Source organism: Echiichthys vipera, assembly GCF_963691815.1.
Source record: "Echiichthys vipera genome assembly, chromosome: 22".
NCBI classification, from domain to species: Eukaryota; Metazoa; Chordata; class Actinopteri; order Perciformes; family Trachinidae; genus Echiichthys; species Echiichthys vipera.
This window is the reverse complement of record NC_139847.1, coordinates 21,390,110-21,452,086: the sequence shown is the minus strand read 5'-3', so window position 1 is coordinate 21,452,086 and position 61,977 is coordinate 21,390,110. Positions and strand designations below refer to the sequence as shown.

General features: G+C 42.1%; 3 protein-coding genes across 3 annotated transcripts; 1 reads left to right on the top strand and 2 right to left on the bottom strand.

Annotated features, from left to right (window-relative positions):
• Positions 1 to 1,525: 1,525 nt before the first annotated feature.
• On the bottom strand, positions 1,526 to 5,795 carry LOC310964239 (leucine-rich melanocyte differentiation-associated protein; the record flags this gene model as incomplete). The annotated part of the gene is made up of 4 exons (XM_083937297.1): positions 1,526 to 1,749; positions 3,487 to 3,564; positions 3,668 to 3,859; positions 5,632 to 5,795. The coding sequence occupies 4 exons, from the start codon at positions 5,793 to 5,795 to the stop codon at positions 1,569 to 1,571; spliced, it is 615 nt and encodes a 204-aa protein (XP_083793423.1). The 3' UTR covers positions 1,526 to 1,568.
• Positions 5,796 to 11,406: 5,611 nt separating this feature from the next.
• frem1a (Fras1 related extracellular matrix 1a) lies at positions 11,407 to 47,338 on the bottom strand. The gene is made up of 37 exons (XM_083936632.1): positions 47,278 to 47,338; positions 38,693 to 39,136; positions 37,233 to 37,327; positions 36,834 to 37,144; positions 35,043 to 35,239; positions 34,104 to 34,427; positions 33,898 to 34,006; positions 33,173 to 33,304; positions 31,444 to 31,788; positions 31,218 to 31,360; positions 30,862 to 31,058; positions 30,686 to 30,776; positions 30,415 to 30,582; positions 30,118 to 30,326; positions 29,140 to 29,233; positions 28,765 to 29,017; positions 28,314 to 28,517; positions 27,095 to 27,280; positions 26,765 to 26,961; positions 26,437 to 26,650; positions 25,353 to 25,497; positions 25,113 to 25,254; positions 23,639 to 23,834; positions 23,256 to 23,520; positions 19,839 to 20,256; positions 17,447 to 17,648; positions 17,220 to 17,364; positions 17,014 to 17,143; positions 16,806 to 16,878; positions 15,212 to 15,361; positions 14,819 to 15,027; positions 14,686 to 14,733; positions 14,421 to 14,606; positions 13,982 to 14,113; positions 13,505 to 13,620; positions 12,307 to 12,392; positions 11,407 to 12,179 (listed from the first exon to the last, which is right to left on the bottom strand). Exons 2-37 carry the CDS (start codon positions 38,933 to 38,935, stop codon positions 11,977 to 11,979), a joined length of 6,558 nt encoding a protein of 2,185 aa, XP_083792758.1. The 5' UTR covers positions 38,936 to 39,136; positions 47,278 to 47,338; the 3' UTR covers positions 11,407 to 11,976.
• Positions 47,339 to 49,996: 2,658 nt separating this feature from the next.
• LOC310964237 (uncharacterized protein) lies at positions 49,997 to 61,776 on the top strand (the record flags this gene model as incomplete). The annotated part of the gene is made up of 3 exons (XM_083937295.1): positions 49,997 to 50,063; positions 53,963 to 54,178; positions 61,364 to 61,776. The coding sequence occupies 3 exons, from the start codon at positions 49,997 to 49,999 to the stop codon at positions 61,774 to 61,776; spliced, it is 696 nt and encodes a 231-aa protein (XP_083793421.1).
• Positions 61,777 to 61,977: the final 201 nt, after the last annotated feature.

Sequence of the window (61,977 nt, the reverse complement as noted above, 5' to 3'; positions counted from 1 at the left end):
CCAATAACAACAGTAACTGTCACTGGATTTGTCTCCAGTCGCTTTTGACAAAAAAGTCCTTAAAGAGGATTTGGAAAGTCAGCAGATGTAGTGAGAAAGTTGCCAGTGTTTGTATATACAGCGTCTCTCTGTCTCTTTTTCTACGCTGGAACAACACGCTTAATACCTTTAAATAAATACCATGAACCACAATAAACCCCCAAGATTGTAGAAATAGTTAAAACAATGTAATATCTATTGAACAATTAAGTCGAGTCTAATTAACTAACAGTATAACTAATCATATAATTATACAGTCATTGGTCGTCGTCACTCCAACGATGCTAAAGGTTCCAGTGACATCATCGGCCTTGTGAGAGGTTAAATACCTGGATCTCCACACCAGTTAGTTGGACCAATCCCAGCCTGGTCAGATGCGTACATGAACTGATGAAGCCTCTTGGATGAGAGGTAAAACATCTTTCTAGACAAATAACTTAGTCCAGTTGCTTTTGCCTGAAATTGCTTTGAGGATAACGATGACCTGGACAAAGGAGAACATTCACAGGCTTACCCTGGAATGATTTTACACCGGAATTTCACTTTAAGATGAGTCTTTTCTTTATATTGGTCTTAAGTCAATCCAACCTTGGAAATAGAAGTTTAATTATGCTCATAAAAAGTTTGTAACTCCAGGTGCACTTTTTCTGAAGCATTCCCTATCTTTGAATTTAATTAAAATGTTATTCAAGAGCTCTCATCTAATCATAATCTTATCCTTGTGCAAAAATAATACATACTACAATAATGTTAGATAAATAAGAAACAGCCTGGAACCTGCAAAAATAGGTTTTGCATTTTTGACTTAAACTTTCAGTCAGTTGTGAAAATATGGTAGATGACAAGTCATTTTCTTACAATCAACTGCTGCGGCTGTAAAATTATTTCTGAACATTATTTCACAAACTCAAAATTGAACCTTATTTGTGTCTATACATAGACATATACTGTTAATGTTGTGTCCAACAAAATGTAGCAGCTACTGGAGCTTTCTATTTTGGTATAGTTTGTTATAGTGGTAGCAGCAAAGGGGACACTTGAAATGCATGCATCCCCAGCCTCAGCCCCAGTCCCAGCCCCAGCCCCAGCACCAGCACCAGCACCAGCATCTGACCCAAGGACACTTAGCTGAATGGACTGAAAACTGCACATGCTCCCAATTTAACAGGGATGTCTACAAACAAAAACCATCAGAATAAATGGACATATACATGAAATTGCAGCCTACTTTGATAACCAAGCACTGCTTTAAACCAACATAATTCAGTGCTTAATTGTAGATGTCAAGTATGTCAGGCAGCATTGGTAAGGTGTAGAAAATGATGCACAAGACATTTGTACCATATTTTCTTTTTTAATTGGAAAGTGCAGCTATATAAAGCATGGTTTGGATCTGAACTTATTAAAATGTATACATCCTGTACTGTAGCTTCAAATACATGCTGAAACAAGCAGATATAGAACGATGTGCATCATCATGCTGGCAGTGTAACATTGGGGGGTTAAAGAAAAGAATATGACCTATTGTCTCATGGCAATATTTGTTTTTTCCACATGTGTGTGTGTATCTTTGATGAGTCCTCCCTCCTTTTGCTGCTGTGACTGCTCGAGTGCAGCCTGTAGGTTTTTCTAGCCTGGGCTCTCTCCTTCTCCAGCACCTCAGTGTCATCCAGAATCTGCAGGCCTGGGATCTGACTGATGACATACTGTCTGAGGAGGCAAAGGCAATCAACAGAATCTGAGGCTTGCATGTACATGTTATCTATTGCATTTGCAACTCCAGAACAAATGTGTGAACATTTTCACAACACAATGGGACCTTTTCCAAGGTCAAATTCAAGCACTTTTAAAGCACTTTCAATGTCCATTTTCAAGCTTTTCCAGCACCTTACCACTATGGTAGATAACATATTTCAAAATTTCACTTTAAAAAAAAAATTATGTTAAAAGAGATGGTATTATGCTATGAACAACTAAAATTGTGTTTCAATCACTGAAGGATAAGAAACCAATTCAATTCCTATTCTATAGTTGAAAAATGCAGATACAATTTGAAGCCTTTTCAAGTATTTTATCTAAAATGCAAGCACTATTCAAACCTTGAAAACACAACATTAAAATTCAAGCCTATTCAAGGATTTCAATCACCTGCAGAGTGAATACTGACGCTGGGATGGTGGGTGTGGAAGGTAGAATGATGCACCTGCAACTGAAGAGATTGAGGGCTCATGTATCGGAAAACCTTCCTTGTATTATTAATGTACACAACCGTATACATTGGTTTGTTTACTTGGAATAAAAATGGACTTTTGTTGCAATGAAAAATTCTCTTTAAAAATAAATAAATATATATATATATATACAGTGCATATATCTATATTAAACATTTATTTATTTGCTTCCTTAAACTATAAATAAAATAAGAGATTGATTGTCCATAAATACATTGCTTTATAGTCCAATTTTGACAAAACACGGGATGTTTTGGCACCATTTTCTTGTACTGATCAACCAGATGGGGGTGCCATAGTACAAGTAAAAATGTCAAACGTCACAATGATTGGGTTTGTTGTACTTTAGGCATTTGAGATGAAAAACACGTTCACTTGTTTTGCTCTCCAGTTTGAGTAAAACATTTTCATCACTTTGAAACCTAATGTAGGATCAGTAGCAGGGCCACAGCCAGGACTTCAGAAAACGCTCGGTCATGAGTCCTGGTGCAAACAACACAGAAACATAAACCCCCCCCTTCTGACACAACAAAAACATCTCTCTAAAACGAGTATCACACTTTGGGTTTTTAGTCCATTAATTACATTGACTATTTATATTAATTTCCAAATGTGAAGGTCTAAGTTCTGCTTCAAAGCCTTATCACATGCCTCATGTTGGAGAAATATTCAATCCTTTATTTATGTGTATTGTGTAATGAATAAATTAATGAATGAATAAATAAATAAATAAATACTCACCGTTTGTATGTTTTTAATAGTAAAATGTAAAGCCTCTCCAGGTTGCTAAAACACCCACATTCACATATTCACAGACTTAGGCAGTTATTGTGAGTAAAGTGAAAACCTGTAAGATTATTTTTCATAAACAAAAAAAGTGTGTATAGAAGGATTCTTAATATTGGTTTTATAGGGACCACATCTGCAAAACAGAGCATGTAGTCACTCCATAGTACATTGTAGTGAAACGGACCTCGATGCTTACCTTTTTATCCTTTTATCTCATTGTTCTTCTTTCTCAGCAAGCACTTGAAATGAATTAACTAAGAAGCTAATAATAATTTCCTTTGTCCTGGTTAAGTTCTACCTCATTGGATTTTACTATATTTTGTTTTGTTTTTACTGTATTTGTGTGTGTATTTTGATTGTTGCTATGTCAAAGCACGGTGTTTACTGCTGTTTTTAAAGGTGCTATACAAATAAAGTTAAACACTACCTGTAGTCTTTGTACTGGGTCAGACTGCCTCCATTGAAATAGCTAGGTGCTGCCTCATTGTTCATCATACTGAGGATCCTATATTAGAAAAGAATATAGAAGTATAAAAAGGAAGGAATGAAAATCCCGGTTATATGCGCTGATGTAATAAATTATGTGTTAAACACAATCCCAGACTCACTTTATGTTGGGGAACTTTCGCCTGATTTCTTCCACAAACACAGGCAGATTTTTGATATTGTTCTTGTTGATGCAAACTGTGGTGACACTCAACATGTAGGGGAACTTGATGTGAGATGTGTAGTTGTTGCAGTCCAGGATCAGAGTGCTGAGCTTCTCCAGCTGACCCAGCAGAGACGGGTTCCAATAAGGACTGAATGAAGGACAACACACCAAAGTGCTCAGGTTTGTCAGTCACTGAGGGAATATACATCGATATACATCATAATTTATGTTTTTGTATGTATTGTTTGGTAGAATATTAATAATATGTTATTACCAAAGATGTAGTACAGACAAAATTAGTATAAATTAGGACTTCAAGCAGGTCAATTTAAAAACTCTTCTGATATCTATCCATCAGTTCCATTTGTCACCCTGACAACAGCTCAACACAATAAATATAACTAGTTCCACCTCTTGTAAGTTTGTCCCATAGCGGTCCACCACTTTTGGCTCAGACTGAAATATATTGACAGTAATTAAAAAGATTGCTATTTTGATCCTAATGATCCCCACAAGATAAATAGTACAGAAGGGCCGAACCCCTGATTTTTCATCATCAACACCAAAAAGCAGGGGATGCTTTAGGGCGGGGCTACACAGAGACCTGTCAATCAGGATAGAGGTTTAGTATTGTGTATCCACGGCACTGTGCACATTAAATAACAGTTTCTCAGGACTTTGACCATCTCACAGTGTTTTTACACTTCATCAAAGTAAACTGGAAAGTTTTGGTCGCCGTTCGGAGGGTTGTGTTTTACAACTTACAACTTAAGGGAAACGGCTGATTTTCAAACTGCCCTGTGTCACGGCTGTACATGCAAATGAATGATGCCAGCATTGGGAGCACCCTGTTCACCAGCCGGCAAACACATTGCCCTCTTTAGCCTTTAGGGTAGCGCCATTGAACTTACATCGACTTAATGTTCCTCCCTAGCTTTGCCCTCTTGTGTGTAATGTGGTCCCTTCTGGCTACAAAATACCAAAATTGTAATTTTCAGGCTTCAATACGGTAGGCCACTAAACAATGTGTGATATTAGGGTGGCATTACAGTGACGTTACAGTGATGTTAGGTAGTTTTTTTTCAGTTTTTGTGCTCACTGCGATTTAACTAATGTTAGCATTCTAACATACAAATAATGACTGTAGAACCAATTTAATAAGGAAAAGACGAATGATGAAGTTGAAATTAAGGGCTTTATAAATAAATAGAAATTAATGCCACGTATTACTGTGAGAGAGGTCCACCAACCCGACCTTTTCATGCAAGATGAAATGATGAGCAGAATAACTGTCACCAGTAATAAATCTTAGGTTGACAAGAAGACGGCCTCAATAATCCGCTTCTTGTTGAGCGTAGGAAAATTAGCTCTGTTTCTGTACAAATATCCATTTTAATAGCAATTATGCTTATCCATTTTGTTGTTTCTTGCTGACAAGTGTGTCAATGTGAAATTTAAACATAACTGTGATATCAGGAAATGTTTCCCTTCAGAGTGGTTATATGCAAACTATTGACCACCATCTCTGGCTCTAGATAATCAACAACTGTTCTTGCATTGTCAAAGGCTTGTTGTAGGATTTCAGTGTACAGTATAAGCAAAGCAATGCAGAACTGTATCATCTGCATAAAGATAGTCAATTTGTTATGAAGGATCTACTATTGCGTATTGTGAACAAGAAGGGACCCAATACTGAACCCCTTTTGACAGTGGTAAAAATACAGAATAATCAGTTCCCTAAATCACACACTGCTGAGAGGTAGGTCGTCCTGATACCATTTACAGTATTTATAATTGAAACCAAAATTGCATAGCCTCTGTAGGAGCATACATATAGACCACAATTTATGACAGGAGGAGGGGCAGGGACGCTGTGTAGCTGTTTGGTCTTTAAGCTTCTGCTCATTAAGAAAAGGATACTCATCCAGCAGATTGTAACTCAGGTCCAGCACCTCAAGTGTGTCTGTCTGTGTTAGAATGCTTTCATAGGGGATTTCTGTCAGGCCCTGGTAAGCAAAAGAAAGCCACTGGAAGCTTGAGGTGTGGCTGGGTTGACTGTGTTGGCCTGAGGTGTGATGATCCATGACAAAAAAAACAACTCAACAGGTAACCTTTTCACTTCCTCTCCACTTGTACTGATGGAGATCAGGGCAGAAGTCAGATGATTAAGTCATGATAAAACCTTAAGTAAACAACAAAACAATGAATAATTAATGGATATGAAGGACTCAGACTTAGAGATTTACATTTGTACTTGTCTAACTTGTCGACAAAAGGTAGACCCCCATTATGAGCACCTGTTCAGTGTAATACTGCCCCATAAGATGAGCAATGCTCATTACTGCTCTATTCTATGGGCAATTAAGAGACTGATGCAGGATTAGGCCACAAATATTTTCACAATCTTAAAGGAATACACCCTCAACATGATAATTTGCATACCAGTTAGGTCTGTGTATCTTTGGTCATTGGAGTTTTTAATTCACAAACGGATATAAAAAAAAAAAAAGAGTGGTTATTTGATTTTCGTTTTAAAATACCAAAATCAAAACTGAATTACAAGGCATTTTATTTGATTTTCATTTTGTAGTTATGATAAAAAAAAAATGTAATCACTAGAAGAAAAAACAACTTTTTTCATATTCTCTGCCGGAAGTTCCCATTTCCCCAGTAAAGCAGCTGTGAGGACGCTGCTGTGTCGGAGAGGGATTTCTGCTTCTTCTCTGATATTTGAACTTGTCTCAACACATGGTTATGATCCTGAGGGTTTTGACTGTTGGGAGTTGTGATTGCTTTTGTTCAAAAGTGCAGAATTCTATCTTTATTATTGTTGTTGAAACACTAGCTTGTTGTTGTCGCCATATCTACTGTAAACATTCAGGTAACGTTAGTGACAGAGTGTCATTATTTTTATTAGATGGATAAGATACAGAACGACAACCCATAATACTTTATTGATATACTAAGGGCTATAATTAACGTTAGATATAAGGCCACAGAAGCTGTATCGTTTAACCCATAGGTGACTTGGCTGGGAAACGGAGAGTCGTCGGTTCGAGTCCCTGTGTGGACCATGAATGGAGCGTGGACTGGTGGCTGGAGTGGTGCCAGTTCACCTCCTGGGCACTGCCAAGGTGCTGCTGAGCAAGGCACCGATCCCCCAACTGCTCGGGGCGCTGGTCAGCCCCCTCGCTCTAACATCTCTCCATTAATTGCATGTATATAGGTCCTGTTTGTGCATGTGTGCATCCCATCCGGTGCAGTTTCCGGTCTTTTCTTGGTTCTTTTAGAATTCATTAACACACTTCTAAGAATCTACAAGTGATATTTCATATTTGTACATAGACATTTATATGTCTAATTAATAAAGAAAGTGACTTTGAGTGGCTCAGGTGGTGGTTTACATTAAAAATGGAAATTAAGAAGACTTTATGGTGTATTTTGGAGCTGTTAAAGCACATCATTTATTGTGAAGGACTCAAGTATGGTCCTGGATGTGTTGACACACTTGTTTGGAGCTCCCAGTGTTTAGGAGGTCGGGGCGTCAGAGTAGGGCCAAGGTTGGCACACAGCTAACGTTAATTCACCGGTGTCAGCGTCCTTTTGAACGTTTACTCTAAATCGGGCCGTTAAAACAATATATGGTTACAAAAGGAAGAAGTTATACTTTAGTTTAACACCATTAAATACATGTAAAACATTACAGGAGCATTCATATTTGTAGGTTAAACAGAAGGTTTGATAGGATCTCAAGCAATCTTACGTTAATAAATGAACTGAACACAACCATAAAGACACACTGCCATAATAGCAAATGTAATGCTTAGGTGACATTTACCCACACAGGTAAAATAATATCAGGACGTGGTGGCTAATTTACATTTAACTTGACTGACTTCGGTTGTTAATGTTGGAAATTTAAGGACGGATGAGGTTGTGTATGTAAATGATAGACTGTGACGTGAAAAAAGATAATTGTCTGGAAATGCAAGGACTTCTATGCGTGGTCTGATAATCATCTCCTGACGAATATTTAATTATCTGCGCAGTAATGCTGCACCTTCATCCACAGGATCATTATCAAAAGGACATGCCATGATAGTGAAAAAAGTCACCATCTAATATAACTTCTAATGTAGGCCTACTCATTGATTTTTGCAATGATCTTCTCAGAAAACAGACGGAACTATAGCAGAACTATACTACGGCAAAACTCACCTGCTGACTGAATAATTGAGGAAATCAAATACCGCGTGTGGCTGAAAGAGGGCGGAGAGAGAGAGAAACTCGAGGTTTTGCTGAGAAAAGGTTCATAGAGAATGTTACCATGGTAACTGACCGAGAGTTTACGTTACCTCTCTCTGTGAAACAGGCTAGAGTGACCCCTCTTTCTCTGGTTTGAGTTACCTCCCTTTGTGAAACGGAAAACTCAGAGTTTCCCTCATTTTAGGGTTAACAGACTCAGAGTTTTCACTAAACCTGCTTTGTGAAACGGACCCCAGATCTCATATCTTATTGTTGTTTGGAAGATTATAGCTAAGCTAATATAGGCTAAACGATACAGCTTCTGTTGCCTTATATCTAACATTAATTATAGCTCTTAGTATACCAATAAAGTATTATGGGTTGTAGTTCTGTATTTTAACCATATAATAATAATAATAATAATAATGACACTCTGTCACTAACATTACCTGAATGTTTACCGTAGCTATGGCAACAACAACAAAGCTAGCGTTTCAACAACAATAAGCCATAAAGATAGATATGGGACTTTTGAACAAAACCAGTCCCAACTCCCAACAGTTAAACCCCTCAGGACCTCAACCATGTGTTGTCACAAGTTAAAATATTAAATGAGAAGCAGAAATCCCTCTCTGACACAGCACAGTCCTCACAGCACAGTTCCAGCCGGAGAATATGCAAAATATACAGTCGTTTTTTAGTTTTTGTCTTCTGACACTCACTCATCTTCAACTGCTTATCCAGGGTCGGGTCGCTAGGGCAGCAGCTCTAGCAGGGGACCCCAAACATCCCTTTCCCGGGCCACATTAACCAGCTCTAACTGGGGGATCCCGAGGCGTTCCCAGGCCAGTGTGGAGATATCTAGTAAAGGGGCATCCTTACTAGCTGATCCTGAACCACCTCAACTGGCTCCTTTCAACGCAAAGGAACAGCGGCTCTACTCCGAGTTCATCACGGATGGCTGAACTTCTCACCCTATCTCTAAAGGGAGACTCCAGCCCCCCTCCTGAGAAAACACATTTCGGCCGCTTGCACCTGCGACCTCGTTCTTTCAGTCATGACCGAGCTTTCATGACCATAGGTGAGGGTAGGAACGAAGATGGATCGGTAGATCGAGAGCTTTTCCTTCCGGCTCAGCTCTCTCTTTGTCACAACAGTGCAGTAAAGCGACTGTAATACCTGCTCCGGTTCTCAGCCCATCTCACGCTCCATCGTCCCCTCACTCGTGAACAAGATCCCGAGGTACTTGAACTCCTTCACTTGGGGTAAGGACTCATTCCCTACCTAGAGTAAGCAATCCACCAGTTTCCTGCTGAGAGCCATGGCCTCAGATTTAGAGGTGCTGATCCTCATCACAGCCGTTTCACACTCGGCTGCGAACCTATCCAGTGAGTGCTGAAGGTCACTGACCGACCACGTCATCTGCAAAAAGCAGAGACGAGATCCTCAGCCCACCGAACTGCAACCCCTCCCCATCACGACTACGCCTCGATATCCTGTCCATGAAAATTACAGACAGGATTGGTGACAAAGCGCACCCCTGACGGAGGCCAACCCCCACCGGGAACGTATCTGACTTACTGCCGAGGATCCGGACACAGCTCTCACTTTTGATGTACAGAGATTGGATGATCCACAGAAGTGACCTCACCCCATACTCCCGCAGCACCTCCCACAGTATCTCCCGGGGGACCCGGTCATATGCCTTCTCCAGATCCACAAAGCACATGGCACAGGCCCCTCCAGGATCCTTGCGAGAGTGAAGAGCTTGGTCTTCCAGTGATTTTAATTTTTATTATCATAACTAGAAAACGAAAATCAAATAAAACGCCTTGTAATTTATAATTTAGTATTTTAAAACGAAAATCTAATAACCTCCCATTCTTCGTTTTTTAATATTCGTTTGTGAATTGAGAATCCAATGACCAAAAGATTCACAGACCCAGTTACTCACCCTGTTACCTTAAATTCTTAAAGAAAACACTGGTGTTATTGCATGCCTCCACAGTGAAAAAAGAACGAACTGAAGTAAATTCATTCTTCCATTTATGCATTCTTCATTCACAGTGATCATCCCAGGGCCTTTTTCAGCAAATCCTGGACAGTAGCTAACACCGATTAGCTCAGGGCAGTGTTGTGAATGCATTCAAACGTCTTTTTTAACCACTAATACTAGTCAAAATAACACCAAACCTCTGCAGTAGCATGAGTAGAGTCCTTACACATAAAACAAAGCACTAATTGACTGGTACAGGGGCCAGTAGGTAAGTCTTTAAAACACTCTTTTAATAAACTCTGGGTTCACTAACTACGTTGTTGGTGCTTGGTTTTCTGTGTAGGGACTCTTCTGATGCTACTGCAGAGGTTTGGTGTTGTTTTGAGCAGTATTAGTGGTTAAGAAAGATGTTTTAATGCCTTCACCGTGCTGCCCCGAGTGTATCAGTGTTTTAGCCGCATTCGGGTGTCAGCGACTGTTAGCGACTCTCCATTAATAGTTGTTACATGAAAAAAAATTGTCTCGATGGTTTATTTGATGAGTGTATTTGACCATGGGACGATTTTAAGCTGGAATTTCACTTTAAAGTTAGGATTATTCAAAATAGAGCTGCTCTTTGTATTCAATTTTTTTAGTCAGTCTTTTTCATAGCTCATGCCTGCAGATGATACACTGTGTGTAAGTGAGCAGCTACTAGAACCCTCAATAGTTTACCTTGCACCAAAGTACTCCCTCCGATTAAACACTGGTGGTGAATTCTGTCTCAAAACACAAAGGACTCTTCTCCTAACTAACTGCTGGTTCAAATGCTATTATCAGAAGTTTTGCAAAGTTTTACATTGTTCATCCTTTACAGTAGTAATCAACCATAACAACATGCTGGCACTCACTTAATGGAACAAATATTTCTGTCTGTCCTGCTACTTTGTGAAACATTCAGATATGAATCTTAAATGCAGCATACAAGTATCACATATTTATCTATTCAGTTTTAGCTGGACTTACCGATCTGAAGAGGTTGGGTGTATCTTTCAGTGCATGCAAACCTCTGAGAACTGCTTACAGCTCGTGTAAAAGGCCCTCTTTCATACCCCATCTGTAGATCACATGATGGGGATAATCACATTGCTGCATAACCTTGTGGTTGGCAGGAGCCACTGGACCACATCTAAATAACACTGATAGTGTTGATTTCTCAAAAAGGGGACAACAACAACACCATCTTACAAACAGTGAAGACATGTCATCATTTAATCTTGTTTTTCTTTACCCAATAACAGAGGATTTTCTGATCACAGATAATACCATTACCTCAATAATATGATCTTATTTCGGAGTACATTTTCCATACAGACACTTCACAGAGTTTAGAGTTTTCACAAACACTGATTTTATTCTTCTTATAAGTACTGTTGTACTGTTATTTGAAAAAATAATTAATTATTACACTACACTTGGATGGAATTCAACATGATACAAAATATTAAGTGATAGTAATCCATTAGAGCTTAATTTACACACATCATTTTCCTGTTTACAGTGCCTAATAAACATGTCTATGAATGGAAAAAATGAGGTTTGAAGACACCTTTGAAGAAATGAAAAGTGTTTTCATAGAAACATTTTGAAACAGAGACAAAGTGGAAGCAGATGCTCTGTCCCTGGCCGGATTTGTCTTAATGGGGCCCCCTGGCAGAGATTTGCTGTTGGCCCCTAGACACGGAAACCAAGCAGTACTCTTCTACTTAAATACTGTGTGTAAATTAGGTTGTGGTAAACTGATTAAACACAAATTTATTTAGTAAAAAATTCACAATTTAGCAGAATATAAATCTAAATAATAAAAGCCTAAACACTAAATTTGAACACAGGGTGCCTTAGGTAACGTGCAGGAAACGTAGGAAATTTACAGCAAGGACAATGACAAACTAATTAACACACAGCGAATCTATGGCTTCTGATGGTTCAGTAGTCCTGTTGGTAATCCTCATGGCTGTGATGCTGTACAGTATGTACTGTTGAATTCAAGTTCTTATTGAACACACAAAGTGATGACCTCTACTTGTCTTGCAGTCTCTGATTTGCCACTTTGCCCTTCTCCACACCAGGACACACTTTTTACTTCCCTTCATCTTGGACCGAGGAGGCGTCTTTCTCCAGTTATAGTAGCTGACTGGCTCGCCGCCCGCCCACTCCCAGCGTCCACGGCCGTCCCTGTCATTCAGGCCTTAGACAGTACAAGAAGAATCAGTCAGTTAGAGTCAAGATGTTGTACTCTTGGATGGAAAAATATATTTAATAATAATAAAAAAAACAAAAACAGAATGGTGTTGCAACCAACGATTCATACCCACCTATCCAAAATGGTTTTCTCCTGCTGAAGTCCCACAGCCAGTCCATGTCTTCTTTAGAGAGAACGCTTGCTAGAGTGCCTTTATATCTGAAATCAAAAAGAAAATTGTGTTTTCTGAAGGATAATGCATATTGCATGTAATTCAGATTATATCGTTTTAGTGCATGACAGAGAACTAATCAGAAGGATGAGCATCAATGCTTCGTGCCTCGATTTCTGTCTTTTAATCAACACACACCAGGGCTTGAAATACCACATGCATATGCGTGGTGGTGCAAATTTATAATATTGCTGCACAAAAAAGGACACTGACAGCCAAGACAGAGCAACACAGCACAACAGCAGCACTGTGTAAAACCTAGTCAAGGCAACCGACGCTTGGTTTGATGTTTTGATGACATTTTCAATGTAACTGTGTTCAGGAATACCCTGACTATGACCATGTAAAAGTTATTTTAGTATACAGTTTTTGAGAAAATTAAAGGGAAATAGCTCAAATTACATTATAACACACTGACAATTTATTTCTAATTGACCTGCCATGAAAAACAAAACTTCTCAGTGGTTGGATTGTTTTTGGCAAGAAACATTTTTTAGATCATGTCGGGGTTTTTGTTAAAGAAATTTTTTTTAAAGATTTTTAGGCATGCAGCACGGTGGTGTGGTGGTTAGCACTGTCGCCTCACAGCAAGACGGTTGCTGGTTTGAAACCAGGCTGGGGTATGCATGTTCTCCCTGTGTCTGCATGGGTTTTCTCCCGATTCTCCAGCTTCCTCCCACAGTCCAAAGACATGCAGGTGTTAGGTTCATTGATGACTCTAAATTGCCCTTAGGTGTGAATGTGAGTGTGAATGTTTGTCTGTCTCTGTTTGTCTCTATGTGCCCTGTGATAGACTGGCGTCCTGTCCAGGGTGTACCTCACGCCCGATGTCAGCTGGGATCGACTACAGCTATAGGGACGAACGGTTGAAGATGGATGTTTTTTTGGCCTGCACACTCAGCAAAGATTGGAATCGAACCCCGGCTGCTGCGTCGAGGACTTCTAGCCTCTGAACATGGTGCGCACGCTCTGACCACTGAGCCACCAGGCACCCCTGGTTCATGTTATTTTAAAAGTTACATGCACCATCTTGTACACAGAAAAATTAAGTGTTTCAAACCCTGTAAAGAATGTGCACAAGTTCCATTTCAAACTGTACCTTTCCCTGCAGGCCCTGTTAGCTATGCTCCATGTGACCTTGTGCTCAGTGCTGAGGGTGTAACAGTGGCCTCCATGAAAAGTCCAGCCCTGTGGACACATCTGAGCACTCACCATCTGTGGTTCAGGAGGAAATGGGCAGATATGTTGACATTAGGTGAACATGAATGATATCAAATGCATTTTAAAGAAATGTGTCACTCAACGTTTTGCCAAAGAGAATAATTCACTCCAAAAGGATCATCTGCAAACATTCCATCTGGAGATGTAAAGCCCAGTTCAGAACAAAGATTCGCAACGCAACTGTTTTCGAAGAGGTGTGCAGTGGTGTGAACTGACCCGTCTCATCTAGACTCAAACTGCCTGATGTGTACCTACTGTCTTGTCTTGTGTAGGTCAGACATCTTTCTCCCAGAGATGCAAAGAAGTTTGTGCATGTTTATCACAAGTAGGTTCCTTGATTGTGAAGCTGGCATACCTGATCAGTCGGTGCCCAGGTTTTCCAAGAGACACCATTGCAGTGGAAGAGCTGATTGGTGGTCTGGTTGAAATGCAGGAGTCCCAGCAGCTCTGGCACACAGGGCTTGGGTATGGAGTCATCAGTTGCAGCCTGTGGGCCATAGTAATTCAAAGGAACATGTTTTAAAAAGTGGTGGGGACATGTCCCCAGCATCCCCAGCATAAATGACGCCTATGGTGTAGATGCATTTTGAGATACGCATGGAATTCATAGGAGTATTAGGATACATTGAGCCGAACCGAAATTTGCAACCATGAACACAAAGTTTATGATTGTCAAGCAACTCCACGTGATATCCAGCCAAAGGAGAGTTACTCTTTGCTGACTCAACATTACATACATTTATCGAGAAGAAGAAGAAGAAGAAGAAGAGTGGACCAGTAAGATCAGAACTCACATGTCCTTTAGCTGGTGCTGTTTTTTGACCTTTTGCAATCTTTCTTTGAGGATCTGACTTTGACTTAGAAAGCACAGCTGACCCCTGCTGTTGTGCTCCCCTGCTAACCACACGGATGTTTGCCTTTCTGCCCTTCCTTGATGGGGAGGTGTCATCCTCCACTTGCATTTGCATGATGCCATGATACTGGAATTAATGAGACAACAGAAATTAAGACTTTTTTTACTTTAAAAGGTTATGCCAGTTAGTATCAGCTGCTGCTTACCGTGTATACAATGTCTGTCCCGTTGTGAAAAACTGATGAAGGTGCAATCTGAAAGATGAAACAGTAATCATTTTTAGGTAGTTTAAGCTGGAACAATCAAATACAGCGCTAATCTTTAAGAACAGATACTTACAGACTTTGGGTTGTCCATAACTTTGAGTTTCTTTTTTGGGACACCTGCTCTAGGCCTGGAAATGCTGTCTCCACGGGTCCAGATTACTGATTCTGTGCCGAGTGGCAATTTCTCTAGTTTAATGGATCCATGCTGTGGGTATGTATCTGACCGAATCTCTTTACCTCCAAGAACAGGAGCCTCCCGATCCTGGTTCAGTTTGTGCTGTCCTGTGGTGGTTTTAACAGTCATGTTAGTGTATTTGGGAAATAGATTGACTCCCTTAGTTTTTAAGAATGCCTGGTGTCAACTTGTTCCAACACTACTGTTGATTAGCCATATATAAGAAATAACGTGAAGGAATGCAGCCTTGCAAAGTTTCTTAGATAATACACAGCTGGGGTCTAATTCTACCTCTTCCCAGGTCCCTGATTGTGACTTGAGCCTTGTTGATGCTGCCAATCACTGTGCCTTCGGGGGAGACCAGCAGCACTTCAAACATCTCATCAGCCTCCTCAAGATGATCCTGAACAATCTCAATTTGCCAGCTCCTCTTTGACACTCCTACATAGACAGAAACATCACAACCTTTTAACAAGAGGTGCATTTATTATGACTGTGTCTGTTTTGTACCTTTCATTTGGCAGCACACTGTAAATAACTGAAAGGAACCATGGTTGTTTAAATTGCAGTTGTGGTGACACAATAGTAGCAACAGAAATGTTACACTTTTACACACAAGGAGGGGAGGAGGAGAAGAAACTGCTGCCTTTCGTAATGTACTTCCATATATTTGAGTGACTTGTGAGACAGTTAAAATCCTTTGACATATAATTCTCATTAAAGGTCCACTTACAAAGTCTTCAGCCACAACCTGGGCGGAATTTTGAATACATGATAACAGGTGTTTTATAGGTCTGTACAGAGGAAGGTGGTAACCTCTGTCTCTGTTCAAGATGTCTCCTCTATGTGGGTGTTCTCATTGATCTTTCTCTGGTCAATGACCTCTGACCTTCGTCCAGTGGATGCTTGGTCTGGTGTTCACAGACAGCTGAGGTTTTGGATTGTTTCATCTCCTCATTCTATCCAGAGTTCCCCTTTCACCTGCTCTACCGCCCTCTTTCGATCCTCATAGGCTGTAGTCAACTAAGAAAATCTTAGTTGAGTGATTTGTGAGACAGTTAAAATCCTTTGACATATAATTCTCATTAAAGGTCCACTTACAGTTAAGAAAATCTTAGTTGACTGAAATTCTACCTACTCTTCAAACACTAAATTGGTGGATGGGTAAAACCCACCTGCGTTATCTCTAGATTACCTAGATAGGCCACTGAGTGCTATCTGGTAGCGCTGTGTGTCCAACAACGTGTTTTGTCCTGAGGCAAGCATAGATGAGTGTAGCACACAAGACCACGCCACGTTTGTCTTCATCATTACGGTGAACACAAACTGTCGGCTTGACTGGCTATAAATACAAATCCCGCTGTAATCTGTCCTGATTTCACCTATTTTACGTTAACCGGCCTGTAAACCTCCTGCAGTGGCTAACGTTAGTCAGGCAGACAGATATATTAGGTCGTTATATGGATAAAATCAAAGAGTTAGGGAATGTTTGTCCAGTTTACCAGAGGAGAAGTGGGTAAAGGAGCACACTCAGTGTCCAGAGGTGACATCCCCACACATTTATTCTACCTCACTGAATCAGCAGGTAATGGAGAACTATGACAACAATCCCTTTCTCTGTCCTTAATATCCGGTCGTTTTAGTTTAGCTCTGTGAAACAAAACAGCCAAGGCTTTGTCCACCTATGGTGGCGGGTCATCTTTCTATCAATAAATATGGAAATATTACTCATATTTCCTTAAATGTAAACTCAGTACTCAGTAGCGTGGCCTTTTACGTGACATAGGTTTGCTATCTTTTATAGTTTTTTAATTCTTTGCAATGGGTGCACCGCATATTAATGCACTGATATAAAATGCTAAATTCTATATCAATAAGGACGTACCTGGATCAAATTGAATAAGGGAAGAAGGGCTGATAAGGAAATCTTTTCCAGGTGTTGCAGTAACCTCCTTTACCTACAATAAAGAAACATGACAGGTCTTTAGATCTGTAAGGAAAAGGGCCAAGCCTCAGGTGCCTGACAAGTTAATGGCACTTATCAAGTGAGCTAAGAGCGGTTCCCCAGTTTTAATAACAAATGTTTTTCAGACCTTGACAGTGATATATGAGGACTCTGCAAGGTTTCCTTTTCGAACGATGTCCAGCGAGACTGTTCCCTGCTCCTCACAGACAGAGTACTCAGGCTGGGACAGCTCCATGGTGGACCAGCTGAATTCAAGCCTGCAAAGACAAGATCAAGCACAGTGAAGACTAAGCTTTACATTAAAGATGTCATAAAAATATGTGTTTTTCTTACATGTGAGAGGGCCCAGTATTCCCTAAAGGATCAGACACTGTGAACTCCAGGCTGTCTGAGAGAGACTCCCTGTTTGGGTTGATGATGTAGGCAATAGTTCTCTTGTTCAGCTCTGTCTGAGAGAAGCGCTGTGGTACAAAACCTCCTGCAAGAGCAAAAACAAAGACTTGTTTTTTTATTCCAAGCTAAGCTATGATTTAAATGAAAAAAAACATGTTTTTTCCAACCTGTAGTAATGTTTTCAAGATAACCAAAGTAGGGCTGGCGAACGATGCAGAAAATCAGCTCTTCTTCTCTGCTATCGCTGTCTTGGGCCTTCAGCTCACGAGATGACACAAAGATCCCGTATCTTTCATCAGTGAGACGCTCTGCTTTCCAAAGAGGAAGCAACTTCACAACCTCAGGACTTGACTTGTCCAAAGGCTTGATCTAAAATGATATGTCTTATTAATAAACATGAACATCATTAAAAAAGGATGTCATTTGGATTCATGAAATTATGTGACATGATGCTTCTCTTTTCTCCCAAAGAAGTTTTATTTACCAAGTTTTAAAGTCATAATCCCTAAGAATTTAGATATCTTGTTTCTAGCATCCTCTTTGGCAGTAAGATGTACCTGCAGGTGAGCCTGTTCTTTAAGGGCCTCCATCTTGTCACATGCACAGTCACTATGTGTGTTGGCTCTTATTTATTTATTTTTGCTCTTTTATAAACTTTATTGAAACACATTGACTTCTCTCCTTTAGTTCCATCCCCTATATGTTACCCTCTTGAACCCATACACACACACATATGTTCCTATTACACTTCTGCCCTTACTACAAGCCTGACTCAGAAGTTGGAAGTTCTCGATTTCTGATTACAAGTGAAAGCAGCATAACCCAAAGTAACAAGCTGACCGTATCATGTGACCTACTTAAATAACACAAATGGAAAGTTGAATTCATAACAAATAAAACACACCCTTCCTCAATACACTCAGAGGATTTGCTGCTACAGCCTTGTTTTTTCTTGTATGGCCAGTATCTGGTTGTTGGCTAACTCTTCATAGACATTGTTGTATAAGAGAGATAAGTATAAGATCAGTTTCAGTTTGCTGACTTTATGACTTTTTACTTGTGCTACATTTTACCATTTACCATTATCACTTGCCATAATGTTTGCTGCATGGAAAACCTTTCAAACATTATTAACCCTTGTGTGGTCTTCACATTTGTGACCCTCTGGTGTCCCTCAAGTCAAATTGTTTTAAAAACAAGTCTGAAATAAAATTTTACTTCATAAACCATTATCATGTCTTCATCACAATATCAAACAATAGAGATTATATACTGTGTATGTTTAATGACTGCAATCCGTCTCTACTAGAAGACAATTAACAATGGAAGTGTGATTCATTCTTTAATGGTGGTGGTGGAGGTGGACAGATTGGGGGACAGTGAGAGAAAACAGCTTCTCTGTGCTTAAATCCTAATAATATAACATTAACTGTGTGTGTGCATGTCTGTATGTGTTTGTGTATTTTGGTCAAACTGACCCTAACCGTGCATTCACAACAAAAGCGATGGAGGTGATGAAAGCGTCAAGCTGCAATTCAAAATCAATGTAAATGACGTGATGGCATGAGATGTCGCTTTGGGCGACGCGTTTCGGGCGATTAAAGCGATGCGATGAAGCAAAGAAGTGTCCATCGCTTCATTGCGTGTGCGACAGCCAATCAGCATTGAGATTGCGGTAAGCGTCATCAAAGAAAACATTCTCTGTGAAACATCCAGGGGCTCACCAAAGCCACCATTGTTGCAATCCTTGGGGGAAACCAGAAGAAGAAGAAGAAGAAGAAGAAGAAAGCCGTCAGTGCAGAGTGAAGCTGAGCTGATCTACCGGGGACCAGGCAGCACCTGTACAGCTGGTTAAATCACTGATGGCCTGATCTCACTACAACACAACGGCTCTTTTAAGAGCCACACACTTCATCTGAGAGCTAATTTCTGTTATTTTAGAAGTATTCAGATCCCTGTTAGCACTAGCATAACGGCCATTTAGCATAACAGTAGAGTATGCTGAGCCGGGGTGCGGCTTCAGTTAGTTAGCCGCCGTGGCTGCTACCTGCGATGATCAAAAATGTGACAAATGTGAGCAAACGATAGTGATACTCAAGTTCTGGGCGATTTAATTGCCTCGATCGCTTTTGGTGTGAATGCGGGGTAAGACCATATGAAGATTTTAAATGTGCGAGGTATTGTAGCATGTGTGCTCTGTTACAGTATTGTTGTTTTTTTGTTTGTACATGTTTATCACATAAAAATAAGCTCAGGCCATTCCTTTCAGGTAGAAAAAAATTATACAAATTTTTCTTCTTGTAAAAACTTAAAACGGGTCAATTTGACTCGAAAATCATGCAAGGGATAAATCTGTTTAAATGCATTTGTTATGAGTAAAGGCCACTAAAGGAAATGACACATCACTCTTTAGCATCATACTCTATTCCAATTGGCTCACAGAGGATCCCAACGGTATATAACGCAACCTCTATCAGCTGTGACCAGCTGAGGTTGCTGCAGAGTTATGACACAACCACAAAACCTCTGAACTCACAAAATATACCTGTTATGACCTACCTCAATAGTGAAGTACACAGGTTCAATATGTAACTGCCCGTCGAGCAGGAAACCCCGTCTGGTGCTGTCAGAGGCAGTAAAGGCAAATCGATCGATCTGTGATGGTCCCCCGTCATGTTTATATGTTACCTCCAAATCCTGTATGTCTCTCTGGGTGAAGTTTGAGCCAGTCTTTAGTGTGGTACCCCCTAAAAGCAGCCTGCCATACTGTGGAGGCTGGAGGAGAACAAAGGTCAGGGCACTGGGTGGAGTGTCTGGGTCAAACAGGAGCAGACAGTCAGGACCCAGGATCATGGAGGAGTGTTGTGGAACTGAGAGGCCTTTGTTGGAGGAAAGAGACGGCAGGATGCGATCCACCATTTCCACCGCAATCTCAAAGCTTCCATTTCGGCTGGTTTTACCATTACTCACAACAAACCTACCAAAAAACATAAAACAGACAAACAATGACAAAATATTATAGAAAAATAAAAGAATACAATCAAGCAGTGGTTCAAACTGAAGAACTACAACACTGTTCAAGACACTGGACCATTGTGTGTCGTTGACCAACATTGCTTCTGTAGTCAGTTGCAACCGCTTCACTGACATAGCAAACATGCATCAAAATCACTTGGTTCCACTTTTGTCTTTTTAGCAATCTGAAATTCTGACATGTCCAGGTTTGTAAAATACAGTACACTTACACAAGAAAGACACAAATATCTGTTCAGGTTATGGCAAGCAGGATGCTATGGTTACAGGATGTTAAGTTAACTGCACAGACATGTGTGCTAATTCTTGTTCAGCAAAACAAGCATTGTGTTAACAATGGAGTTCCCCAAGGCTCCATTCTGGTGCCTCTTTTGTTTAACATCTACATGCTTCCAATGGCTCAGAGAAACAACAAAATATGTTACCACAGCTATGCAGACGACACACACATTTACATAACAATATCACCAAGCGACTACAATCCAATGCATCGAGCAAATCAACGATTGAATGGAGCAGAACTTTCTCCAATTGAGTAAAGAAAAAACTTAAATAATTGTTTTAAGAGCCAAGGAAGAATGATTAAAAGTCAGCACAGAGCTTCAAACAGTAATGCTAAAAAACACAAATCAAGCCATGAACTTAGGTGTAATCATGGACTCAGACCTGAATTTCAACAGCCACATTAAACCAATCACAAAGTCAGCTTACTATCACCTAAAGAATATATCAAGGATTAAAGGACTTATGTGTCAGCAGGACTTAAAAAAAACTTGTCAATGCATTTATCTTCAGCAGGCTTGACTACTGTAACAGTGTCTTTACAGGTCTCCCTAAAAAGTCCATCAGACAGCTGCAGTTAATTCAGAAACCTGCTGCTCGAGTCATCACTACGACCAAAAAAAGTTGATCATATTACTCCAGTCCTCAGATCTTTACACTGGCTTCCTGTCTGTCAAATAATTGATTTCAAAATACTTCTGTTGGTTTACAAAGCACTGAAAGGTTTAGGTCCAAAATCCATTTCAGATTTTCTGCTCAGCTACGAACCACCCTGACCTCTCAGATCCTCTGGGACTGATCTGCTCTGTGTCCCCAGAGTCAGAACTAAACATTGGACCGGTCTGCTCTGTGTCCCCAGAGTCAGGACTAAACATAGGACAGGTCTGCTCTGTGTCCCCAGCGTCAGGACTATATATGGAACAGGTCTGCTCTGTGTCCCCAGAGTCAGGACTAAACATGGGACAGGTCTGCTCTGTGTCCCCAGAGTCAGGACTTAACATGGAGAGGCAGCGTTCAGTCTTTATGCTCCACAAATCTGGAACAATCTTCCAGAAAAACTGCAGGTCTGCTGCAACTCTTAGTTATTTTAAATCAAGACTGAAGGAAATTCTGTTTGCAGCTGCTTTTCAGTAAACTGCACTGTAACTTTTGTAACTATAATAATCTTTTACCTTTTATGTGTTTTAAGTCTTTTCTATGTTCAATGTTTTTGCTTTTAATGATTTATGTAAAGCACTTTGAATTACCTTGTTGTTGAATTTTGCTATACAAATAAATTTGCCTTCCCTTGCCATACTGTACCATGTGGTTAGCATAGGATTCAATTCTGAACCATAGGGGACATCAAATCAGTATTATATATAAATCCAACAGGTATCTGGTGCACATGCGTGAAAGTTGCACGCTGCCTGTTGCTACTCCAGTCTTTGAGTTCGCTTTTTTAAACTTTCTTAACTTCTATTCTCCTTTTGTTCGTTCTGTTTCTTCACCCTAACTTCTGTGAAGTTCTGCCCTCTACAATGAGGTTACTTTTGCTAGTTTCGTGTTTCTTTTGGTGCTGTTTTTATCAATGCCGCTTCCTCCGGGACACGCTGTCTTTGTTGACTCCGGAGAACAGCTGATCACGCTTAGCGGCCAGACCAGCTGATATTCCACCCAATCTCTTGAGAAAAACACACCGGGGACGCAGAAGTGGGAAGCAACATCAGGGCCATAGAGGATGGTCGAGACGGGACGGGCTTATGGAGAGGAAATTTAAGCCGTGTCTCCCCTCTGTTGTTATGGGCAATGTATGGTCTCTGTACAACAAAATGGATGAACTGACGATACTAACGCAGAGCCATCCGGAGTACCATGAGTGCAGTCTGAGTACAGTTTCACAGAGACATGGCTGTTCTCCACACCATTCGGGCTGACCGGTATTGCACCGAAAGCGAACAGCTCTGTAGCCCAGATTTTGAACTGCTGGCCGTCCATACCAACTGCCTAGAGAGATCCCACATGTCATCACTGTTGTTCTGTACATCCCTCCCTCTGCAAACTCAACATCTGCCTGCAGCATCATACACATCATCTCCAGACTCCAGACTCAACACCCAAGTGCCCTCATCATCATGTCGGGAGACTTTAACCACGTCACCTTGGATAGAGTTCTGTCGACCTTCCAACAGTACGTGAGCTGTCCTACCAGAGAGGAAAGGACTCTGAACCTGATGTATGCTAACATTAAGGATGCATACATCTCCTCTTCTCTTCCCCCTCTGGGCAGGTCAGATCATAACCTGGTTCAACTCAAAATGTGCCTCTTGTGAAGAGGAAGCCTACGACCACAAGGACTGTGAGGAGGTGGTCTGAGGAGGCTTATGAGACACTGCAGGGCTGCTTTGAAGGGATTGACTGGCCTGCACTTTGTGAGCCGCACTGTAAATATTCATTTCTGTAAATGTAAATTTGATATTTCATATATATATATATATATATAAACCGTTGAATATATTTATATTCTGTTTTTCTTATATATGCTGTATGTATAATATCTGTTGTTTGTATATCTGGAGTTCTGTAACGAAAATAATTTCCCCCTGGGATTATTAAAGTATTTCTGATTCTGATTCTGATAAATATCAAATTGTAAAGTTGTGCAATGGCTTCTAGACTCACTGAAAGGTTTCAGTCTGTGTGTCGGCTCGATTGTCATGCACGTAAGTCACAATGTTGGCTGCTATGTCCATCTGGCTGAAGGTAGAGATCGCCAGTCCAGGATGTTTGATGTACTCTATGTGTCCGTGAGCAGGAGGGTTGGTGATGATGTACAGAAGCTCCTCTGGCTTTTCTGTGCCGTCTGTGGCTAACAGCACGTCTGTGGTGAGGACCACACGGTCTCCACGGTTGACGTTCACTGGCTTCACAAAGATGGCAATATTTCCTGGAAATCATGGTGACATTTAAAGGTTACGTTAACACTGGTAAACACGATCTGGCCTGGCAATAACAAGCATATGAAAAGTATGTCTAATGAAGAATTTCAGAGTGAATTCTAGTACCTTTTTCTAGATCTCTGACAGAGATGTGAAAGTGCTGTGGGGGCGATTGATTCTTTCCATCCAACAAGTAGAAGACAAAGAAGACCTGTGTTTTAGCACTGTGCAGGCCTGTGTGCACATAACGCAGAAGGTTCATGTCCACCATCTCCTGGCTGCAGTTTCTTCCTGCTGTCAGTGTCACCCAGTCCTGACCTTCCTGAGACAGGAGCACAGCACCTCCCTGTGTCATCCCAGTGTTTACAGTGACAGCTAGCTACTACTAAGAAACATCTCCATATGGAATGAGGATTGGGACAGAATTTAATAAACAGTGAAATTTTCCTTAGGACACCTTAAGTAAAGAAAACATGACACAAACATGACATGAATGTTCCCAGTAGATGATTGAGCCAGAAAGTGTCCATGTCCAATCCAATTCCTCAGTTCAACATGTGTAAACATTCTCCCTTTTCGCTAGACCCTGTTCCCAACATTAACATGCTTGGTGTCTTTTTAGCCAAAGTCAAGTAAAACTAAAAGGCCATTCACTGGAGTTACATGGGAACAAAAGAGATGGCGGCTTATTTGTTTGATGTTCTTTTGCCTCAGTTTAATTTAGTTTCATGGAAATTTCCAGGTTTCTTTTTTGCCCTTTGTTTGAGTCAACTTTTTTGTAAACACATGCCATCTTTTTACGCACTACTCCTGCTTATCAACCTGCTTATTTTTAAAGTTTCTGGTGCCACATCACTTTATCTGCCTTTACATGGGGTGGCAGCCCTACACAGCATTTTGACCATTAATAACCAAAACAAACAATGCCACATGCAATGTAATGCCTCTATAGCTGCTAAATGCTCCACTATGTTAACCAGCTACTGTCTAACTGTGTCTGTGTGTCTGCTGTTAGTGGGCTCTTTTAGAGGTTTATAACTGAAAAAAGCTGCTGTTGCAGGTTGGGGAGAGGGACGTTTGTGAGCTTTAAAACCAAAACAATGAGCTCAAATAGGCTAAAAGGCTCTGTGGAGCTGAAGTTCCCTTCCCAGCAGAGTTGGTGATTATTATCTGTATTCATCACTCTAAAATATGAAATATCTTTTTTTTGGAATTATTGTAGAATCTGTGTAAAATTCCTCTGATGGTATATCATATTTAATTTCAATAGTACCCTATGCCTGCTATACCAGTGGTTATCAAACTTTTTGTCAATAGTGTATCCCCTATGGAATAGTTTTTCAACCAAGTAACCCCTGAGCAGCATGAAACGTGTTGTTAAGAAAAAAAGCCTATATGAGGCACAATACAGCATCACCATCAGTGTCTGATTTATTATTTCTATTTATTCTACATGATTATTATTACTTTAGGAATTATGCATGACTGATTAACATTTAAAGAAAGTCTTGTACCCCCTGCAGTACTCCAAGTACCCCTAGGGTTACTAATATCAACATTTTTGGTGTTTCTCTTTAAAATGTTACAGCACTGCACCAACCTTAAGCTGGAGTAGTCCTTGGGTAGGAACACTCTTAAATATGTACATGACCTCTGAAGAAGGAGTATCACTGTCCTGTGCAAACAGTGTAACACTGGAAATAAGCCTGGCTTCTCCTGGCTCCACCTCCAGTCCATTATTCCTGAAGAGCAGGAGATTGAGATATGGTTCGGTCACCTTCCTACTATGATGTGATGACTTACTTTAAACAGAAACTGCAGGGAATGATCTTAGTCTGACCTGATGATATGAGGCTCCTCATCATTGACTGGCAGCACTTTAACCATCACTTGTCTTTGGAGCTGGTGCCTGCCATCTGTCAACTGGATGGTAAAACTATCCTCTGAGGTCTCTGAGTCATCGTGCATGTACATTAGATCCATACCTAAACACAAATGATCATACAGATTCATTTGATTTATAGAAAAATGTCATATTCAGTTTAAAATATTCAAAAACAGGCATTCTTAAAGCATTCTATGAGTGGTGGACATGTGGACAATGTTTAATGTGATAAAAACAGATTATTTAGATGAAAGGCACGTGTCAGATATCATTGTTGGTGATATCACAATCCAAGAACACAACTCTTACTTTGAAATCCCGGGCATGTTTTGGTAGTTTTCGCACATATTGCAATATAATTTTGGGGGGATTTCCACAGATTCACACAAATTTTAATCACTGAGCATTCTTTAAATTCTGTATTTACATTAAAAGAAAACATTCGGAAAGGTTTACATATAGTTATGTTGCTATGTAGAGAGCAACATGCTGGAAAGTCCCAGTATGCACTGAAGATCAAAATCAGAGAACAAAGTATTAATGTATTCTGAAATACTGTTATTTTTAATTGTTCAGAATTTGATAGAATATCCATCTTGGCTATACCACTGCTGTACTTGATTTTTCAGAGATTCTCTATGGGGTTTAGATCTGGACTCTGGGCTGGTCATTTCATTGTGTCAATGTTCTTAGGAGGTGAAGGAGGTTCACATAAACATTTGCATTCACCCTGCCACGTAGCTGTACAAGAGGCCCAACTCCTGCTGCAGTTATAGTTTTGCCATTTAATTGAGTTAGAGTGATTTTTAAAACTATATATTTATAGTTATTGTTATAGTTTTAGTTCTTGGTGTGGACAGGGATTAAGAAGTTGTATAACTATGGAATTTTCCTTTGATGTCTAAGCGCTGAGGTGTCTTTCCCATAAGACATTAATGCAGCATTAGCACCGACAGGACTTCAACCAGACCACAAACTGTAACCCAGAACAGATTTTTAACCAATGACCTTGAGGCTTTAGCACTGAGATGTAAAGTACCATTTAAAAGATCTGTCATTGTGAAGTCGACCACAGCCAGGGACTGAAGACTGGCCTCTCGTCTTTTGTAGACTGCCTCTTCACTGCTGTGGGTGATGATGCTGCCGTGCTGTGGGGCTCTGAGCACACTGAAGAGCAGGCTGTTCTTGGGGACATCCAGATCCTTCGCATGTAAAACGGATGAGTCCAGCTGCTTAATTTCTCCCTCTCGTACCTCATCACAGAAGGACATCAGTCAACATTGGACCATATTCTTGAAAACAAAAGCTGATGGAAATGTTTAATTTTGGTCTTCAGCGTGTCAGTGAGACTGACCATAAAAACTTACTGTGATGTTCCGAGCCGCAAATTGTGGGATCTCATCGTTTGTGGGGTTAATGATAATGTAGAAGGGGACATGGGCAGAGCTTTGTTTGCCATCTGACACACAGAGCATGAACTGGTCAGCTGTGGGTTCCATCCTCTCGTGTCTGGACTGTACATAGTTCACATGGCCCTCAATGATGTCTTTGTATGAAAAGGAAGCTGGGGGAAAGAAGGTTAGACAAAAACACATGAAATGATTGTTTTGTTTGCCCTATCTGATGATAATATATATATATATATATATATATATATATATATATATATATATATATATATATATCACAAGGCTTACCTATGCTTATGCCTGTGTTGCTTTTCTCAAAGCCAGGACTGGGAAGAACATTTTCAATGTAGCCAAAGTGGGGCGGAGAAATCAGACTGATCACCAGTTTGTCCAGAACAGTATCCACGTCAGATGCCTTTAAATGAGATGCAGTTATGGGGGCAGAACCACCTTCATCCACCATAAAGATGTCTCCTACAACAACAAAAAAACAAATAAGATAATAGCAAACTTTTCCATTCGCACAGAATTTTTCCACAATCACATGCTCCAACAGTAGACAGTATAGCATACCCATAGTTGTGAGATGAGACACTCAGCTCATGAGATGAGACGACAACAAATGTTATATCAATATAATTTGTTTTGTAGGTTCAATACAATAAACAACATATATATATAGATATATATATATATATATCTATATATATATATATGGTGGTCATTTTAAAAAAAAACACTTCACTAATCGATTTTCTTCATTGCTGGAAACAGAGGTGTAATTAATAACATGGTATTTTACACAATTTGGTGTTATGTACTTTTTTTGTATAGTTAAAGTGAAATTCGCAAAATCATCCCATGGTCTTTTTCGGCACTTACATACATCAAATAAGCCATCAAGACAGTTTCTATGTGTATAAACTATTAACGGCGAAATCCGGTAGAGTTGCTAACAGCCAGATGGGGCAAACACTGCTTAGCTCAGGGCAGTTTGGTGAAGGCATTAAAACGTCTTTTTTAACCACTAATACTTCTTTAAATAACAGCAAACCTCTGCAGTAGCATGAGAAGAGTCCCTACACAGAAAACAAAGCACCAATGGGCTCCTTCCTTTGGATTGCCTTTGGTAATCTACTTGAATGGACTTTACTATGAGAGGAGCTGGTACAGGGGCCAGTAGGTAAGTCTTTAAAACACTCTTTTAATAAACTCTTTGTTCACTAACTACGCTGTTGGTGCTTTGTTTTCTGTTTAGGGAGTCTTGGTTTGGTGTTATTTTGAGCAGTATTAGTGGGTAAAAAAGACGTTTTAATGCCTTCACCATACTGCCCCGAGCTAATCACTGTTAGCCACAGCCGGCTGTTAGCGACTCTCCGGGATTTCTCAGTTTATAGTTGTTATACACAAAAAAAACTGTCTCTTTGGCTTATTTGATGTATATAAGTGACGAAAAAGACAGCTCAAAGCTGGCTCTCTGGACAACATTGAGTTAGAAATGACCCACCTGTTGTTAGAGAAGGTGCTTGGTTGTCGATTGGGAACACTGTGATCTGGAGGTCATACACAGGCAGACTGTGTCGTAGCTGAGTCACGTCTCTGGTCCTGGAGGGATTTTCTTCCCCGCAGGATAGAGGAGAGTTTTCTGTTTCTCCGTCAGAAATAACAAAGGTGATGGTGTCATGGCGAGGAGTGAGTCCAATCTCCAGTCCTAAAGCCACAATCATATAAAGTACTTTTAGAGACAGTATCTACTAAACTGGTTTGTGTTATATGTGTGCATCTCTCCAAATATTAATGTATCTTTTACACGTACAAGTGCTTTTGCATTCAGCTCTGAATGTCGAGAATTATTTCAGTCATACAGTAGAATCAAAAACTGAAATGAGAATTTGAGACCCAAATGCCTGTCACTAAGTTCAGTAAAAATAACAAAAGAACACTTAAAAGCTGTCCACCTGTGTGTTTGTAGGCAATGATCCCTGCAGTGATGTCCGCCTGGATGAAGCGATCAACCACAATGGAGTTTCGGAGAACCACGCCATGATACGGCTGCCGGGCGATCAGGAAAGCCAGGTTGCTGTTGTTGCTGTCTGCATCAGTTGCATAGATATACTCAGCTGTGATGACTATTTCCTGTCCCTCCGCACAGCTGAGAACAGGCTTCAAACCAGCAACCAACACTGGAACCTCATCGTTGATGGGCATCACCTGGAGAGGTCATGCAGGTCACTTTAGGAGAACTAATTAATGGTTCAGTTTTCAATTTCCTTTCCTCTACTGTGAAGAAGGGCCAGGAATGTAAAGTCATTAAGGTTGTCCATTTCTACTACCTTCACTTGCAGGACAAAACTGACGGAGTTGGTGCCATCTGTTGCCGTGAATTCAATGTTGTCCTCTGCAGTTTCTGAGCTGTCGTGATTGTACCTGACAAATGACAGTCACAATTAAGATATAATCATGCAATAAACACAATAACTGAAATGTTGATTAAAGTCAGATAGTCCATCCGATCCGGAAGGCTCCCTTTTGTTCCTACCCTCCATCCAATCTTCTCCTCTCCCCTCGTCTCCCCTTGTCTCTACTGCTCCTCATCATCCCTCCTCGTCCCCTCCCACTCCCCCTCTCTCTCTGTAAACTCTGAGCAGCTAGTGATTAGATTAGCATCTCAGCTGCCGGAGCTTCTGTTACCATGGAGAAGGAAAAGACCGATACCGGCAAGCGGCCTTTACTCGCACGAACGGTGAAGGTTGGAAGAAAACGTAAGTAGACTGATTTATATTTCTACCTTACCAGACAATGTATTTTACAATTTCCATCTAAAAGACCCATTCATACACACATTCATACACTGATGGTGGCAGAGCTGCCATGCAATGTGCTGGCCTGCCCATCTGAAACATCTGGGGATTCAGTGTCTTGCTCAAGGAAATTTTGACATGCGGACGGGAGGAGCTGGGCATGGAATTGCCAACCTTGTTATTAAAGCACAAGTTCCTCCACCTCTTGAGCCACAACAGCCAACAATTAGATACAACTTTACAATAAAATGCAATCCAACAGTCCTTTGTAAAGTTTAGTGATTTTGCTGAGTGTCAGTGGATTATATTCAATTATGTGCCTTTTGTTCAGACCGTAAAGTGCTGTTGTATTTAGCTGTGTTATAGAGGTGTTAATATATATTATTATACTTATTATATTACTTATTCCTTTTTTACCCTCTCATATTTCTCCCTACACTCATATTAAGAGAGTATGTTTAAGGTGAAAATCCAACATAAAATGAAGATAAATGAAGTAGGATGTCTTACCTAACTTTATGGCTTTTCAGGTCTTGCACAGTGAAAGCATGACCTTGTGTTAGCGGGAGGCCACCCAGCTGCAGAGCTCCATGCTGGGGTTCCCTCAGAAGTACCACCTGCAGGGCTTCTTCCATGGAGTCCACGTCTGAAAGTAGCAAGTGTTCAGGGCTGAGCCAGCACTCCCCTCCCTCATCTACAGTCAGAGTGTTGGTAATAACCTAAAACAGAACGTATCCAAATTTCTTTATATAAATACAAGAAATTAGCAATACATGCATTACAATATGATACAATTTTCTTTTCCACCTGTGGCGGCTGGTTGTCCACTGGCACTACAGTGATGTTAAAGCAGATCCCAGTCACTGTTTTGCCCAGATGGTTGGTTACAGAGAGAACAAACTGGATATACTGGGGGTAAGGGCCGATGTCCGTGACTGGAGGCATGTAGGCTACTTTCATGAAGTTCACTGCATGCTGGAAACAAACAAAAAAGGGAAAAAAGAGATATGTTCAGGATGTGCTAGGCTCACTGCATGTACCTAAGATGTATTCCTGGATAAAAAACTAGAAAAATTACCTGTGTGAAGAGCCTAAGGACTGCTGCGTTGGGGTCTTTGGTGAATTTGGGTATACTGTCAACTAAGAACAACCTTCCAGCATCTGGACTGCTGCTCATGAAGACAACAGCGCGTAATTCAGACAGAATGTTTTCCCACGGTTTCGTGTGTTTTCTGAATGTGAGGATATACTAACCTGTGAGGACTAGCGTAGCAAGGTGGAGTAGTAACCGTATATGTAAGCTCACTGTCTGGGGACTCCTGGTCTACAAAGTGAAGCTGATGCCGTGTTATATGGACAACTTCTGTTTCTTTAATCACGAGACATCGACTGGAACCAGGAACCTCTTTAGGTGGTTGGTCTGGAACAGGCTCTATGTGCACTATTACCACCTGCACCAAGAACCATTACAGATCACTGTATCAGATATCTAGGAAAATTCTGTAATGAAATGCTTTCACAAAGTAGTAATTAAATCCTAGACTACAACTCCTTATCCTTAATTAACTTACTAAATAATATTTTTTTCAAGATTTGTTGCTGTTACCCACTTGAGGCTCTGACAGGTTGGGGGGGTCATGGAAATCTGACAACACCACCTCAAAGGAGTCATCAAACACCTCATTTCCTAGGTGTCGATAGTAAACCACGGACTGAGACAGGTCTTTCTGCAGAAAGTGGCTGACGGGATAACCTGGATTAAAACCAACAGAAACATAATTGTATAAAAAAAATCCATGTAGGATAAAATAAGAAAATTAATTCCATTTGTCTGACCTGTGAGCCCTGATGTTGGCATTTTCATGACCTCTCCTGCCTGCGGAGGGCGGGTAATGTTATAGAGGATGTAGTCGTCACTGGAGTCCATGTCTGAAGCTTGGAGGGTGGAGCCTCTCAGTAAAGCCATCTGGCCCTCTGACACCTCAAGAAGCATGTTGGTAATGAGGAAGGGAGGGCTGTCGTCCTTTGGCAGGATCTTGATTGGGAACTTGTGTCGGGTCTGATGGTGGCCGTCAGTGATGCGAAAGATGATGAAGTCCTTGGTGGAGTCGCTGTCATCATGGTGATAACGAACCACGCCAGCTTTAATGTCGTTAACAGTGAACATGAAGCCTTTTCCCCCTGGTTTTGATATAAAGCAATCAAATAAAAACTGAAGTCAATTTAAAAATATATATATTTCAAGAAAATGGGATTAAAACAAATACATTTATGCTTCATGATTTACATTTATCTAACTACATTATATGTAATTCAGACTGTTCGCTAATCTTTGCTTTTAAATTTAAAATACTGCATAGTTTCACTTCTACATGCTACTAAAACTATTCAAATGAACACTCTGCTTTCCTCAGCTCAGCTGAACAACAGTTAAGAGTGTATTTGTATTGTATTTGTATTTGTCAGTTACGAGAGTCTCGTAACTGACAAACCATGTTGTTTTGTTGAGCAAAAACTGACAAACCATGATGTTTTGTTGAGCAGTTTATACTCCAACAGAGCAGACTAAATAAAAGTGGATGGTCTAACGCAGCTGATAGGCTGATAGTAACTAATGATTGACCAATCAGCATAAGGGGTGGGGATAACAGTTGTAAAGCTGTGTTTACAGACATGGCATGTCTTCTCAATATCACTCTGATGCACTTAAAGTGAAATTCCGGCGAAAAATCCTTCCAGGGTCTTTTTTGGCAAATATACTCATTTAATAAGCCAATGAGACTATTTTTTTTGTGTGTAACAACTATTAACATAGAAATCAAGGAAATTTGCTCACAGTCGCTAACAGCCGAATGCGGCTAACACTGATTAGCTCGGGGCAGTGCGGTGAAGGCATTACAACGTCTTTATAACACCTAATCATGCTCAAAATAACACCAAACATCTACAGTAGCATGAGAAAAGTCCCTATACAGAAAACAAAGCACCAATGGGCTCCTTTCTTTTGAAATGACTTTGGTAATCCACTTGAATGGACTTTACTATGAGAGGAGCTGGTACAGGGGCCAGTAGGTAAGTCTTTAAAACACTCTTTTAATAAACTCTGGGTTCACTAACTACGTTGTTGGTGCTTTGTTTTCTGTGTAGGGACTCTTCTCATGCTACTGCAGAGGTTTGGTGTTATTTTGGGCAGTATTAGTGGTTAAAAAAGACATTTGAATGTCTTCACCATGCTGCCCCAAGCTAATCAGTGTTTTAGCCGCATTTGGCTATTAGCAACTTTCCAGGATTTCTCCATTAATAGTTGTAACATAACACAAAATTGTCTGGATGATTTTTTTGATGAGTGTATTCGCCCAAAAAGACCCTGGGATGATTTTACGCCAGAAATTCACTTTAAGGGAATTTTTGCTGATCCTCAACCAGCTCTGTATAATTATAACGTGGGCAGTACATGCAGGTGTGAAAGTCTGTAACGACACAAAGATATACGAGACAACAAAAAGATAGAAGTGGTAATATGTGATTTTTTGTCCGTGTCCACTGACATTTGTTGTGTCCATACCTCTGACAGTGAGCCGTCCATGCTGCAGGCCATCTACAGTGATGAAACGAACAACATTCAGGTTGTCGTTGTCCACAATCTGGAGCTGCTCCCACATTATTGGCCGAGACTGACCCTCTAACAGACTTAGACCTATAAGACAAATTGTTCACAAAAAAATGACTTAGCTGGTAGTGTACTAAGCCTTTTTCTGAACCTATTTGGAGAACATATAGTCTTCACATTGCTTTACATGGAGATGACTTCCAGTATCTATACCTATGCCTCTTTGATGTATCCTAGCTTTCAGATTTATGCTAATTGGATTCTCACACAGAAACCTTACCAAATGAAGGCTTAAAGCTGTATTCTTTTTTTAACACTTGGTGGCAGAAAAACACATTGGATAGCTAAAAATTAACAGACACAAAAATATAAGCATTCATTTGAGTTTTGTTACTGTCCACTTGATGAATGTCAGTAGAATATTCTGTCTCTTTTAGCTCTGTTTTGGTCTCCACCAACTCTTGAGATAAATATCAGTCCCTTGCTAGCTGCTAGACATTTGACTTTATCTGCCAACTGTGTTTGTCGGTACTTGACAGGTAGTATAGAGTAGGGTTTTTTTAACAGCGTTTTTGCTGAAAACAGCTGCTCTGTTTTCGAGTCATGACATAAACAACTTATTTGTTCCGATGCATCTGAAATAGCTTTGTGTATTTGCAAATGCAAGGATGCTAGCATACCCATGTTCCAAGACACTCTGGGTGCATTTGTTTCTGCATTCCTTACAGACATGTGAACAGTCATTGATGGGCTCTTCTCAAAGAAAAAATCATGAACCTCAAATTCCACCTGTATGGGAAGATTGCAAAGTCTTTCAGAAACCACTGACAACAATAAAACTGATTGTTTTATATACTGCACAAAGTATTGGAAATGGAAGTGCTACCTCATAATTCCTGCGTTGGGTATGTGAGGAGTTTGGAGGTTGATACCCTATGTGCATGTCATTAAGATCGAGCCACGTAAAAGAGGAGATTTGGCGAGTATGATCAGACAGATGGGTGATGTAGCCATCCATGGGAGGTTTGGTGATGTTGAAGACCAAAAGCTGTTTGGGAGTTTCCTCGTCTTCAGTGTCTAATGTAGCAGTGGAGAGTGGAGTGAGGATGAACTGGTCCACCTCCAGGATAAACATGGACATGAAGGACGGTTTGGGAGGCTGGTTGGGCATTGCACCGACTATCTGTACTGGAATCCAAGCCTGTTCAGACTACACAAGAGAAACATAATGACCAGCAGTTCAGATTCAATTTTTCATGTTTTTGTAGAAGTTTAGTTTGGGGACTGGGATATTATAAATCTTTTAAGATTGGAGTCTCTTATGTAATGTATTTAGTGTCAATATTTTAAAGGCAAAAGCTATTTTCAGCCATTTTTTTGCCTAAACATAACCATGTAGTTTTGTTGTCTAAACCTGACCATATGGTTTTGTTGCCTAAACCTAACCAAGTAGTTTTGTTGTCTAAACCTAACCAAACTTTGAAAATAATAAGTCAACAAAATTTTAAGTTATGATCCACTTTCTCACTCTTTGAGGCGGTGGATGAGGGGGCAGGTATAAACAGATGCGCAGCAATGGATATTTTCACCCAGGTGTAAATAAAGCCCAAAGAACTACAGACTTTAAAGCTCTGTGAAAAATAAGAAATAGACAAAAAGTTAAACCCTCATAAACCCAGGATTTACTTTATATCCAGTATAAGTGATATCCAGTATTTTGTGCATGTCATTGAATAAAGTCAAAACTCACTAGCAAACATTACCTGTACATACATATACGTATGTCATATGTCATATACAAGACTGCTAGTATTAAAAAAAATACCTGATATATGCTGCCACTCCTGATGTCCTTGAGATCCAGTCTGATTGCAATGTAGTCTACGTCTGGAGAAGGAGGGTGTATATGCTGATACCTCAGCCCCATCACCAGGAAATCATCACAGGGAATTTTGGTGAACTTCACGTGCTTCAGACCCTTCAGGCAATCTTCAGATTTACACATTGCTCTGGCTTTATTATCTGAATGATTACACAACCATATAGAGATATTACATTACTTTATTGTATGCTTGTTTTACCTATTGAATGTGACATCTACGTAATGGCAGACTCAACTGATACTGTGCTTACCCTACAGGAAGAAAATTAACTGGTGTGGCGTAAAATGCTAAACAAAATCATGTTTTATTCAGTAGTCAGGTGCCAAACATTAATCTGACTTATTAGTATGTTCTTTATTATTTTGCAGATGGCACAATTGTGTACTGGATCGGATCACAGCTGAGTGCGAAACGGCTGGGATAAGGATCAGCACCTCTAAATCTGAGGCCATGGCTCTCAGCAGGAAATCGGTGGATTGCTTACTCCAGGTAGGAAATGAGTCCTTACCCCAAGTGAAGGAGTTCAAGTACCTCTGGATCTAGTTCACGAGTGAGGGGACGATGGAGCGTGAGTTTGGCCGGAGTATCGAAGCAGCGGGGCCGGTATTGCAGTCGCTTTACTGCACCAGGATCATCTCATAAGGATGCCCCCTGGGCGCCTCCCTAAGGAGGTGTTCCAGGCAAGTCCAGCTGGGAGGAGGCCCAGGACTAGGTGGAGAGATTATATCTCTACACTAGCCTGAGAACGCCTTGGGATCCCCCAGTTAGAGCTGCTGCCCCCGCGACCCAACCCTGGTTGAAGATGAGTGAGTGACAATTTTGTATGTATCTGATTCTACTCCGACAAAAGCTCTTACTCATTTTCAGTCTACTTTCGATGCTTTCCAGAGACACACTTCTTCTCGACATGCTTGACTGCAGATGAGACCACACAGACTTCTCTTTATCTGCCTTCGCCTTTTTATCCTGTCATTAAAACTTTAAATTGAGTCTATATCATTCTTGCTTAGTTATTCAAACGCAAACAACAAATCAATTAATTCAAGATTTATATAAAAAATAAGTTATTGGTTAGAGCAGTCGCCCCATGTAAAGAGGGTGAAGGTTCTCAAGGCAGTCTTTGCTGCACGTCTCCCCCTCTCTCTCACCCTATTTCCTGTCTGTCCTATTTAATAAAGGCTGGAAAACTGCCAAAAAAACTATTTAAAAATATAAAATAAATAAACAAATAAAAGTATGTTTTCTGTATTAAATGCTGTTTGTCTTTTCTTAACTGTAAAACTATAGTGCAGTCAACTAATTACTGAGACATTCTGTCCTGTCATCATTTCTTGTCCCAAGCTCCCACTATGAGACAAATAAAGTAAGTATGTCATATCATTAAAATGCGTACATTTTAATATCAACTATTGAAATGCTTAATGGGGAGATCAATCTGCTAAAGCTTTTGCAGTGGTGCCCCCTTTGTTAGCACAAAAGAATACACTGGCAGGCAGTCCCACCCCAAGGAATCTAACCAGGGCCAATCAAGAATGAAGGGCTGAAAGCAACACATAAACTGCACCAATATTTATTTTATTTATTTAACTGGCTATAAGCGATGCACCTCTTATTTTTCTTTTGACTTTTTTTTGTTGTTGTTGGTCATTCTTTTTCTCTGATTCATTTATGAAGAAGTTAGGGACAGGGGATTAGCCATCCTCAGCTGTCAGCCATGCAGGCTCATGGGTTACCTAGCTGCTGGCGTAGGTGGATGAAGCTTTCTGGCTCGTCCCCTCTTTTTGTAGCTTTCTCTGGCTCCCCAGTAACCAGTTGGCCGTGGGCTGGCAGGTGGGTGTTGTGCTTATTCAAATAGATGCTACACTCCAGACTAGACTTCCTCTCATAGTGGAAGGAAACCACATTGCCATCTACAGAATCAGAGAGGGCATAGAATTCGGGAACCTCCAGGGATTTGGGCCCCAGCTTTATGATGCGGCATTCAGGTTCCATAATGTCCACGTGGAGAGAGAAAACCTCCATGTATGTCTCTGTCTCTGTGAACCTGGTCAAAAACATAAGATGTTCATACAAGAACAGTCAAAAAAGAGAATAGCCTTGTTTGCCATTTGAAGGATATCCAGGTGTTGTACCTGTACAGTCGAAGTTTGACAGTGTCGTCCTTTAATAAAGGACAGCCGTTATGGACGTACTTGACCTCTTCAGCCAGATAGTGGCAATCAAATACCTGCACAAATAAAGGGAGAAATCTAAATGATCAAATATTTTGAAACAGTCATGACTACAGTATGCAGAACTACCTAGAAATGTATTGTCCTACGTATTGTTTAAATGTAAGAAGTCTGTGTAAATTTTGCTGAACATTACTCAATAATGGTGACTGAATCTGTCAGCACAGAGTCATTAGAGAGGAGACGGCCTGTCAACCTGGAAAACAAAGGAAGAAGTATAGTGGTGTCCCTTCACCCTCTCTTCTCCAAAATACCTCTCTTTTTTCGACAGAAGACTAGGCAGCTGTACAAAGACATGGAAATATATCTCCAAGCCAGGACAAGGCTTTCACACTTAGCCTTCACTTAACCTAAACCCTGTGGACAAACCATAGACTGTATACTATTATTGTCAATTAGATTTACTTTGTTTTTAAAGATGTATGTGCTTTTATAGTGCCAGTGTACTGGGGCATACAGCTGTGGCATCTCAAAGTGAAATTCTGGCGTAAAATTATCCCATGGTCTTTTTCAACGCTTGCACACATCAAATAAGCCACTGAGACAATTATTTTCGAGTATGAACTATTAACGGGGAAATCCGGGAGAGTTGCTAACGGTCGGACATGGCTAACATTGATTAGCTCAGGGCAGTACAGTGAAGGCATTAAAACGTCTTTTTTAACCACTAATACTGCTCAAAATAACAGCACACCTCTGAAGCAGCATGAGAATGAGAGCATGAGAGTCCCTACACAGAAAACAAAGCACCAATGGGCTCCTTCCTTTGGGATTGACTTTGGTAATCCACTTGAATGGACTTAACTATGAGAGGAACTGGGCCAGTTGGTAAGTCTTTAAAACACTCTTTTAATAAACTCTGGGTTCACTAACTACGTTGCTGGTGCATTGTTTTATGTGTAAGGACTCCTCATGCTGCTGCAGAGGTTTGTTGTTATTTTGAGCAGTATAAGTGGTTAAAAAAGCCATTCTATTGCCTTCACGTATTGCCCCAAGCTAACCAGTGTTCACCACGTACAGCTGTTAGTGACTCTCTGGGTTACTTCCGTTAATGGTTCATACAGGAAAAAAAACTGTCTTGATGGTTAATTTGATGTGTGCAAGTGTCGAAAAAAGACCATGGGATGATTTCTCCCGGGAATTTCACTTTAAGGGCCAATTATATTTGGTAGGAAAATGATGGCATGAGAATCTGCTGGAATGGTGACAATAAATGAAAAGCTTTACAACCCAGCACTGAGCTCTTGTCATCATTACCACAACACTAATAATATATTACATGGTTTCCTACACCTTCAGCTTTCAGCTTGGTGTTACTACACATGCTAAATTGTTTGGAACACATTGGGTTTTTCCATCACCTGAGGCATGAGTTTTCCAACTCGCTGAGTTATGGGCTCATTTAACACCACCTCCACCTTGCATGCATCCTTGTGACGGGGAATATGGAACTGCAGGTCGCCGTCCTGGAGGTAGGCTGACTGACCTAGTTTCACCTTTAAACCCTTATTGACTTTGACAAGAGAACCGTGTGATAAGCAGGTCATTCCCAGCAGAAGCACTGGAAACAAGGTCCAGGCAAGTGTTTGACCTTGTGAACTCATCACTGTCAGTCACAAGCCGACGTCCTGTAGGGTCTCAAATGACTGGCTCCAAACTTAAGCTGTCAGAAACAGACTTCAATAAGAGACTCAAGTGAACTAAGGTGTCTTTCTCTTCAGAAGGAGCTTCATTTTCCTCTGGTCGTCGGATGTTACTGTGGCATGTGTCTCGGAGTTTTTACCAGTTCACATGTAGGTCAGACGCTGTAAAGAAATGAAACAAGTTTCAGTCTGAGGCTTTTCTTATCATTTTTCTACTATCTATCACTCATTTTTGTAACACATATATAGTGCCTAAAGAACGTCATCATACCCTTATAGTCACTTTTTTGTTTTGCAGCCTGATATGATAATACATTAAAAATATATATATTTTCCAGCGTAATTTTCACATTCAAGTGAAATTATTTTTTTTGTAATTTCTGAAAAGGAATAAGAAAATTAAAAGCTAGAATAGCAGGGTTAGAGAAGTAATGAGTTCCTAGAAAAACTATTATAAACATTCTCAGGTATAACCAATCACATTCCAGATCACACACCAAGTTAATCGGCCTCCAACTGACATCAACTGTGGTGTTTTTAATGTCTTCAGAATAAAATCAGCTGTTCCTTGAGGATTCCACTCCTAGTAGTGTATGGTAACACAAAGAATTCACCATGGTTGGAAAGATGCTTTCAAAAGACAAAAGATAAAGTTGTGGATAGGCACAAGTTAGGAGAAGGATATAAAAAGATTTCAAAGGCTTTAACTTTCCCTCTGAGGACCGTTCAGAGTATTGTCCAGAAGTAAACCCTCAAAGCAATTTCAGTCAAAAACAACTGGACTGGTTGTTTGTCTAGGAAGACGTTTCACCTCTCATCCAAGAGGCTTCATCAGTTCATGTACTCCAGAAGTAAAGGCATATGGATCCACCCAGACCTGAGCTAGATCGAGCCGCCCCTCCAAACTGGATGACCAAGCCAGGAAAAGATTGATCTGGGAAGCTACCAAGAGGCCCATGGTGACCTTGAAGGAGTTACAAGTCTTAATGGCAGAGGTTGGGCGATCTGTGCATGTGACAACAATTTCACAAGTTCTACATGTATGGCAGGGTGGAGAGAAAGAAGCCTCTTCTTAAAAAAATGGCTCGTTTACAGTATGCCAAAAAACATATTGAAGATTCTGATACCATGTGGATAAAGGTTATATGTTCAGATGAGATCAAACTCTTTGGGCTGAACTCCAAGCTCTATGTTTGGCCAAAACCAAACACAGCACACCAGCCAAAACACAGCATCCCTACAGTGAAGCGTGGTGGTGGCAGCATTATGTTGCAAATTCTTGAGGAAAACCTGCGGCCCTCTGTTAGACACTTAAAATAGGCAGGTGAATCACCTTCCAGCATGACAACGACCCAAAACACACCTCCATAAAAACAACACAGTGGCTAAAGGACAGGAAGGTGAATGTCCTAGAGTGGCCTAGTCAGAGCCCTGACCTGAATCGTACAGAACATCTGTGGATGGACTTGTGGAGTGCAGTCCATCACCACTCACCACAGAATCTGACTGAACTCCAACAGTTCTGCAGGTAGAATGGGGAAATATCTCCAATCTAGGTGCACAAAGCTAGTAGAGACAGATCCACACAGACTGATGGCTGTAATTAAAGCAAAAGGGGCCTCCACAAAGTATTACATCTGGGGACTCATCACTTTTCCAACCCTTCTTTTCTAGTTTTTTATTTTTTATTTAAATTTTGAATAAAAAAAATAACTGGAATGTTGTGAGGCAAAATGTGTAAATCACGCTGGAAAAACTTTTTGTTTCATGTGTTATCCTTTCAGGCTGTACAACAAAAAAGTGACTATTTCAAAAGGGTATCATGACTTTCTAAATGCACTGTAACCTTAGGTGGCCAGTGAGAAAGTGCCAAACACAACATTTCACAAAGCAAATGAACAAAAAACACCTTAGCATTTGTGGGAACTATTTGTTATGTTTATGTTTTTGAGCAACATTAGCTACATTCATTGAGTTATTTAGCCATGCTAACATGTAAGCAAATCATTCAGTTCAAGCAGCAGAACCAAATATAGTTTCTGTAGGTATACTGAACATATGATGACTACATGTAGAGGTGGACTGTCATAGTAATAGTTTAGGGCCCGTATTTTCAAAACATTTGAAGTTATGACTAGGAGGATTCCAAATAGCACTAAAAGTTCCTCACTAAAAGTGTCCCCTTAAAACCTCTTCACAAAGCTGCTTAGACAAACTTTTTACTATAGAAGTCGTAAGCCAAGAGAAAGGGCGGGGTCAATCTCAGAACCCATCAGCTGAGGACCATTTAGCCTCTGGGCGAAACGGCTAATACATCAGGCTTTCCAGTGTAACCAGCAGGTATTTGGGCCATTGTTAACGGTCCTATTAGCAACTTAAAGGGACACTGTGTAGTGTTTTATGTTATTAATTGATTAATTTATTAAATTAACATCTTCATTCATAAATAAGTCTCCATTGGTGTACAGTTGCCAACAATCTGACTTATCCTCCTGAGTGAATACCTTCTAATCTCTATTTACATAGGACGGGTAAACTCTATGGAAGCTTCCATGTCCGGTAAATAAAAAACTATGCGGCCGAGAGGGACATAAAACACCTCGTGGTACTGGCAAGGCTAAAACTCATTTTCGCTCAGAGCCAGCATGACTGTGGAAGACGGGAGAAGGAGATCAGAGATACGCAATTGTCACTGTACCGGCAAATTTGAAAGCCAGAACTGCACTTTTGTTCATAATGCAAGATCATATTTATGCCACGCCACAGGAGAAGGAATCTCCCTGGCCCAAAAAAGCAAAAAAGAGAATTACAAAAGCAACGTGACTGGCAAATTCATAAAACGAGGTTAAACAGCATCTTGGCACAAACCAACCAGGTTGCAACACACGTTTGAAAAAGTGAGGCGCTAGAGAGCACTAGTCCTTTAAATTAAATATACAATTTTACCACAACATGGGGGGGAAACCTACACAGTGCTCCTTTAAGACACGAGAATGGAGTTGGAGATGACAGATAGTGTCTTCATAAACATATCTGTATATGAATGCAGATAAGTAACAACAAAAAGCTAATAAAAAGCTAAATCATTGTCGAATAATAGCCGATGGGTTCCATTATTTTATTTTGTCCAATGTGTTCTGCCTCTTTTACTCTCTACATAGACTGTTTACCTGCCTGCACCTAAAGCCTGCTCAAATCAGACTACGAATGGAAACCAGACCGCTTCCGCCACTCAAATCTTGTCCTTGCCTACCTTGCCTAGATTCTACATTCCTATGCAGAATCTGTTTATTGACATCAGGGCAGGGTTGACCCTGCTGCTATGAATGTCATGTTGTATGAAAGCTTATTTAACAAATGATTTTCTTTACTTGTTTTTGGCCAGTGGATTGTTCTATTGTTTCTATAATGGGAGTTAACCCCATCATTGCCTCTCCATCATGACTCCAAAGTTTTATTTCCGTTGAGAAGCAGCCAATACCACCAGAAACCTATAATTAGACAGAACTACTCAGAAGGATAATGTAAGCACAGCCTCATATGAAGGAATGCACCAACACTTCTGGGTATTTTTGAACAGAAATTATATTTCAGCCAGCTCCAGGCATGTTCTCGTCTTTATTTGTAGACAATGTGAAGGAAATATGTTCATAACAAACAATTGGCCTTTCCCTGAGGCTAAACAGGCTCTTTCTACTAATGACATGATGTTTCCCAATGACCTTTGACCTTATTATAGAGTCACTCTAAACGTGAGACTCTCCACTATAAAAGAGTTGTCATGATAATTAAGAGCAGTGGGCAACAAACATCCTATAAAACCGTATTTAAAATTTTCTATCATACAATTTCCTGTTTAACTGTTGGCTCCTGATAGCATACCTGATTTCTTCTGCCTTGTCAGTGATTTCATCTTATCTCAGCCTAGTTCCCACTGAGGATGTGTGCTGTAACTGTTTTGTATTTTAAAACCAGCTTCAGATATCCTCCTTCCACATTCCTCCAACACTTGTCTGACACCTACCCCAGACCTCACACAGAAAGCACCTTGAACAGAAAAGCACCTTATAATCATCCTCTGCATTTGGGAAACATGTTGTAGCTTGTCCACATTAACAATGCTTGTATTTAGACAGCTGGAAAGATCATGTTCAGGGAGCTGAGTGCAAAAACAGGATTTCAAATGATCACAACCCCCTTTCCCATGATTGTTGTCTCTTTATACATCCAGTACACACAGAGCAATATTAGCATTTATTTGGGATTTTGTTAATGTCCACCTGAAAAATACAAGTCCAATATTCACTCTCATTTAGCTCTGGTTTAGTCTTCACTAAATTCTACAAACAGATATAACAGGCAACGGGACAAGATTTTAGTTCCATTTGCTGTCCAATAATAATAATAATAATAATAAATATTAAAAAGCTCATGGGGTAATTGTTGGGTCTCTGTAAATCATAAATAAATTATAGAGCGTGGTCTTGACCTTCACTATATATATGAAGTGTCTTGGGATAACTTTTGTCATGATTTGGCACTATTAATAAAATTGAATTGAACTGAAGTAAATTGAATATACAGTATATATTATTGCTATCATATGGCCTGGGTCAAAGAACTGTCTTTTATTCTCTAGTTTGACAGTCAGTTATAACTGAAAAAGATAAATAGACCACTTTAAGTAGATTTTTTCAGTCAGTGCCTGGACTTACATACTTGCCAATACCAGCATTGAGGGTAGTATTGGAGGCCTTTCAGATACCATCGGAACAACACTAACTGGAACCTCAGAAATATTGCCCCCCAGAGGCTAAATCATCTTTAGACTGGTTTCGAGATTGCGTCTCCACCAACTCCTGAGAATAATATCTGTTTAATTAGCAGCTAAATGCTCCAATATGTATACCAGCTAGTTTTTAACTGTCTACTGATTACTACTGAGCAGGTATGTACAGTGGCTTTGTCAGAGCTTTATAAGTCAAAACAACCAGGTTCATGAGCATTGAAAGTTATGAGTAGAAAGTCCAATGAGCTAAAAGAGACTAAAACAACCAAGAAAAATGATAGGAACTGCAGAGTTGGTTGATAATTTCCTGTGGATCGTTTACATTACGCAGAGTTATTGTAAACAGTGAATAGTTATTATAAATTGTATCCATTGTTAACATGAAGATGTATTTATAATGTACATTCTCAATTACAATGCTACAGTGTCTTATGGCTGTTCTTAACTAGTTATAAAGTAGAGGTTGATGGTGCTTAAAAGTTGAATATGTAGAATTTTTGTTAAAAGCTATATTTAAAAAAATAAAATAAAACACCCATGGGGCGTTTTGAGGGATACGGAATTAAAGTATTGCTTTTTCATAAGAATTATATATTAAGTCTGAATTAATATTGAGAGAAAAATTTGATGGGTTTGGCAATGACTTTCTGTTTCCATTGTAGCAGCCAATAGCGTTGGGTGTTGCTGGTTGCCAGGGTTGTCTGTTGTTGGGTGCAGCTACTGTAAGCTGGCACTAGGTGAAATGAAGTTGGCAAATCCTGCAGCTGCTTCAGAGCCTCAGTGAAGGGGATGTTATTTGTCCTAGCAGCTGAGTGAGCGGAGACGGGCAAAAACCAGAGTCAATATAAGCCAAGCATTCACTCCATGGACTGAGAGAAAGGAGAGAAACGCCATTAAAAAGCACGCTAAATGGCTACGTTTCTCCTTGATCGCTAAAATCACTTTCATCTTAACTAACGCTAACGCTAACGCTAACAGCTAATGGTAACTGTCGGTCAATCTCCTCTGCAAAACTTGTTTTTATGGTGTGATTTGCTGGAGGGGCTGGGTTCAAACAGGCTCAAACAGACTCCGGTCTACTGGACCGGGTCTGACCAACCAGGCAACCCCACTGCTGGAATTATTTTTTGTTGTTGCGCCTACAATCTTGAGACTTAGTCTCATTCGTAAATTATCCTATAAAGTCCTGACCTCAACCCCATCCAACACCTTTAGGATGAACTGGAGCAACAACTTAGAGCCAGATCTGAACAACAAACATCAGCATTGGAGTTTTAGAATGATGCTCAATTATTAAATATGGTTCTATTGTTCAGATGACAATATTGTTTTGATCATATAGTGTGTTTTTATAAATGTCACTATGGAAAAACTGATGAGTAGTATATTACCTATCTGTACAAGCTCTACTTACCATGCAGCTCTGTGAATAATGAGATGAAGAACAAACCAAAGTCCAACTGCATGCCAGAGCTGAGTGTTGATCACATTTTAGCAGATAACCCTCTGTCCAGCATTGTGTCACACTAAATCACTGCATGTCACTATCAGTGTACTGGCACTGACTAATGTCTCCTGCTTAAGATCTGATGAGATTGATGTGAGTCCCAGTGGAAAGGCTTCAGACAGGAGGTGGGAGTGCTGGGAGAGGTCCTAATGTTCCGCTGCCTGGAGCACTCTTGAGGGTCCTGTCCCTGTTTACAGTTGACCCTTTTCCTGTTTTGGCAGAGCTTCATGTTACAGTCGTAGAATATAATGTCAACAAGATGCATCCAGGGAAGCCTTCCAATTTCCTGACATGTTGTACTGTGAACTTAGATCCAGACAGGCAAAGACCACCAACTTCCCCATAAATGAACCTCATATGTCAGGAGTGAACTGTTTTCTTTTCTGACAAGTTATTCCGGAGGAGCCTCAGCATCTGCTCAGTGTCAGAGGCAGCAGGTCTAATGACAGACTTCATTTACTTTCCCATAAGCTTGTGGTAGTACAACACATACTCCCTAATCCAAAGCTAAACAAAACATCAGTGTTGGAGGGTACTATTCTCTCCAGCTCATTCTCGGCTTCTTAAAGGGGCACTCAGATTTTACACATGAAGGTCATTTTCATGAAGAGTAATACTTATCTGTGGCACTGCAAGGAATCTTTCAAGCTTACACCAGCATTTAAAACCGCAAAACTTCACAACCAAATTAATTCATTTTAAACAGAATTGCTACGGTCAGTGGACCGGTTCACAGAGGCTAAGTAAATCCATGTGAATCTTTTAACAACAATTGAAGGATAATTGCAGTGCCTGCGGTTATAACTGCGGAACGTGGCTTTAGGGACCAAAAGTCAGGGTACCTCAGCCTCTGCTGCTTAGAGTTCGGCAGTTCTTTTTAACATGTGTCCTTTGCCCCCCAAGTATATGGAAGTATGACAATAGACCACTGGAGTACCTCTTTAATAGTTTATTAGGCACTGGGGGGAAGAATAGAGCACCAGCCATGAGAAATGTATATGAAAAAAACAATTTTAAAACAGTTATTCACCAATTTCCTTTTAAAATTTGCTTTAAAACTTACTACAGCACATACATCATGTTTTACATAGGTTAAAGTTGTACTTGATAAGATTTAGGATATCTTGTTTCTAGGAATACTTGGGGAAAAAAGGGTATTTAATAGATAACTTAAAAGTCAATTGAATAGGATTTTGGATGCAGTGTAGTTCTGACATAAAGATTTGATATATACCAGCTGGGAGTCTGATTACTCCACACAGCACAAGCATTAAACAATAATCGCAGGTCATGGAGGTCAAATAAAATCTCCTAATTCTATCCTGATAATAAGTTACCCTTCCTGAATTACATCCTGCCTTTCCCAAAACAGAACACAAAACACACAGCTGTGAGGGAATGTGATGTGTCATGTAACAAGTGGCTTCGCTCCACAGCTGGGTTACATCCATTCACACGACTTCTTCTAATCTTAATAATGACAGGGTTCTTAGCAGACGGTAATTTTCAAAGAAAGATGAGCCATCGGGGAGGAAGAAGGCATTCTGCTAAAAACATGAGTGGATAACATTTGGCTGCCATCCAGTAGCAGAGTCCAGAGTGTGCAACAGAACGCCTTAGAAAGCTCCAAAAGACTCCCTCATGACCAGAAACCAGAGCTGAGTATGTGATAAATGGCTCCACCGGTGCATGTTACAGAACTGCAGCATCACAGATTTTATCTGTGTAATGATGACTGAAAACCAGATTTCATTCAATGTATGTCTTGTTATGTTAATTAAGTACTATGCAGTGATCCTTAGACTGCAGGAGTTTACTATAAGAGGCCCCTTTCACATCAAAATTATAGCTCATGAGGAGACAGAGCAAAGAGATCCACAGAAAGAGAAAATTACCCCAAAATGAGTGAGAAGTTAAAATAAGAAATCCAAGCAAAATTCATATCATTTTCCAGAACAAGAAATGTCCCCAGCAGAGATCTCCACATTCACTTAGACATGTCCTTACCTGATCAGCTAACATCTGGCACTTCTTCTTCTCCTTCTCTACCTGTCTGCTCTCCTCTGCTTTCAACTGCAACTGCCTCATTAACAGAGCGTTTCTCAGTCCTCAGTGACGAACTCCACCCACAAGAGAGTGAGATGAGTAGGGAGGGGGACGTAGGGAGGGACAGGGGCAGAGGACGCCTTCCTCCTCTTGTTGCTGCTGCTGTGGGATCAGTAATCGGAGCGGAAAAACCTCAAGACAAACACTGGGCTCTGAGATCAAAGTGCCTGGTGGTTTAAGGAGCAGCTTTGTCATTATTGAACAGAACGGGGCAAAGATAAAAGGCTTAACAGCGCACTAATGTAAGGAAAACACCAAAGGAAAGAAAATGGACCTCATGTACTGTAAAGACAGACAGTGGTGTCCATTTGCGAAAAAAAAGAGTTGGACCAGAAAACATGAGAAAACCCAAAGACGATAGGAAATCTAGTCTTCAACTTTTACAAAACCAATAGTAACTGGTATTTGATTATGTGATGTCAAGTCTTCATGGTGACAAACCTACAGACAATTACCATCAACTCGGAAGCTCCTCTCAGCTCTATGGAGCCTTTAATGCTTCATTTCAACTGCATGATTCAGCTCAACTCAGCTCACTTTTGGTACAAGGTGCTTTTCATTTTCATTTTCCACTGCAGAAAGCAAGGATTCTCATTTGAAACTGTTGTGACATCATCTTCAAAGAAACAATCGCTGGATTGTCAGTGATGATGTCAACTATATAGCGAAGAGTACAGCATAGTTTTGTATGGAAGTATATCTGTGCCATTGGATTTTGAAATTAAAAAGCCATTGCATTTCTAGCACTGGTTATTTATGCATTGAAAATATGTATCTGAATGTTTTGACTCTGAATTTAACTCTTTATTTTTCAATGTTCATAAATCAAGGTTAAAGAATTTAAGATTAAAAAATCCAAGGTCAAAAAATTCAACATTCAAAAATTTGAGGGTAAAAAATTCCGCTGCAAAAATCAGTGTATAGAATTCAGGGTTGACCAAGGAAGAGCAATCGATTGTAGATTACTACTTAGAGAGAGCTGTGACAAGTTGCTAGATGGCTTATTCCCCCACAAGCTATGGATATATAAATCCACCATGCTTTCGTGCTACACTGGTTAGTTTCTGATTCAAAGTGAAGTTTAAATTCCGAGTCAGTCAAACTGAACTCTGCCTTGAGCAGCAGACTGTCTTTCTGGGGACCAGGGGAAGGGAGCCAGTGGACGAGGACGCTCACAGTTCTGGGTACTGTCATCTGGGAGCCGTCATACCTTTACTAACAGCAGCTGTGCTCAGCCTCTTTCGTCAGATTCCAAAACATCTTACTACAGTACTACTACTACTACTACTACTACATTATTGCACTACATTACCGCAACCTTTGAAAAAAAATCAGTAAATATGACGTTTTTAAGATCGCGTCCAGCTGGATTCGATCTCACCAGAGCAAAACACATAACCCTTGCAGTCTGCTGCTCTACACTTTGGCCACTTGAAGTCAAACATTAGGAACATTCTGTCTCAAAAAGATGCAGAAAAACAAATCTATGTATTTGTTACTTCTAGTTAAGACTATTGCAACTACTTATTGTCAGGCAACTCTAATATAGGTAATTTTACACTGGACGGCAAGCAATTTGGCTGCCTTTTTGCCAGCCTGGTCCACCCTAACAACATGTCAACGAGTCACCTTCAAGATGAGCGACTGGAAAGCCTGTGAAATCTGTGAGATGGTGACAGAGGAAGTCTATCATTGGTGATAGATGGGATTCTTTGCGCACGAAGCAAAGACATTTGGCCGTTTTTTTTTTGTCTGGAGAAGCAACAAGTAATCAGCAAATAAAAGAACTTGGGAAAATTGTTTGCACTATCTTTAATAATAGTTATAATAATATTTATACACAGTATTTATCCAGCAATTTTGTGCACACAGTTGCAATGAAAACCTTCCTTTTATCAGGCAGGAACATCAAACAGACCCAGCTCTATAGAGGACAGACATCTGTCTTGACCAGTTGGGGAGAGAGACAGACAGACGGACAAACTGGGTCCGTTCTGATGGGCCTGCCTCTTAAAAGAAGGTTTTCGTCACAACTGTGTGCATTAGCGTCTGGGGCTGTAGGAGACTGCTGCCTCTCCGGTAGCTCTCCGTTTTTTAGCTCTTTTACCCTATTTTAATCTCTTTCTTTCTACTCTTCTTGTGAAGAGATTGTGTGTTTTATATAAAGGCCTATCCTATGGATATTTTCAACTTTAAAATGCAACCAAGGGCCAGTTTTCTCAATTACTCAAGAGAGGAGCTGTTAGCTCTGTGCGCAAAGGGACGAGCGGGAACACCCTGTCCCACCGGAGCTGAGGAGACCCAGGTGCTGCAAGGCGAAGCTAAAGGCCAAGCGAGCAGAGAATCGGAGGGACTAGGACCCAGGACATATCTCAGTAAAGAAAGTCATATTGCCGGGACCTCGAGCTGCTAGCTGTTAGCCTACTGCCATATTATCTGCCGAGGGAGTTCAGTCACATGATCACCGTCTGTGTTTACATCCCTCCCAGAGGGTGTACCCACCCTGGTTCAAAAACAGTCGGTGACAACTCGCACCATGAGGAGGTGGTCCCCTGAGATGGAAAGTGCCGTGAGAGACTGTTACAACACCACAGTCTAGGATGTGCTGATCAAGGGGATGATGCATTATCTGACGGAGTACCTGAACTTCTGTGCAGACGTGGTCTCCCATGCCAAGACTGTCTGCTGTTAGACTAATAACAAGCCATGGGTAACGCGGGAAGTTAAGGCTCCCGTCCACAACAAGAAGAAGGCTGCCTTCAGGAGCAGGGACAGGGAGGCCATGAAGGCAGCACAGCAGGAGGTGAAACACTGTGTGAGGGAAGCTGAGAACAGCTACAGGAGAAAGGTGGAGCAGAAGCTGAGGGAGGTCTAGGAAGTTGAGAGGACCATCACAGGTCAAAACACAAAGACCAGAGCTACATGGGGGACAAAGGAGAGGGAGAACGAGCTGAATGACTCCTTCAACAGGTTTAAACCACCCCCCTCATTGCAGCCACCACAACACCCCCTTCCTCCTCCTCCACCTCAACACAATCCCCGCCTCACATCACCACAGACCAGGTCAGAGGACAGCTGAGGAAGCTCCGGCCCAGGTAAGCAGCAGGCCCGGATAAAGTGTGTCAGAGACTACTGAAGACCTGCACTGCAGAACTGGGGGAACCACTTCAACGGATCTTAACCTTAGCCCTTAGCTAGGGAGAGTGCCTACCCTCTGGAAGATATTCTACATCGTTCCGGTTCCCAAGAAAAACAGGCCCAGCGAGCTGAATGAATTCCGACCGGTGGCACTCACTTCAGACCTGATGAAGACGTTGGAGCGGCTTTTCCTCAGCCTCCTCAAACCCCAGGTACAACACGCCCAGGACTGCCTGCAGTTTGCATACCAGCCAGATGTTGGTGTGGAGGATGCCATCCTCTACATGCTGCCCAGAGTCCACTCCGATCTGGATAAGGGAAGCGGTACAGTGAGGATTCTCTTCTTGGACTTCTCCAGTGCCTTTAACACCATCCAGCCCCCTATACTTCAGGACAAACTGAACAGGATGGGAGTGGACCCCTATCTGGTGGACTGGGTCAGAGACTACCTCACTGACGAGCCACAGTACGTTAGGCTGAAGGACACATCGTCTGACACTGTGCTCAGCAGCACTGGAGCCCCCTCAGGGCCCCTCTTCTCTTCACCCTGTACTCCTCGGATTTCTGCTACAACTCTGAGCTGTGTCACATACAGAAGTATGCCGATGACACTGCCATCGTGGGATGTATCAGGGGTGACAGAGAGGAGGATTATCAGAATCTGGTGGGGGACTTTGCTCTCTGGTGCCACACTAACCACCTACAGCTCAACACCTCCAAGACGAAGGAGCTGGTCATTGATTTTGGGAGGTCCAGACCAAGACCGTGACCAGTCCTGCTAGAGGGAGCTGAGGTGGAGGTGGTGGACTCATACAAATACCTCGGGCTGTGGCTGGACAATAAACTGGACTGGACAACACACACCAGCCCCCTGCACAAGAGGACACAAAGCAGGTTGTACTTCCTGAGGAATCTTCAACCTTCATCATCTGCAGCAAACTGCTGTGGATGTTTTACCAGTCTGTGGTCACCAGTGTCCTCTTCTACACTGAGGTGTGCTGGGGGGGTAGCATATCCAAGAAGGACACCTCCAGACTGGATAAACCGATCAGGTGGTCCAGCTCTGTGGTCGGCATGAAACAGGACGGGCAGGTGACAGTGGCAGGGAGGAGGACACTGGACAAACTGCTGTTAATTATGGACAATGCCAGCCATCCCCTGGACACCGTCATCAGCAACCAGAGGAGCGTGTTCAGTGGAAGGCTGCTCCTGCCCAAGTGTAGGACCAACAGGCTCAAGAACTCCTTTGTCCCTCAGGCCATCATCCTCTACAACTCCTCACTCACAGGGGGAGGAGGAAATAAAGAGGACAGAAGGGAAGGAGTGGGAGCCACTCACTGTGCAATTAATATTCTACTCTTACATACCGGAACACTTATCTTCTTCTTTTTTTGTGCAATAATTTTAGCCACCACTTAAGTGCAATAATTTAATCTTACTGCTCAATACATTTTCTCTACATTTAACTTATCTGATTTCATTTTCCATGAATTTTATTTGACCTGTATTTTTACATCTCCCTCATATATATTTGACTAAGAGTTTATTGCTTACTGTTTATTGTTTTTTATACTTTCTGTATATATTTAACTAAGAGTTTATTGCTTACTGTTTATTGTTTTTTATACTTTCTGTATATATTTAACTAAGAGTTTATTGCTTACTGTTTATTGTTTGTTTATACTTTCTGTATTTATATAGCTAAGAGTATATTGGTTATCCCATGCTGTATTTTTTTATACCTCCCTTGTGTTTTTGTAAGCTGCTGGAAATTCAATTTCCTTGCGGGAGTTCATCCCAAAGGGATCAATAAAGAGAAGTCTAAGTCTCTCTAAGATTGCTGGATAAACTGTTTATACTGTAGATATTATTATAATTATTAAAGATAGTGCGACTTGCTGCTGCTCATGGAGGAATTGTCAGGTCTCTGTAAATCATGAATAAGTCATAGAGTGTGGTCTAGATATTCGGGTGTCAAACCGATCCAGTAAAGGGCCGCTGTGGCTGCAGGTTTTCATTCCAACCAAGCAAAAACACACCTGACTTGAGTCATGCAATCACCTGAATTGCCTTCACTCAGTTGATTTGTTGGATCATATATTAGAGTGTATAAGGGCTTAGAACAATATGACGAAAGTATATGATGGCCATTCTCATGCTCTATTATGTCCCATAACTTGTTGCAACAATATTTAAGCTACCATTTGCTACGCAGACCTGGTGCAAAGTATGGTCAAATATAAAAAGCACGTAAAACAAACAAGTCAATATATGTAGGAAAGCCATCCATCCTCTGAATGCTCTAGGTCTCTAGTTTGTGGTTGTAAAGTAAAAAAAATAATAAAAAAACAACGTCATGAGATGATAGATAAAGCAAGATAAATAAATACATCATCATACATGAATACAACTGGGTTCATTGAATCTCCCAATTTATGCAATTCAAGACGGTTTATATGGACCCCAGTGTGCAGAAATATTCAAATACTCCATTTTAGAATAAGCCGAAATAACACATTTGTATTGTATGAGGAAAAACTGCATGTTTTTTGCCCAAAACTGTGGTGCAAGTGAAACAGAGGTCAAGGGACCTCTTTGAAAATGGCCATGCCAGTTTTTCCAAAATGTAGGCCAAACTTTGGAGTGTTAGTTAGCCAACATCCTTACCAACAAGCTAGCATGACATGTTAGTACCAATGGATTCCTTAAATTGTCTAGTGTAGTATGATAATATGTTCAGCTTAAAAAGATAGCACGCTACAGCCTCTTAAAGGCAGTGATGTTGGCCTCTCCCACTGGGTCACTCACTGGGGTGGCACCTGGGTTGACCAATCTGATTTCAGGCCACCCTCTAGTTGGCATACCATTGCCTATTCACACATCCAGCAGACCCAGAGCATCAATAGAGCTCATTTGGAGTCGTGTCTGTGTCCACCTGATGAATGTAAGTTCAATGTTATACTATTTTTGTCCCTCTTCATAATAGAATTCTGTTCCCCGTGTCTAGAACAACTGAAGATGAAGAAAACATTATCAGTGTGAGATGAACAGGGATCACCCATAATGCTGAGACTGCACAGTCATATCTTATTGTTCATGCCTGCTGTTTCATTCAAGGCCCAGTGGAGTTTTTCCAGTCTCCGCAGGACTGTGAACTCAGTACAGTCTATGGTAGGGTGTTGGTCAAAAGAAAGTAACATTCCTCAGCCTCAGAGGGACTGCTTCACTAAGTCCTGACAGCCCCTGTGGTTCCTGCATGCCTATTAGTGCATAGACTGTTAGAGCAGCTTGCAAGGTGGACATTTCAGCGGTTCGTTGGCAGAAAAAAGTGCAGACACAGGATCATATCCGAGCGGTTGGAAACCATTTGAAGTCAGAATGTTCCGAGGAGTCTATTTGGGATATTTTAGTGTAACTCTGGTCTTCCTCCTGCTGTGCTCCGTCACAGGCTTGCTGCTAGTGGATCACCGCAGAGATGTAAAGGATGACCAGGAGCGCAACAAAGCCATTTTGGAAATGCTACATATCAATAAAGTGTCTGCGAGCCATAAGGCAAAGCCACATCCCTACATGAGGGGGATCTATCAGCGTTTGGACTCAGTGGAGGCCCAAGACTTTGGGAGTTCAGATGGAATTCTGGTGCAGAGTTTTCGAAGTGTTGTTGGTAAGTATTTTAATTTTTGCTACTGTCATACAATAATTAAAACTTCTTTAAATAGTAATAACACCTGCTTCTCTCTCTCTCTCTCTCTCTCTCTCTCTCTCAGAGAGAGAGAAACTCAGCCAATTATTATATATTCTCTGTTTAGAGTCAGATAACAACTTGGTCTACTCTACTCTCAATTGAGCTTTATTAGCATGACCATAGGCCTATTGCAACGGTGTTGCCAAAGCATTCAGTACAATAATAATTATATTGAACAATTACAATAATTACATTGAACAAGTAAGAAATATGAAATACGTGAGTATGTACAATGTCCAATAATACAAATACATAGATTTAAAATTGTACAAATGTTGATACAATAAAATACAAATATGTAATGGAAATATATCATTCAGTCATTCATCTTCAACCGCTTATCCCGGGGTCGGGGTCGCGGGGGTGCTGGAGCCGATCCCAGCTGACATCGGGCGTGAGGCGGGGTACACCCAGGACAGGACGCCAGTCTATCACAGGGCACATAGAGACGTACAGAGACAGACAACCATTCACACTGTGTTGAATATCAGTTTAAATCAGAGATCATAAATACTGCCTGCACTTCACTCCCAGAGCCGGTGTGTTTTCCACTAGACTGACACGGGAGTGCCTTGCACTTGACTCCGGTGTATTCTCCGCTTGAGACACAGAGTGCGGTTTCAGTCTCTCCCCTCTAAAAATCCTGGTCCTGTTACAAAATTTAAAAAATGACTCCCGTTTCCTCCCGGTCTTGGAAAATAATCTCAACACTGACTCCTGTTTATCTAGTAGCATATGCTGTTAGCCTATCTTCCATAATAATGTAGCGACCCTGCAGTAATGTGACTGTTATAATGGTTGTGTTCTAAAGTTCTGTGATTTCCGATTGTCAGTGAACGTGTTTTAGGTAGACAGGTATGTGGTTGGATGAGTGAGCAGGGGGCAGGAATGAGGTAGGAAGTAAGTGTATGACTGGATGTGATGGAGAGAGCGCTGGAGACGAGCTCAACGCTGTTACTTTTTGTTTTGGCGTAGTTACGGCCGACAGTAACTGTTCGTTCTAATAATAAAGAAAGGTGAGACCAACTCCTCCTCATTCAACTTTCGTCCGGTCGGACGTTACATTGGTGTCAGAAGTAAAAACCGCCGGAGTTTGACTTGCTACCATCCACCGCGGCTAGCCCCGTCACAGCTAACTCTGTGGTCAGCTTGCGGTATGGCTGCGCAGCGGGAAAAGACCGACGCTCGTCCGGGAGTCAAGGAAGAGGTGATGGATGATGCTTACGACGTTTGGTCGGGACGTGAGGCGGAGTTCGACCGTGCTTCTTCGGAGCATGTTGCTCGCCTGAGACAGACGGCCAGGAGGCTAGCTGCCGATGCCGGCTTCGGCTCGAACACTGGGAAGAGCGCCGGCGGGAGAATGTGCGCTGAGGACAACGCGGGGCCGGATGTAAACAAAGATGGCGGCGCCCGCTGTAGTACCTTCCAAGTGAAGACGCCGAAATACTCCGGTAAGGCGGACTGGGAGGCCTTCCATGCCCAATTTGAACTCTTAGCAAAGGCGGCAGGCTGGTCAGAGGACAGTAAAGCACTCCAGCTCCAGTGCCTCCTGCACTCTGCAGGAGGCACTGGAGCTGGCCTTCGAGAGGGAGGTCGTAAGTGAGGCTTCGGAGAGCGACCACGTCGGGGGCAGCCCTGTTGTGAGAACTGTGGTGCAGGGGGGCCCGGGCCAAGAGAAGCCAGCATGGGTGAATGAGTTGACTGAGCTCATCCGTGCTGTGTCACTGCAATCGCAGCACAACAACACCCGTCCTCGGCGGGGGCCTCCTGTGTGTTGGACATGTGGCCAGCCTGGCCATATCAGCGTGCAGTGCCCCAAGCAGGCTGGTGTTCAGGGAAACGCCCCGGGGTCTGTGTAAAAGGGACGACGCAGACCCTTGCCCCTGTGTCCCACCATGCCTCGCCTCCTCTGGACGGAGCCCAGCTGTACAGACGGGGGAGCGAGGCTCCACTCCCCCCAGAAGCAGACGCCACCGCTGAATCTGCGAGAGTAGTGGGCTGGACCCATGTGGGAGGCTTTTGCCATGTTCCCATCACCCTGGCAGGCGCTCCATGCATAGCCCTTGTTGACACTGGCTCCACGGCAACGCTGATGAGACCTGACGTGGTCCCAGCAGGGATACAGTTGGAACCTACTGTGGTAAAGCTGCGAACAGTGACTGGTGAGTTAGCCCCTATGCTTGGAAGAGGGGTGGTGGCTGTGCAAATTGGGGGGCTGCCAGTGAACTTTAAGGTGTGGGTTGCGGCAGTGCAGGACCCCTGCATTTTAGGACTGGACTTCCTGCGGGCCGCCTGCTGTGTGTTAGACCTGGGCAGGAACACACTGGCCTTTCCACGGGGACCCACAGTTGAAATGGTGCACCCCACACAGGCCCAAAGACCACACCCACCCACCTACCTCGCGAGCAGCGGAGGCACGTCATGGGCCAGACCCCCCACTCGAAGCTCCCCCCACTACACCCTCTCACCCCACACGCCACACCCCAGTTGATGTGCAGCCCCCTGCCCTCGACCAGCAACCCACGGCGAGCGGAATCGACAGACTGGCAGCAGTACGAGAGGTGTGGAAACGCAGCTGTGATAACTTGGATCCAAGACAGCAGGATGAGCTGTGGCGGGTGTTGCTGGACTTTGAGGACATTTTCGCCCTAACGGAGGAGGAAGTGGGCCTGACACACCTGGTGCAGCACGAAATTGACACCGGCGCCTTCCCCTGGCACACCAGGCAGCTGCTGACAGCGCTATTGACGAGATGCAGAAGGCTGGCATCATTGAGCCAATCGACAGCCCATGGGCCTCGGGGGTTGTGATGGTCAATAAAAAAAAGAGTGCTAAGATGAGGTTCTGTGTCGACTACAGGCCTCTAAACAGTGTGACCAAGAAAGACTCGTACCCACTACGCCGCATCGACGAGTCTCTGGACTTGGTGACCGGCTCATCCTGGTTCTCCTCATTGGACCTGCGCAGTGGGTATTGGCAGGTGCCCCTCAGCCCCTCAGCCAGACCAAAGACCGCTTTCTGTACTGGCAGAGGATTGTGGCAGTTCCGAGTCCTCAGTTTCGGCCTATGCAACCCAGATAAGTGCTGCTTCATGAGAAAGGAACTGGAGTTTCTGGGGCACAAGGTTGGAGTAGAGGGCATTAGCACATTAAAGGAAAAAGTGCAGGCAGTGAGAGACTGGCCGGTCCCCACCAACTTGCGAGAGCTGAAGAGCTTCATTGGACTAGCATCCTACTATAGGCGGTTTGTGCGCGGCTTCTCATGCATAGCTGCGCCCCTCTTCCGCCTGCAGCGGAAAGACAGTGATTTTTCCTGGACACCTGAGTGCGGGCAGGCCTTCAGCTCTTTGAAGAAAGCCTTGACAGAGTCTCCCATCCTCATTCCCCCGGACTCCAACCTGCCGTTCGTCCTGGACACGGACGCCAGCGATGTTGGGATGGGAGCGGTATTGAGCCAGGTGGGGGCGGAGGGGGAGAAAGTGGTGGCGTACTTCAGTAAAACCTTCAACAAAGCTGAACGGCGCTATTGTGTGACACGCAGAGAACTTCTGGCTATTGTGAGAGCAATAGGCCACTTCAAGTACTATCTGTGCGGTCTGCCCTTCACTGTCCGAACTGACCACTCTGCCCTCCAGTGGTTAATGTCCTTCAAAGAGCCAGAAGGACAGATTGCACGCTGGCTGGAAGAACTGGCGCCGTATGTCTTCAAAGTGGAGTACAGGGCTGGAACTCGCCATGCCAATGCTGACGCCATGTCCCGGCGCCCCTGTGCTCTCAACGGCTGTCGATACTGCGAAAAGAGGGAGGTCCGTGAGAAAGAGCTCCGTGTGGAGGAGCAAGGCCATGTGCATGAGGGAGAAGGGCCTGCCTGCAGAGAGATGCAGGTTGTTAACCCACCTGAATGGAGACTGCTGCAGGAGCAGGATGCTGATCTGCACCCAGTGCTGCAGTGGGTGGGGTCAGGACAAAAGCCACAGTGGAATGAGGTCGCTGGGTGCTCGACTGCCACTAAAGGACTGTTTGCAAAGTTTGAGGATCTCCGGGTAAAGGATGGAGTACTCGAGAGAGCCTGGAAAAAGCCATCTACAGGAGAAGGGAGGTGGCAGGTAGTGGTACCAACGGCACTGAGAGAGAACTAGCCTCTCATGGAACTACTGGGGCAGGACACTTTGGAGTCTCAAAAACCCTGCGTCGCATCCGGCAAAGTTTTTACTGGGGTCAGCTGAGGAGAGACGTTGAGGACTTTTGTCGCCGCTGTGACCTATGCACAGCACACAAAGGTCCCCCGGATCAGTCCCGCGCCCAGCTTCAGCAGCTTGCAGTGGGGGCCCCGATGGAGAGGGTGGCCGTGGACATAATGGGCCCATTTCCTCGCACAGACAGGGGCAACCGTTATGTTCTAGCCGCCATGGACTATTTCACAAAATGGCCAGAGGCGTATGCTATACCAGATCAGGAGGCAGGGACTGTTGCAGATGCTCTGGTTGAGGGCATGTTTTCCTGGTTTGGGGCTGCTGAGGTCATTCATAGCGACCAAGGAAGAAACTTTGAGTCAGGCGTGTTTTCTGCCATGTGTGAGCGGCTAGGCATGCAGAAGACCCAAACTACTCCTTTACACCCGCAGAGTGATGGACTCGTTGAACGATTTAACAGAACCCTGGCAAAACAACTCGCCATCCTCACTGCAGAGCATCAGCGTGATTGGGACATGCACCTGCCTCTCATCTTATTGGCCTACAAGTCAGCAGTGCAGGACTCCACCTCATGCACACCTGCCCTGCTCATGTTGGGACGAGAGCTGCGGACGCCAGCAGAAATGGCTTTTGGCAGACCCCCAGACTCGCCGGCGGTGCCCCCGGGACCAGAATACACCAGAAGGCTCCAGGACCGAATGGAGTCAGCTCATGCCTTCGCTCGTGACCAGTTGCATGAGACAGAAAAGAAACTATGACATGAGGGCTAAAGGGAGAGACTTTACGGCTGGAGATCTTGTGTGGGTGTACAGTCCAAGGAGAAAGAAGGGCCGGTGCCCAAAACTGGATAGTCACTGGGTAGGGCCTTGTGAGGTATTGGAGAAGCTGGGTGAGGTGGTATACAGGCTGCAGCTGCCACCTAGGGGGAGACGAGTGGCCCTCCACAGGGACAGACTGGCCCCTTACAGAGGTGATGCACGTCCACCTCAGCGCCCAGGACCCCCACCACCTTCCCAGAGGACCCAGACAGCCGCAACCCCAGGTTTATTGTCTGTTTCCCCTGTCAACCCCCCACACTCTCCCACGCCCCTAAACTCACCTCCTGCTCATCAGCAGGTTGCTCCAGGACTGCAGGCGCAGCCGCTTTTGTTCACTCCAAAGCGGCCTCGGAGGAAGATACGGCCCCCAGGCCACCTCAGGGACTTTTATGTGAACCCTCGGGGCGAGGGTCTTTGTAAGGGGGGGGCAATGTAGCGACCCTGCAGTAATGTGACTGTTATAATGGTTGTGTTCTAAAGTTCTGTGATTTCCGATTGTCAGTGAACGTGTTTTAGGTAGACAGGTATGTGGTTGGATGAGTGAGCAGGGGGCGGGAATGAGGTAGGAAGTGAGTGTATGACTGGATGTGATGGAGAGAGCGCTGGAGACGAGCTCAACGCTGTTACTTTTTGTTTTGGCGTAGTTACGGCCGACAGTAACTGTTCGTTCTAATAATAAAGAAAGGTGAGACCAACTCCTCCTCATTCATCTTTCGTCCGGTCGGACGTTACAATAATAATAATATTATTAATAATAATAATACCAATAATAATTACTATTATTATTATTATGATTGTTATTGTTAAAGATCTGTAAATCATGAATAAGTCAGTGTGGTCTTGACCTTCACTATATGTAAAGTGTCTTGAGATAACTTTTGTTATGATTGGCACTATAAATACAATTGAATTAAAAAATGTAATTGAATTTATATGGTTATCAAGATAAGACATACCATGCTGGTGATTTTGCATGCCTGTGTATACTTTTAAAAAACACAAATGACATGTCTTTTACATGACCTGGTCATGCCGCCAGGTACTGAAGTCCATTGCAGAGACTATCTCCAAAGCCATGGCTAACAACAGGCATGTCTGCCAACAGAGGTTCATCAGTTTTATCAGAGCTGGGGAGCAGCCCCATACACAGCCCAAACCTGCAGCCAGGCTGTTCACCGCAGCGTCAGACTGGGAGCTTTGAGTTGATCTGGGGAAACAGCTCAAGTTCCCGGACCGGGAAAAATCAACTATCATGGTGCAAAAATCAACCATCATGAAGCAGGTGTTCCTGATCAAGCTGACGGTTCCCTGTGAGGACCGCATGGAAGAGGCAAATGAACAGAAGCAGGCCAAGTACCAAGTGCTGGTGTCGGAGCACAGGAGGTCAGGCTAGAAGACAAGCTGTGAGCCCATCAAAGTGGGATGCTGTGCTTTGCTGGCTGATCACTCCGCAGGGTCCACTCCTTGTGTGGCGTCACTGGGGCTGCCAGGAGGAAAGCCATCAAGTCCACTATGGAGGTAGCAGAAAGGACATTCAGATGGCTGTGGCTCAATAGAAGTGATCCATGGGCCACTGCTGGGACACAAGACAGGGCCCGTTCAACCCTGGCTGGGTCACCTGAGTGAATTGTATGACGTTGAAAGACCTGAAACACCAGATGACCTCAGGAACATCACTGAAGATGTAAATGATTGTTTCCAACACTTTCTCTGCAGCCATCAATTCCTTTTTACATTTCTGTACAAACTCTTGAAATTTTACCTAATCATCCATCACAGTGGACATCATGTCGTACTTATTTTGTACAGAAACAACTAACCTGCATTATCATGCAGTGTTAATGGGACAAAGAACAGAATGTGATGGGTTACACAGCCTAGGTAATTGTAAAACAGCAGCTGATTCTCATAGCAAATAGATACAAATGGAAAGTAACAAATGTCTGTAATGATGTTGCATGTATGAATGAAAAATGGTCAGCAAAAATGTTCGAGTATACATAAGTGTAAGTTAAGGAGCAAAAATGGTATAATCCTCTACCAAGCCTTGTTCTGCAGTCTTAAAGAATTAATCCTTTCCTTTAAATCACCCAGTTCCACATCATGCTCCTCCAGGATGGATCTGGTTTAACGTGAGCCGCCTGAACCCCTCAATGCTTGGTGCAGAGCTGGTTCTGTTCAGGAGAACCCTGCATCCCCGTCCCATCAGTGTGACTGTCACCCTGCACAGTGTCACAGCTGCACATGGAGCTCTGAGGGAAAGTCCTGCCCTCGGAGAGAGACTGCTGACCCTGGACCAGCGATCTGCATCTGGATATGATGTGTTTGATGTGTCAGCTGTTTTGCACTTGAGGCCTCTGGAGGTGGTGGGCTTTCAACTGCGTTACACAGACGAGAGTGGGAGTCTGGTCCTCCACGAAGCCCTAACACAGAGTCTTTACTGTCTGAACAGGGGCTCCCTGAGTGAACCCTTACTGGTGCTTTACCAGTCACACCCACACTTTTAGTTCAAACATATCTAATCCACCTCTGATATGGTGGCTATTGTGCACAATGTTTGGGATGAGGACAAAACCATAGCAAATATAAACTCACAAATAACCTTACATTTTCTTTTATATGTTTTTTTCAGAAACTTGTAGTGGGCATTTGTCATTAATTTGTAGTCTAGGCATGTGTGCATTTCCTTCAGAAAACAAGCTGTTACA

What these genes read in the sequence shown, in the direction of transcription:
- frem1a (XM_083936632.1), bottom strand. Translation starts at nt 38,935, where the DNA reads ATGAGTTCACAAGGTCAAACACTTGCCTGGACCTTGTTTCCAGTGCTT. An exon ending in GGACAGACATTGTATACACG is followed by an intron (nt 14,607 to 14,685) that starts GTAAGCAGCAGC and finishes CATTAATTCCAG; the next exon opens with TATCATGGCATCATGCAAAT. An exon ending in GAGAAAACCATTTTGGATAG is followed by an intron (nt 12,180 to 12,306) that starts GTGGGTATGAAT and finishes GTACTGTCTAAG; the next exon opens with GCCTGAATGACAGGGACGGC.